The sequence below is a fragment of the Telopea speciosissima genome, chromosome 10 (assembly GCF_018873765.1).
Source record: "Telopea speciosissima isolate NSW1024214 ecotype Mountain lineage chromosome 10, Tspe_v1, whole genome shotgun sequence".
NCBI lineage: Eukaryota > Viridiplantae > Streptophyta > Magnoliopsida > Proteales > Proteaceae > Telopea > Telopea speciosissima.
Window position 1 is genome coordinate 36,282,052 of NC_057925.1, and position 72,089 is coordinate 36,354,140.

Below are 72,089 nucleotides of genomic sequence, written 5' to 3' on the forward strand. Positions count from 1 at the left end.
AAAGTAATTAATATTAGGCTTTTACCTAAAATCTTTGACAACAAGTCTGGCCTTGAAACGATCAAGTGACCCATCACTTTTTAATTTCTTTCGAAATATCCACTTGGTTTCCAAAGTTTTGGATCCGAATGATAAATCCACCAATTCTTAAGTGTTATTCGCCAAGATTGAATCTAGTTCACTCTTGATTGCCTCTTTCCAAAAGACGGCATCCAGTGATATAATAGCCTCTTTGTATGCAAAAGGGTCCTTGTCTATTAAATAGACAAGCCACTCATCATTTGTATATTTGGGTCTTTTAAGTCGCTTGTTTATCCTAGGCCGATTTTCGTCAACATTACTGAATTATTGATTGGTAACCCTTTCATTTGACTTCATTTCCCCATTAGTCAATTGACTATCCTTACTTGTAAGTAAGATGAATTTAAAGGGAAATAAATTTTCAAAAAACTCAACGTCTCTTGATTCTATGATACTATTTGGTTCAATAACATCATCCATGGCTTTAATCACCATGAATCGGTATGCTGTACTATTTGTAGCATAACCCAAAAACACACAATCACATGTTTTTTGTCCCAATTTTCTTTTCTTGGAATCCGGTAACAACACCTTAACCAAACAACCCCAAACCCGTAGATGTTTTAGATTTGATTTCCTATCAAATCATTTCTCAAATGGAATCATACAAGTCTTATTATGTGGGATTCTATTTGAAAGATAACATGTCGATAGCATGGCTTCCCCCCATATATCAAGTGGTACACCTAAACTCAATAACATAGAGTTCATCATCTCTTTCAGAGACCTGTTTTTTCTTTCGGCAATCCCATTTGATTCCGGTTGGTATGGGACAGTTGTTTCATGGATAATTCTATTTTTCTCAAAAAACTTATCAAGGTTAAAATACTCAGTCCCTCTATCGGTTCTAAGTCTTTTAACCTTTTTGCCAAGTTGATTTTCAATTTTCATTTTGTAAGATATAAACGCCTTTCCGGCCTCATCCTTTGATTTGAGTAAATACACCATGGTATATCTAGAGTGGTCATCTATGAAAGTTATGACATAATTGTTTCCTCCCCTAGACTCATATGACTTGTAGTCACTTAAGTCACTATGGATTAGTTCCAAGAGATCACTCTTTCTATCCACAGTCTTGTGAGGCTTTTTGGTTAACTTTGCCTCTACACAAATTATACACTTGTTCACGGGGGGTTCCACCTTATCGGTAATCATGTCTAACTTGCATAGTTTGGTGTTATATTTCACACTACTATGACCCAACCTACCATGCAACAAATCAAAAAAGTTAGAAGAGACAACCATGTAAGCGGAAGAAATACTAGTTTTCTTAATTATAATATTTTCAACACTTAGTACAAACAACCCCTCACTAAGGTATCCCTTTCCCACAAAAATATTATTTTTAGTGATAACCGTCTTATCACTTTCGAAAGCTAATTTCATTCCTACTTTATTAAGCAAAGAAACTAAAACTAAATTGAGCCTAATATTTGGTACATGGAGAACATTGGTGAGAACCATAGTCTTCCCTAAAGTGAGCTTCAAAGTCACTTTTTTTTTTCCATAACAGGGGCACTTTGGAAATTTCTCATAAATACCTTTTCAACTTCTATACTCCTGGAATAGGAGGAGAACATCTTTAGATCACCACAAATATATCTGGTGACACCGGTATCCAATACCCAATCCTTTGGTTTTTCAACCAAATTTGTTTTCGTGACCATAGTTATAAAGACGTTGTCTTCAATTAGGTTCACCTTTTCAGAATTTTTCTTCCTAAACCGACAATCTTTCTTGAAATGTCCTCGCTTACCACACACAAAATAAGTAAATTTCTTCTTCTTGAAAGAAGGCTCATCATTGTCTTGATGATTCTTCATTTTCTTGCTTTGTTTGTTAGTTTCTACCAAGTTTGCTTTTAGGCATCTTTCCCCAAGGTCTTTTTCACCCTTGTCCTTATGCCGGTTCTTTTTCTCAATTTCGTCTTCTTGTGTTTCATAGACGCCTTGAAGGCATCCCAAGAAGATGAAAGTTTTTCAATCAAGGCACCGGTCATAAATTCTTCTGGTAGAACCATCTTTTCCTTTGCTAGCTTTCCAACCAAAATTTAAAATTGATCAATTTGGTTTGAGACGGTGTCACTATCTTTCATAGCAAAGTTTAGAAAGTTAGCCACCAAATACTTCCTTGAACCAGCATCCTCAAGAGAGTACTTTTTTACCAAGGCATTCCAAATCGAACACGCATACTCCAATGAACTATACACATGGTATAAATCATTAGATAATGCGTTTAAGATCCGATTCTTACACTGGTAATCCGCTTGAATCCAAGGCACCCTTTTGCCCTCCTTTCTAGGATCATTATTTTTTTCCAGCATGGAATCAGTCAAGGCAAACACAACCCCAATTTGGGCTAAAGCAAACAACATCATTTGCCTCCATCGTTTGAAGTTTTGACCTCCAAACTATTCGATTTTGTCAAATTCAGAGACAATCCTCATCTTACCCAAATCCAGGATAAGCTCCGTCATCGACGGGATAATGTTGGTGGGGATTGAGTCAATAATAGAAAAAAGAGAAATCTCCTTACCATTGCGGCTAACAGAAATTCCACCTTCTTAGTTTTTGATTACTCCTTCAATACTATTGTTTGAAGGATTTTCTTCGATGATAGCTTCATCAATGGCATTGTTGTTCGAAGCATCACATTTGTTGCTTACAACTCCAAGATCAACTATGAGATCTTATAACAGTCAATTACCTTAAACTTGTTGGGTAATTGTATTACAATTCCTTATAAATAATTGAAATAACAAAAATTATAATACAATAGCATAAGCAGTAAAAATTGGGCTATAGTTATCTTAACCTTTGGCTGAAATGAGAGGACCAAAACTTGAGTTTGATGTAGAGTCACACCCGCAACAACTTGAACAAGCTTGAGGTTGAGTCACACTTGTGGTGCTGCTTTTAAGGTAATTGATGCCTCCTACTGCCAAAGATTATTCTGCACCACTACCCCAAGATAAAACGATCTCCAACTAGAAGATGAAACAGTTCTTCTAGTCCCTTGAAGGAGCCAAGAGTTTCAGCACAACAAACCTCTAACACACTTAGAAGAAAAGAGGAAAAAAAAAAAAAAGACTTTTTGTGACTGCAAAGTATGGGCATGGATATATACCAAGATGTGTATTTTATAATGCATTTGGTTGGGTTTATATAGACCCAAAACCAATCCTTGCATACCCTTGAAATTCTCAAGAATAACCACCCATTAGTGATCAATTTAATTGGAGAATGAGATTTATAGACATAAATTGAAAATTAAATCCTAATTCATGGTCATTCTCCCACTATGGATCATAAAAGGCCTTAACATCCATTCATTCCCCACTAAAGACTATAAAAGGCCTTAAAATCCCATAAAGAGAAAGACATGCCTATGGCCATGAATTGAAAAATTAATCTTATTCAATATTCTTGACCTACCTTCCCACTCATGATAGTGACCATGAATAGACTTTAGGGTACCCATAGGATGTTACAACCTTTGAAATTCAACCATTATTCTTTAATCACATGGGTCCCACACCATAACAAAGCAATCAAATCATTTTGAAACTTAAAATAAAATAAAATATATATTAAATATATTTTAAATCTAACACTTATCCTTTCTTCTTCTACAACTCAGGCTAGCCAGAGAAAGCCCTTCTTTTTTTAGTTTTATATGTTCTTCCATGAACTTTTTACAAAATCATTTATTACAGAAATGGTTTTGGTTTTACTTTGTTGTATTGAAGAAAGACGAATCAAATCCATCCCTTGACAATATTTCATGTATTTTAAGGATTAAAAATTTTTATGTTCTCTCTCTTGATTTTTGGTTCGTTCTGCATCTTTGCAGAGTATGATTTATTATATCGTTTGTTTGGATTGGGACACTTTAATTACTTTCTCACTCTCTTTGCCACACTCTCTCTCTGTCTCTCTCTCCACCAAAGATCTTCCCTTTCCCAATTTCAGTTTCTCTCTCCTCTTTTGAATTGTGTTTCTAAACAACCTCCTCTGTGTTTTTGTTTTCTCATAATAGGTATTGTAGCATTCCCTCTTAATTCAGGTTTTTATTTTTATTTTTATTATTTCAATCATATCTTTAGATCTGATCAACCTGCTCTATTTTTCTCTTTGATGGTTGCATCTATTAGTTTTTAGAACAACCATCATGAGCGTAGATGAACACTTAGACCAAAATACTCTCCCCCTTTGCCCCTCCTCTTTCTCACGTTTCAGGTATTGGTTTCCGTCTCCATTGTTGTTGGCTCTTATAGCAACTACAAAAGCAATTGGGTATCTGACGGATAAGATTTTCACAATATTTCTTAACCAATGTTTCGATACTTGGGTTTTGGATTGTTTTCAAAATATTATTTACAAGTTTATTCATTTTTGTAATTCTAAAATGTTAACTGAACGGTTTTAGGCATTCTAGAGCGGAGATCTTGTTTCGATGGGTACATATAAAAAAAAGGAGTTTTGCTCTGGAATATCAATTGGGTGAGATGGACATATTTTGTATTGACAAATATAGAGACCATCCCCTCCCGTGTGCCCCTTGCATGCAAATTCTAGAAATTCTATATATCTTCCTCATTGCCTTGGTAGTTATGGTAAAAGTTATCATGACCCTTACTCTGGGGCATCATATACCACTTCATTTATTTTCTCGTTTTAGCATTTCTATATCCTTCTATGTTTTCTTTATCCTGTGTTGTTTACTGAGCCTTTGCTTTTTTTATTGAAAAATTTCTTTTGGTTTCACTACCTTTACATTTGATAGACGACCTCTCCATTAATTAGGCCATGATGAGGATGGCAATCAGCTTTATAGGAGAGCTTCAACTCTAATTATTGTTTAAACATCATCCACCTACATGCTTCTTTAGATGAATGGTCTTTCCTCTTTGTTTATTTCTTTGTTTTTAACTATTTGATATATTGAACATGTTTTGTGCTCATGAACCATTCATTCTGGGTAAATAACTAAATACCTTGCAGGAATCACGATAGTCCAATTTGAGAGATTTACATCCAGAACTCTATATTACAACAACATATGGGCATATGTTACCTTGACTATTTGAAATTACTATCACACACACACATAAAGAACTCTATATTTATATATATGGAAAAAGAACTTTGTCCGGTAGTGTGGCCTATGCCAGCACTCCCATGAGTCTATCTCTCTCCTCTTTATGTGAAAAGTCACCTCTGCTCCTTGTTTTAAGGAGGAGAGAGAGACACATGAGAGTGCTGGCATAGGCCACACTCCCGGACAGAAAACTACCTCCCATATATATATATACAGAGAGAGAGAGACAGAGAGAGAGAGAGAGAGAGAGTAAATTTTCCCAATAAAATATCAAACAAAAAAGCCAAAACCTAGGTATAATTGGGAACCTATTGACAACACAAATATCAGTTACATGGTATATAGGAATCATTGGTGTTGGGAGATTGTAATCTATTAAAATATTTCAACTTGGTTTGGTGATGTCAATCACAAACACCAAGTGTCAATCTCATTATTAAACACTGTGGCAATGACTTGAAATATGGTAAAGATGATATTTGGAATATTAACATATTTGTTGAGTATGAAAGGTTTCTATATTCTCGAGAATAGCTCATGATGGACTTTAATGAACAAGGAAGCATCTAGTATCAATTGAACTTGATGTATTGAGCAAAGCATCATGTGAAGAGTAATAGAGAAGCTGACAATAACAACATACAAGCTTCATCAAGATATGGTTATTCAAGAATGATGGATTTTTTTTCTTTCAAGAATGATGGATATGTTCATAGAATTAGGATCCTATTTGTATATCTCATGTAATCCTATGTAACAATCCCAAAAGCCTAGATGCCCTTCATACTGTGTAAAATAAATCCTCCAAAATGAACAACAATTTCTTGGAAATAAAGTTGACTATTTTTGTGACTTAACAGAGAGGGTAGTTGACTGACTACAAGCTATGATATATATATATATATATATATATATATATATATATATATATATATATATATATATATATATATATATATTTTTGTGACTTAACAGAGAGGGTAGTTGATGACTACAAGCTAATATATATATATATATCATATCATACTATATTATAAGTGTAGAAACTCAAAAGTCATGGCAAATCTTTTCATACCAAAAATACCCTTCAACAATATCAATAAGCTGGAAAAAATACCCTTCATTAATTATTAATTATTAATTTTATTATTATAATTAAATAAGTTTACATTGAAATTTGCACAACTTGAAATAAGTTTACATTGAAATTTCCCTTTTTTTAGGTAAATGGATTTAAATTATTTAAGAAGTTAAGAATGAGTAGTAATAGTGATACGACTATCAAAAAAATTTTAATTATTAATTATTACTTTCATTATTATAATTAAATAAGTTTACATTGAAATTTGCACAACTTTTACATTGAAATTTCTCTTTTTTTAGGTAAGTGGATTTAAATTATTTAAGAAGTTGAGAATGAGCAGTAATAAAAAACAAAAAAAAGAAACGAGTGTTCTTCCTTTCTTGTAAAAAAAAAAAAATGTCTCTTTCCCTCTCAAAGACCATTCTTAAACTCTTTTTGAGACGGGCAAAATGAGCTTTTACAAACTATAGGAGAGACTAGAGAGAAGTTCTGGGCGTCATCTGAATCAAATAGTACATATTGGTTCCTAAACCACATCAGGATAAAATAAATAGGCGCACTGCATACGCTTTGTTGTAGAAAGGGAAGACGAAGATTGGAGACGCGGTGGCGCAGTCTTTAAAGAATCGGAAAACCGAACTTGTGTGAAAATTGAGGGTTACAACTTCAATAGGTCACCTAGTGAATCGCCCAAAGTAGTTAAAAGTGTTTATTTTAAACTCCAGACAAGTGGGGACCACCCATACAAACCATGGACACCCTCTAGGGGTAAATGGGAGTCTTGGGAACCATTACATACCCTTGGACCCTTGTGGACCCCACCAGAGTGGCTGGAATGGCCCAGAATCAGTTTGGAGAATGCATTCTGAGGAAGGGGCTGCCTGCCAAACAGACCTTAATAAGGGTTGGTCTATAAATAGGTAGACTCAGCCCAAAATTAAAGACCCTACACTGTTCAGACCGTGGAGGAGAGAAAGGAGAGGAAAAGAGAAGAAAAGGGAGAGAGAAAGGAAGAAGAAGGGAAGGAGAAGAAGAGAAAGGAAGAAAGAGAACCAAGGCAGGTCATCCAGACCCTGATCCCAGCATACCCAGGCCATTCTCAGGTATAATCCATGGTCCTATATGCTGCTACTATAGTTCTCTATTCTCTCCTATGGATCTCTGCCTTTTGAAAGTGAAACTGGCCAAGGACAGCCCAGAACACCTGGGGGCTGCCTTGTACTACCTCAGATCTAACATGCAAACCTATTGCATGGAAGGTCTGAGTATTTTTCATGTATTTGATATGCTGTTTCATACCTGAGACTAAAGTCAGTCTCAATGCCAGACTGCACTGCCTTGTTGCACCCAAAACAGGCAGTCTGGGCATGGATCTGTGCACACAGGCTGCTCTTTGCCTAGCCCTGTGTTGTAACAGCTTCCCACCACCATATTTCACGTGGAATCATCCTTGCATGCAGCCCAAACAATGGCCTTAAGTTGGAACACAGCTGGGCTGCTATTCTCTGAGCTGGCTGGATAGCTCCTGGCTGCCAAATGGTGGGCCCAGGCCATGATCCATGTGGACCACTGAAAACCACTCCTCATGGGGTCCACAACAACCCTACATGCATAGGGGATTGATCTAGGCATTGCACATGAAGAAAAATCCCAGTTTTGGAGACTGTTCACGCTTCAAACAGGCTCTAGGCGATGCACTGGGCCATTGCCCTATCGCCCAGAGAATAAAACAGGGCTGAATTGATGTCCTGACTCTGTGGGCCTTAACCAGTGGGACATGTATAGTGTAAGGAGGTGGTAAATGACTAAAATACCCCTCCTCACATCTGTCCATTAATATCTGTACCTTGGGTACCCAAGTGGGCCCCATAGGGCCTGGCAACCCTACCAGAGATGGTCCAGCTGAACTGCTGACCTGAGGACTGACTTATGAGACTGTCGGGACCATGTACAACTAGTTACAGTGGTAAAATACCAGACTTGACCCTGATCCACATCTCCGGATGACGCATCGGGACATGGACCCAAAGGCCTAGTGCAAGACCTAGAGAATTTCAAGTGACACAAGACTGAACATCGAGTCAAACCAGTGAGCCTAGATCAGCACCAGACCAAGGTGAGTGGAATGTCATCGCGTGTGCAGATGTAACATAATTGATATGCTGAATTGAGTCTTATAAGTAATAAAATTGTGTTACATATTTAATTCATGAATCTTGAAAAATAAAAAACAACATTATGTTGACTGCTGAAAATTATGATTGAATACTGTATGCTGAATGTGAATGCTAGATTAGATGCCGTAGCCGGTTTGGAAATGAGGCATGTGGTAGCCCGTAGAATGGGATACGGTTGACACCGCCCGACTCATACGATGCCATATAGACATGGGGTTAGAGTTTCATCACCCGTGCTATGTACCCTTGCCAACAAGGGTTAAGGTGTTGGATGCCTGTGAGAGTGACCATATATATGAGAAAAAGAAAAGAAAAGAAATGTGAATGCACCGAAAAGGTGAATATGGGCTATAAGCTAGAAAAGAAAAGAAAAGAGAAAAAGGGATGGATGCCTCACAGGTTAATCACAGAGGGTTGGTCAGGCTGACCTTGGTGAACAAATACAGGAACTGACTGGTCCTCTCCAACAACTCAATGGGTGTATCGCGGGAAGGGGTTAAAAGCTCGCACTAGGGATACATGTATTAGGGATTGTAGTAGCACTAACCTGCCTTAGTTGTGATGTTAGGTGGCTAATAAATAATTGGACTGCACCTTATGTAGGATCCATATGGTTGTGATTGCATAGGAATGCATGATGACATGTTTCATTCACAAGCTCAGTGGAGCTCACACTCTGTTATACATATTTTCTGTTAGATGATTCTGCAGGTAGATGTCACTGTGGTGGGGAGGCTTATTACGCGGAGGAGAGCCATGGTGGTTATGACCATATTGGTGTGGACCTCGACGGAGGTCGTACCAATGATCTGAGTATTCTCAGTGGTTACTGATGATGACCCGTGAAGGGTGTTGTTGTTGATGCTTTTTATCTTGGGTACTCCTTTGTGTTTTTGACATGAGTTTATCCCCGTTTTTGCTTTTAGTTTTCTTCTTCTTTTTGGGGGATTGAGTTACCTCACCCTGTGTATTTTCTTTTGTTTTTGGATGATGTATATGGTAGTTTCTACTGTTCTGTTTGTGGGAGTGAGAGAGGGAATGATCAGACACATTATAGTATATATCATCATTTCCTGTACTATTAAGCTTCTTTTATATTTTAATGTAAATACAGTCTTCTGCAGCACTCTGAGTCTTACATGTTGTATTACTATGGATGTGTGTCTGGAAATGGATTAACTGCGTCTAGACCCATGGGATTTGGTGGATTGCTGGCATGCAATTCGGGTCACCTACCTAATCCTCCCAGGGGGTGGTTTGGGGTGTGACAGAGCTCCACTAGGCACAAACTCTGTTTTTTTTCAATTCTACAACCATATTGGCCACAAAGCCCTTGACTATCGCCAACGCTTTAACCATCTTACCAACAATCTTAGGGAACCCCCAATTTCTTTGCTAATTTGGTGGATTACCAGTCTCATGCCTCTAGTTATAACGTCTGGTATCCTGACTCAGGTGCAACAAACCACATTACTTCAGATCTTGACAACCTATACCTCTCTTAAGATTATATGGGCTCCAATCAGGTTCAAGTGGGAAACGGTTCAGGTTTGCATGTACTTCATTCTGGTCGCTCTTATTTTTCTATTCCTTCTAATACTTTTTTACTTAAAGATATCTTACATGTGTCTACAATTACTCGTTGCTTATTGTCTGTCTCTCAATTTACAAGAGACAATAATGTTTTGCTCGAGTTCCATCATAACTATTTTTATGTGAACGATTGATCATTGGGGAAGTGCCTTAGGCAGCGAAACACTAAAGATTGGCTCTACCAGTTCATTTTGACTAAAGACAGACGTCCTCTTAATAAAGATTCTTCCTTGGTGTTAGTTGGTGAACATGCTTTTGTGCATCAGTGGCACAATTGCTTTGGTCATCCTGTCCTCCGTGTACTTCCAAATATTATTAGCTAACTTAATTTACCAGTGAATTCTCAACAGGGTTTCTCCATTTATAGAGCATGTCAACAAGGGAAGAATCACAAACTCCCTTTCACTATCTACTCACAAGTCGACTGGTCCTCTTGACCTTATTTTTTCTGATGTATGAGGCCCCTCTCCTGGTGCCTCCACTAATGGATAACAATACTATGTTCATTTTATTAATGATTTTAGCAAATTTATTTGGATGCTTTCTATTACCCATAAATTTGATTTAGGAGACACGAGGATTATCGTGGTTCGGTTCAATGAGAACCTATGTCCACACTGCAATGTTTTGTTGTTCTCTTTATTCATGATTGATCCTCTCCTTATGAAGGTAAGGTGGAGAGAACCAAGATAGAGTATACATCGTACAAGAAGATTTAGTTGTTCTGACATACAAGGATGCCTAAGATAGGGTCACTACAAGAAAAGTGATTTTCGACAACGGTAGAAAACTGTCGCCAAAAATCCAATTACTGTCACCAAAAAAATGGATGACGGTAAATAAGTCCGTTGTCTTTCCGTGGGCGTTAATCTCGTAGCTGAAACTTAGTGACGGCAAAAGGACAACTGACAGTGAATGTATTTTTCATGACAGTTACTATATTACCGTTACTTTATATATTTTTGCCACGATAAGTATTACCGTCGTTATATTTAAAATTCTGCGATGGTTACTATTTTGTCGTCACCCTATTATTTATGGCGACGGTTATATTACTGTCATAATATATCAGTTTTGGTGACAAATAATATATTACCGTTGCCCTTTTGTTTTTTGTGACAACAGAATAGCTATCGTTATAACTGAGATTTATACTGACGATAAATAATTACCATCACCAAAGGTTATTTTTTGAAAATTTTTTTTTTAAATTTCAATTTTACTTTCACCTATAATTTCATCATTACATTCTACATTTGTGTCCAAAAAATATCAAATAAACATCCATGAGACATAAGATCCATTGATTTCATTCAACTTTAAAAAGTGATATATACAATCATAAAATCCATTGTGTCCATTAAACTTCAAATATTACAACCATGAGACAGAAACCATAGATCGTAATTAAACTTCATCCTTCTACCCACAAAAAAAAAAAGAAGTAAACTTCATCCCAAATGCTTGCAACTTGCTAGTGCCAAGCCAAAAAAATGCAGCTGCGTGGACTGGTACCTCCCAAAAAATTAAACTTCATCCCATATGCTTGCAAGTTGCTAGTGCCATCCAAAAAAATGCAGCTGCGTGGACTGGTACCTTCTAAAAAAATTAAACTTCATCCCAAATGCTTGCAACTTGCTAGTGCCAAGCCAAAAAAATGCAGCTACGTGGAATAGTACCTACCAATTTAAATCATAAGAGTAGAATTACGAAAACAATCTTTTTTTTTGGTAATTTATCAAATGCCAAAGTCAACTGCAGAATATTTTCAATCAAATCAAAATCCACCACATGACTGATACTTTTTCACTTTTGTCACAGTGCTGAAATCCCAATGGATTTGGATCTGTCCATACATTTCTATACAGAGTCCTCTATTGAGACTGATTGGACTTGTCCATTCATCCCAGCTTGCAATCCTTTGGCAATTACCTCTCAATATTGAGGAAATAGGCAAGGTGTCTGCTTTCATACCATCCAATCCAAGTACAGGGAAACCAGTTAGAAATGATGGGGGTGGGGGACCTTCTTGGCCTTCTTTAATTTCTAGAAATTTATACAGTGATAGAACATCTGAATTTATATGCAAAATATGGAATGTCTGGTTGTGATTACTTTCATGTCTCAAGATTGATCTCAAAAAGGAGTTTGAACAAGAAACTAAACCTCTGGAAGGCAGAAAGCTAACTTATGTGCATGAATCAAAAGTTAATATACAACATGTAATAATAAGGCGGGACAATAACTCTAATACCATCAAAGATTAATTGCTTGTTTCAATGAAAATAATAGTAGCACACCGATTGAAATACTTCTACATGTATAGACATCAACTCGTATCTTATGAAGAATGGAGAAATATATAGAATTATGAATTATGATTCAAATTGTTGAAACTTGAAGAGTGGGAAAATATATATAAAAAGAACCTTCAAGAGAGAGCACTTCTAAAAGGCTATAAAGTAGCCTTTGGTGCCCAGACTTTCACCTCCAACTTCAAGGGTTGCACTACTTTCAATTCCAGATATTATTTAGATCTCCTCAAATTGCTCTGAAGCAATCTGAAATGTTAATCGAAGCCTGCCTTCACTGAGGAGGGAGGGTTTCATGTGCAAGTTAAAAATGTATAACATGTCTTTCCTGTTCCTAAAAATATTACATACTAATGGTGTTCTTAGAAGTGAAGAGTCTTGTCACTATAAATTCTCTATCTATCTAGCCTTTCAATGCACTTGGTCCCATTGAAATAATGTGGTTGGTTGTTGGACATATGGATGAGTAAGTGAGTTCCATGTGACCAGAGGACTTCACAGTTCACATACATCTCATTAGCAAAATTTTGATTCCAAATGAAACGGGAAAATACGAATTCATTGTTTGGAAAAAAGGGAGATCGAGGACGTTCTCTAAGCAGGAAGCGCAGAAAGGAATCTCCAAGCGGACACTTGAATATCATGCCTCTCACATGGTTTAATTCATATATTGTCAACTGGTAAATAGTGAAACGTTATACTTTACTAGGCATAGTGACACTTATAAAATGACCCTCATAGAAACATAATGGAGTATAGTATATAGGAGAATTGGATAAGAATTATGTTCTTGGGACGTATTAACATCAGTAGGAAGTGGTAAAAGATTGAAATTGTAGGTCCACTTACAAATTAATTAGGTTAACAAAACAAGATTGAGAATTATCATAAAGAGATGGTGAAATGAGATATTCAGACCTGAAGCTCAAGGGTCCAATAGCCAAGATTCTCTTACTAAAATCACAAGATAAGAAAAAATAAGAAAAGGTGTCATTCAATATAGGGCGCAGGCCACACCCAGACACAATGGGGGCTGAACGATCACCCTGTCCCTCATGAAAGGTGGAATTCTGCCCCGAAGATGCCAACGCGCATGTGTGGCCCCTGTGCTCCCCCACAGAGAATGCTCTCCCTCTTCTTTATTACACAAGCAACAAAAGGGGTCAACAGGTAAGAAAGACGCTATTCTAATCATAGTAAAAATTGCAATAGTATATTACTTCAAGCAGTACATGTGCAAAAAAGTTTTCAAATATTTATACAAGTTGCTGTCATCATATATACAATTAAGAGAGGAAGTACCGCTTAACAACAAATGTTTAAAAATAATTTAGGAAGTGAAGTATATAACATGCTTTTCTTCAGCAATAATAAATCAATAATTTCAACAATTGTCAATGCACCTGCCGCATAGCCTGTTGAATATCTAATCGAGTGGAACCAAGGCTTCACACCTACTACTATATTCTAAATTGGAATTTGTTTCCTCCCATGTTTTCCTACCTACAATTCTCAATCTACATTTTCAAAAAACAAATAAAAGTAAAAGACCGCTGCCAAGGGCGTGCCCTCTCCCTTTCTGAAGGGTGTGGGTAGCCTTCCTAGTTCCAAATCTGAAAAAAACTAGTCATTATCAAACACGCAAATCACATGAAAACAACTTCCACCATTTTTTTCTCAGAACACATCAAAGCAAACCTAATTGCCAAATGGAAGACAGATTCATCTTCTCTTGGAATGGAGGGAAAGTGAAATCGAGTGGACTGCATGGGGGGGTGGAATGATGTTCCAAAACCCATCAGGGTTTGGTGGAGGTGGAGGTATAAGGAGTTATCACACCCAAGAATTGCAATTATCACACCCAAGAGTTGCAATAGGATTCCAAGTCCAAGAACAACAGCAGCCTGCACTCGAATGAGGAAGACAGTAGCAACAACAACCTTGATTGTTGGTGTGGTTGCAGCCTTCAAAAGGGAACCCTAGTACCTGTGTAATTCATTAGTGGGAGGGGTAAACATGGAACTAAACTAATGTAAGGCTAGGTATGGAACATCCCTAACCCCAGATAGGATGACTAACCAACTCCAAACAGCCATTGTTTTAAGACTTAATACAGTAGTTAACCGGAAACTGAGATAGAAGAATATTTCCAAAATAATAACTTAATGAGAACACTGGTATAGTCCTATGGCCACCTCAGGTAGAGCCCATTTTCTAATCGTAGGTAGGGTAGGGGGTAACATTCAACTGTTCTAAAACTTAGCTCCAAATGATCAGACCAACAGTTATGAGTGTGAATCAAAATTAAAAACTTTATATCAGATTTAGTAACTCAACAGCACAGGATCTTGTAGCCATGGGATGGCCCTCAAGGCTCAAACTACTATCGAAGATGGCCATAAATAGGATGAATCATATATTAAAATATGAGCCTTGAATAATGGATGAATGAAGAGATATCACCACTTTGGATTTCTGCCAGAAATTTCCAGTACCAGAGTTGCCGTAAGAATCCTTGAAGAACAATCAGCTGGCTACTGTTTTGGGAGATTACTAAGATCTCTCAAATCTGAGATCTAAAAGGAAGAAGTCGAATAGGTACAGCCCCAGGAAGGGGCCATGGGATCTCCCATAGTCCACAAATTGGATGAGGTTGATTATTCTTTGGCATATGGGAATACAAGATAAATAGCTCCAAACATCAGAAGCGAAAGGAGGTGGTCGTTGCAGAACATATACATGGGTGACCATGTATATGACCATGCTTGCCTCCCTAAACAGCAAAGAATCGGGTTTCTATTATACTTGTTGCTGCCAGTGGCAATGGATGAATCAAATGCTTGCAAGATATTAGAAGAGATGAAGTATCTATGGGGAGTGATTTGTACTTGGACACAATGATGCTATTGGAAGACCCAGCTCCCAAGAGACTCTTTGTGAAAATAAACCCTTCTGTGCATTTTCCTTGGTTGCAAGTTACTTCATCTACAAGGCCAGACTCAATTGCCTTACTTGGCAATGTATGGGCATTCAATCTTTTTTTTCTTCTTCTTCTTCTTTTCCCCTGAACAAAAACAAACTATTTTTTTGTAAATTGATGACAATCGCAGAGGAGAGTTTGAATGTTTTATCAACCTATAACATTGTCACCTTCATCGCCCATTGTCAATGAGCAGGATTGGTAAAAATAAAAATCCAACTAGTTGATGATTCTTGCAAACTATTACAAAAGGGTAGTTATAGTTTTCTCCTTTTTTGGTGTCATGGCGGTAGCTGTATTTTCATTTCATAAGCAATGGTTTATTTTTGGGATAGTTTTGTTATGAGAAGAATGATTGTTCAAGTGGAGGCTTTTGGCACCAACACCAACAATGGCAGAGATTCCTCATTGTTGCTTATGTTTGCTGATAGGCAGTATATAGTTTTCAAGCAAACATTGTTAACTTTTTGTTGAGAGATTTTTTACAACATTCTGTACTAGTGTGAAATTTAGGTTGAGCAGTACTTTTGCCATCTTTAAAGGAGTAATGACATAAGAAACAAGAGGAAGAATTGCATATATGGTGGGTCATAACAATATGACATGTACCCCTTAAACAGGTGATGAAAGCCACCCACCATGCCCATACATAAATGAATTTGTCTCAGGGAGAAATTTTTTTTACTCAAGTACTATAGCCCCACCATAAGGAACATAACGGTTAAATAGTAGAGAAATGTGTATAAAGCTTAGCATTTTCTGGTTTGTGGTAGACAGGTGCAAATTATGGTAAATAACATAGTGGATAAGAGAGAGAGGCTAGGGGGGTGTGTGCTCAGGTGTAGGGCAGCAAGGGGGGGGGTGTGTGCTCAGGTATTGGGCAGCAAGGGGGTTGTGTGCTCAGGTGTAGGGCAGCAAGGGTGTGTGTGTGCTCAGGTATTGGGCAGCAAAGGGGTTGTGTGCTCAGGTGTAGGGCAGCAAGGGTGTGTGTGTGCTCAGGTATTGGGCAGCAAGGGGGTTGTGTGCTCAGGTGTAGGGCAGCAAGGGTGTGTGTGCTCAGGTATTTTGCAGCAAGGGGTGGGGGATGTGTGCTCAGGTATAGGGCAGCAAGGGGGGTGTGCTCAGTTGTAGGGCAGCAAAGGGGGTGTATGCTCAGGTATTGGGCAGCAAGGGGTGTGTGTGCTCAGGTGTAGGGCAGCAAGGGGAGAGGGTGTGTGCTCAGGTGTAGGGCAGCAAGGGGAGAGGGTGTGTGCTCAGGTATTGGGCAACAAGGGGGGTGTGTGCTCAGGTGTAGGGCAGCAAGGGGAGAGGGTGTGTGCTCAGGTATTGGGCAGCAAGGGGGGGGGGGGTGTGTGCTCAGTTGTAGGGCAACAAGGGGGGGGGTGTGCTCAGGTATTGGGCAGCAAGGGGGGTGTGTGCTCAGGTGTAGGGCAACAAGGGGGTGTGTGTGTTCAGGTATTGGGCAGCAAGGGGGATGTGTGCTCAGTTGTAGGGTAGCAAGGGGGGGGGTGTGTGCTCAGGTTTTGGAAATATAAGAAATGGGAATAAATTAAGACAATAGCATTTAGATAAGTTAGGGAAAGTGAGAGCTAGAGATCTTAAATATTTTGCTTAATAATATATGGAAATATTAGATAATAAGGATATTAAAAAGGGAAGAACAAAAGAAAGAGTAAGGGAATCTAGAGGTCATAGTTAGAAATTAAGAAAAGAGTTTGAGCAAAAAAAGGAAATAGGAAAGAAGAAACCAATGCAAAGAGTGAAAAATTTTACTTTGGCTCAGATAAATCTCTGTATAAAAAGGCTTATATAAATACATAAGGTAGAGAGAATCAGAGTGGAATTCTACATTATAAAAGACAATACACTCAACCACTATGAAAAGAATGGACATGAAATCAGAATTAATGCTAGATCGTGACTTGCAACCCAACATATGATTAGACCTAGCAGACCATTTTTGTATTAAATCAATAACATGAGTTGGATTAGAAGACTGATTTTGGAACATGTACTTATTTAGATGCATCCATAGGGGACGAACTCACGCAGCCACAGCGTCACGCACACCCCCCCCTCCCCACCCCACCCCACCCCACCCATTTTCACTGTCTCACCACCTTATCATGCCTTGATGTGACCACTTGCATTGGAAGATGACTCAACTGGGACCCTTCACTCCTAATCCTCTGTATACATGCAATGCCACCACCCATCTCTGTATATATGTCTCTGTGAAGATGAACAGATAGATGGATAAATCTCTGGATATTCTCCTTTCCCCAAACTTCACTTTTCTTGATTTTTATCCAATTTAATATGTCAAGAGATGGTGCTTACAGAAACCCTAACCTTAAATTCATATCTATATTTAAACCTGCTTTAAAGTTTTAGTTTTTTTTTTGGCTTATCTATGCAGTCACATATATTCCTTATCTTCAACTTCTTTTTTATCAATCATCTTTAACCCATCTCTCTCCTTTAAAATTAACTGTAGTGCATGCTCTTAATACATGTACTTTGATCATTGGAAAATATCCAAAGTACCCTAGCTAGCTCCTGATCCCAATGACCATATCTTGTAATTAAGCCCCAAAAAAGAAATATGAAAATATAGAATAGTGAACCAGTGAAGCTTCTATTTCCACCTAAGGAAGATATTGGGAGATTGAACTTCCTTATTTGTTTATCAAGAAAAGAAAGATGGATCTAAGAAAAGCAAATCAGATCATTTGTATACTTTCATGCCTATGAGGATAAAAAAACCTTGTGATGCAAGATAGCCCTAACAGGGAATGATATGCTGTTTTTATGAAGAGAGATGGAATAGTGTAGCATATGGTTGAATTCCTATTCCATAAAGGAAATAGAAGAAAAATAAGCTATTTGCAAGTAAATAGAGTCAAATTTGAGCATAATATAATTCCTATTCACATTCACAGGAGAATCCACAGACACCGCAATAAAGGGATAAGAGCATCACACACATATCAATATCACATTCAACAAGAATCAAGGCACTATGAATGAAATCAGAAAAAAGAAAGTGGTTGGCACCAGAATTCATGGACCTTGGCTCATCCTCAAGGAGAATAAAGAGAATAATCAATTATATAAGAGGCCATTCCTCAACCATACACCCTAATATATTTGCACATTCCATACTCCAAGGTCACACAGAAAACGATTGCCAAAGGACAACATGTTTTAGTCGAGAAGAAAAGCAAGATGAAGCAATTGATTTAGTTGAAGTGTAAGGCCTCTAGGATTTTAGTAGCATCAAGTGGAATAAACACAAAAAAGGTGCTAAAAAAGAAACTTAAAATTGGTTCTACACAAAGCTGTATGGAAAGCATAGCATACTTGTACTTCTAATCTTTTTTTTTTTTTTTTGTTGGTAGAAAGAAATTTCATTGAAGAGCAACATCCATACAAGCAGTAGCATCAGCTAAACCGAGCTGAATAAGCCACTGGGTGGTACTAGGCCAAATAATCGGGGATGGGGCTGACAAGGCAGACCTAGCCAAGGAATCCGCCACAACATTGGTGGACCTCAGAACATATACAAAAGAGCAAGAGGAGAACGACTCCTGTAATTGAGATATATCGTTGCATATGTTAAGAACCTCGAAGTCAAAGAAGCGTGAGTTCAACTGATTGATAAGTGAGGAGCAGTCAGACTCGACAATAATGTCAGTGAAGCCGCTGTTGATCGCATGAAGAAGCCCTGCTCTCACCGCCAACGACTCAGCCACCAAAGATGATCCACATTGAATGCCAAAGGAGTAAGTAGAGACAAGCTTTCCAAAATAGTTCCTTAGCACAACACCAATACCTCCATAACCCGAATCACGGTTCCATGTAGCATCACAATTTACCTTGATGTATAGGGGAGGCGGAGGGGTCCAAGCAGTACTAACAGCACCATGGTAAGAAGGAACCAAGCTCTTAGTATGGTGGTTGAAATAGCTACCTGAAGAAGTGGTTTCGAGGAACTCCGAATGAGCCTTACATGCAACTGAGATGACCTTCTCTGGCTTCCAATAGTGATTATTGAAACTTAATTCATTCCTAGCTCTCCAAATGTACCATAAGATGAAGTCAGCTAAAGAGAAACTGTACTGAGCCAATTCCTAGCATACTTGTACTTCTAATCACTATAGAACCAAATTGAACTAAAAGGCATTTATATGTGTAGTTAAACACGAGTCTAAGTTGGAATAGTAGGTGAAGAAAGAGCTCTGTAGCTGATCAAGCACTAAGCCAATATAAAACCTTGCAACAACAGCAAATGGTGAGAAATAAATCTACAATTGTGAGAACAATAAGTAGACTAAACAACTGATAGAACCAAATGTGCAGTTATGCTTCGGATTACCTGTTGGAGAGAGAGACAGGGCAGAGATATGGTGGTGTAGCAGAAGAACAAGAAACCAAATAGAGCACAGATCTGCAATGCAAAGAAGAATCTGAACTTCCAACACAAAATTAATTTAAGCACAACAACATAAACAGCAGGCTAGGATTTTTTATGTGCAAAATCGGTAGGGAGAAGGCAACCTATCAAAGCTGGAGTCTCCTCTGATTTGCAAAATCAAACCCTCTCCACTAAGATTTCAATGTCAAAACCGTGCACAGGTTCAGAGAGAGAGAGAGAGAGAGAGAGTCGTACCAAGCTATAGCGTTGCAGATGGAGTTGCAGAGGAGACAGAGAGAGATAGATGAGAGAGACGAACCCACCACCAATGCTTGACGCTTCTTCGATTTTCAGCTCTTCTCCTCTTCCCCACGAGAAGCCCTCTCAACGTTTTGCTCAAATCACTGGCTGAACCTTCTCACTTCTCATCTACATCAGATTCCTGCTTCTTCCACCTCTCTAGGGTTGGGGCTAGGGTTGCCGGAGGTGAGATTTTGAGAAGGAGAGCGAGAGAAGAGACAGGTTGCGATGTGAGGGAGAGGGAGAAAGAGAATTAGTGCGGGAATGGGGTTGTGAGAACGGGAGGGACGAAAAAAGACCACGAAAAGAATAAATAACATTCCCCCACAGCAGAGCATAAACCATAGTCCCAGAATATTTTCCCCTACGGTAATAATATTCCCGTTGTTAAATTTATATTTTCCACCACGATTACTAAAATTTCGTCGCCCAAGTTTATTTTCTTTGACGGTAAATACTGTCATCACAAAATGATATTTACTTTAATTTCAAAAACAAATCACTTTAGTCGACGGTATCCAAAATACCGTCACTGTAAAACATGAAATATTTATTTTGCGATAGTAATATCATTATCGTATCATACGAAACACAAACAAACAAACAAACGCAAAAATTTTTTTTTTTTTTTTTTTTTTTTTATTTAAAAAAAAACAAAAAAAAAAAAAACCAAAAAAAAAACATAAAAAAAAAATAACTCCCCAATTAAAAAAAAAAAAAAAAAAAAAAAAAAAAAAAAAAAAAAATATAAAAATAAAAAAAAAAAACCAAAAATAGATTATGGTGACAGACAACAATATCTGTCGTGTAAATATACAATAGGAGACGGTAGTTTACACTTCTATCGTTATATATTATTTTTTGTGACAACCAAGAAACCTCTGTCGCCAAAATCTGTAACCGAAAATCACTTTTCTTGTAGTGGGTTGTGCAGATATACAAGGATGCCTAAGATAGGGTTACACACTCAACACCTTATCTTAGTTTTATTCTATCTTGGCCTCTTGAGATTGGATTGGATTTAGGTGTTGCTAACATGCGATATCTTGGACTCTTGAGTCAGTTCTTTGTGTCGCAAACCTTAGTGGAGTCGTTATCTCTTATGCATAGACTTTTGAAGTACCTGACATATTTCAATATACTATCTATGGTCCAATAATTAGATGTTAAAGAAGAGAAAGATGATGGATAGTGATATAGTAATTCAGGCAATATAGCTTATTTGATTTTTTTGGTTGATAAAGCTTTTACTAATAACAATGTGTAGTACACATGAATTTTGAATCACAAGCTTTAAAAAGTCATAGAGTGGAAATGGACCAAACAGTCTTACATGTCAAGGACTGATCGCTACTGGTAACTGAGTCAACCAAACTATTTACGTCCTTGGAATAAAAATAAAAGTACATGATTCAAATTGGATGCCAATTGAATAAAATCTTGGATAATATAAATCACATTGTTGATAAGGATAGAGATCAGTACTTTGTTGTTAGATTCAACAATTAGATGATCCCAACTATCTTCAATAGCCTAGAGCAAACCCATCTGAATCGCCGCCATCACTTATTTGATTTGGATATAGGGTTATTGTAGGAACTGAACCAAAATAATTGCAAATTTGGGGGGAGGAAGAATTTCTATGTTATGTTGAATATATTTATTGTTCATCCGAAAAAATTATAAAGAAAAATCTCTCATTAATTCAAGATGGAAAAAAACATAGAAAAGAGGACCCCCTTCTACATCTACCACTGTTTTTTTTTTAAACACATTTAGGAGAAGCTGATTGGGTATTTTGATTGTTTTTCTGGAGTGAATAGCCCCCAGTGCATCTCTTCCTCAGGACTCTTTTCGTTCTCATCAAACATAGCAAACACATAAGTCTCCAAAGACCCAGGCTTCCTCGGTGTTCCAATCTTCACATATTGAATAAGATTGTTGTTGTAAGTCTGTACATTTTCTACTGTTGTTGAGGTACCTCCAGCCGTTGGCCAACCAGTCTCCGATACAACAATTCCAACATTGACACCATCTGCTTTGTCAAGAGCAAAGTGGAGAGCATCAACGATGGCATCGAATAGGTTTTGGTATCCAAGGCCACTATACGGATCTTGTACAATAATTGATGAAGAAGTAAAGAGGGCATAGGAAAGGTCGATGGAACCAGTATTAGCATTGTAACTGAAGTACGGATACACATTTGCTAGCAATGGCGCCCCATTTTGGTCGAGGAATGAAATAATTGGGCGTATATACAATATCACGTCGTCTCTGAATTGACCTAGGGCTGGAGGGAAGGATTCACCAAGGAGTCCAGTATCAACAGATGTGGAGACTGAAATTTGTAAGCCGGATGCTAAAATTGCTGCAAGAATGTTTTGCATCGCGGGGAGAACGTAGATAGCATACTGAGCTTTGTCATTGATAGGACTAATTTCATTGCCGATGACAATGTACGCGAATTTGACACCAGGGGAGTAGGCAACAATATTCTTCTATACCCAGTCATTTGCAATGGAATTGCTAGTTGAAATTCCTTCAAGGTCTTCATTTGGGACACCCAACATGAGTTCAATGTTGGAGCCACTGAGGGCTTGGAGAGCTTCTTGGGTCGGAGCATAGAGTCTCATTCTTTGGATGTTTTGGGATTTGTAAAGATCCACAACTTCTTGTGAAGATGGTAAATTATTCCCATTCAGTCCATAGCAAACACCAGTTTGTGTTGGGATTAATCAAACCCACTTATCTAGTGTGTATTGAGAAATACAATAATCCAATGTAAAAAATTACCAAACAAATATAGCCCAGCACATAACAAAAATACAATTGCAAGCAAGCAATCACACAATCAACACCAAGAATTTTACGTGGAAAAACCCTCCAGTGTAGAGGGAAAAAAACCATGGGGCAAATATTGCACCAATCCACTATTAGAAAAATAGGAGTACAATGATTCTCTCAAGTTCTTGCCCAAACTTGAGATGTACAAACAATTGGAGACAATACAATAGGGATTACCTCACAAGAAGCCAAACCAAGTTCTCACCACAAACACCACCTCTCACAAAGTCTCCTTGCTTTGAAGAGACCCCCAAGTTGTAGTAGAAACACCAAGGCTCCAAAGCCAATCCCAAATTCCCTTGCTCCTTGCTCCTTCTCCTTCTTCTTCTTCTTCCTTCTTTTTCTCTCTTTTTTTCTCTCTTCCCTTTCTCTGGTTTTTCCTTTCTGTGTTTCGTTCTTCTCTGGAGAACTCACCGCCACACACACTCACCACTACGGCTTCCAAAGCCAAAAACCATAAAGTAAAAACAAAAAGAAGAAAAACAACAAAGCCTAAATAAGACTACCAATTCCACCTCCTTAAGTTCTCTTCTTTCTTAAGGTATGACGGTCCAAGTTCTAGGAACTTGGACCATGGGCTGGACAAAAAGGGCTGGGCCCTACCAACAATCTCCCCCTCCAGCCCATGAGGAAGGAGATCCACCACGCGACTCCTCACTTGGAGTCCATCCCAACCAAAGCTGTGCAAAGCTCAAGCTTCTCCCTGGGAACAACCTTGGTCATCATATCTGAAGGATTCTTCTCCGTATGAATCTTCTTAAGTTGAAGTAACTGCTTCTCCACAACTGCACGCAGCCAATGATATCACACATCAATATGCTTTGTGTGGGAATGATACATTGCATTCTTGCTCAAGTCCATAGCACTTTGACTATCACAAAATACCACATACTCTTCTTGCTTCAAACCCAATTCACCAAGAAAACGCTTCATCCACAACATCTCCTTTCTTGCTTCTGTAGCAGCAATATACTCAGCTTCAGTTGTAGATAGAGCAACACATTTTTACAATCTGGACTGCCATGATACAGCTTCCCCTGCAAAAGTAAACAAGATCCCTAAAGTAGATTTTCTGCAATCAAGGTCACCTGTCATATCTGCATCTGTAAAGCCTTCCAAGACTAGTTTGGAATTCCCAAAACTCAAACACAACTTGGAACTACCCCTCAAATATCTGAAGATCCACTTCACTGCTTCCCAGTGTTCTCTGCCAGGATTAGACAAAAATCTGCTTACCACACCAACTGCATGTGCAATATCCGGGCACGTGCAAACCATTGCATACATTAAGCTTCCAACTATAGATGAGTAAGGAACAGTTACCATCTCTTCTTTTTCTTATTCAGTGGAGGGACAAGTCTTCTTACTCAGCTTGAAGTGACTTACAAGAGGTGTGCTAACTAGTTTAGCACCTTTCATGTTGAATCTCTCAAGGACTCTCTCAATATACTGTTCTTGTGACAACCACAATTTCTTTGCTTTCTTGTCACGAACAATCTGCATTCCCAAAATCTGTCTTGTAGGGCCTAAGTTCTTCTTGTCAAAAGATTTGAACAATTCATCTTTCAACCTGCCAATAATCTTGCAATCCTGTCCTACAATTAGCATATCATCAACATAAAGAAGAAGTATAATGAAGTTACCATCAGGGAATCTTCTAAAATAAACACAGATCTGCAGAAATTCTTGTGTAGGTAGTCCACCATGAATGAATCAAATTTTTTGTACCATTGCCTTGGTGCTTGTTTTAATCCATACAAGCTTTTCTTCAACCTGCAAACCATATGCTCTTTCCCTTTCACTTCAAAACCATCTGGCTGAACCATATATATTTCTTCCTCCAAAACACCATGGAGAAAAGTAATCTTCACATCTAACTGCTCCAACTCAAGATCCAAGCTAGCTGCTAAGGCCAAAATAACTTGAATGGAACTCATCTTCACAATTGGAGAGAAGATCTCATCAAAGTCAATTCCTTTCTTCTGACCAAAACCTTTTACCACCAATCGAGCTTTGTACTTCACCAATTTTTCACCATCTTTCTTGAGCTTGAATACCCATTTGTTTTTCAATGCTTTTCTTCCTTTTGGAAGCTCCACCAAATCATAGGTATCATTCTTTTTCAAAGAACTCATCTCATCTTGTATTGCCTTGATCCAGTTGTCTCTCTCTTTATGAGATTGTGCTTCTTGAAAGCTTTCAGGCTCCCCCTCATCAATAAGTAAAATATAATCAGAACTAGGATATTTGGTTGATGGTTGGTGTTCTCTTGTAGACCTTCTGACCTGAGGTTCTGTAATCTCTGGTGGAGGGGGCTGCTCCCCCTGCTCAACACCTTCTGCATCTGTCATGTCTTCACCACCAACTGTCTATGACTCATCATAATCACCATGTTCTTCTTGCACCTCTCCCCCATCTGTAACAACATTTGATGGAGAAGAAACTAGTGTGGGGTTAGGAGCACCATGAGCCTTGATCTTAGGCTCTATAGTCTTTTCAAAATCTGCCAAAGTCTCATTCTCATGAAAAACCACATCTCTGCTTCTAATAATTTTCTTCTTTTTTGGATCCCATAATCTGTAACCAAACTCTGCATCTCCATAGCCAACAAACACACATGGAACTACTTTATCATCAAGCTTTGTCCTCTGTTCTTTGGGCACATGTGCAAAAGCTTTGCAACCAAATACCTTCAAATGAGAGTATGAAACATCTTGACCTGTCCACACTTTTTCTGCAGTATCAAAACCAAAAGGCACTAATGGAGATCTGTTGATTAGGTAGTAGGCAGTACAAACAGTTTCACTCCAAAATGGCTTAGGCATCTTAGCCATTTTTAACATGCATCTGACTCTTTTCACAATGGTGCGATTCATCCTCTCAGCCACACCATTATGCTGTGGGGTACCAGGAACTGTCTTCTCATGTCGCATTCCATGCTCTGAACAGTAGCTTTCAAATTGAATAGATGTGTATTCACCTCCGTTATCAGTACGGAGACACTTCAATTGCTTCCCTGCTTCTCTCTCCACCATGGCATGAAATCTCTGAAAATGCTAAAATACCTGGTCTTTTGTTCTTAAAAAATATACCCACACTTTTCGTGAAGCATCATCAATAAAAGTAACAAAATATCTATTGCCACCTAGTGACTCAACCTTAATGGGACCACAAACATCAGAGTAAACCAAATCTAACACATTAGATTTTCTAACAGATGACTTATTAAAAGATACTCTATGATGTTTCCCAAATAAACAATGATCACAAGGATTTAGTGACATATCTTTAGCAAAGGGAATGAGAGACTTCTTTGCCAATATTTGCAATCCTTTTTCACTCATGTGAGCCAGCCGCTTGTACCACAAATTTGGTGAAGAATCATCTTCAATTGCATTCAGCCCATCTATACACACCTTCATGTATGTCTTATATAGTGTATGACATGCTTCTCCTCTAGCAGGTACTAGTGATCCCTTGACAAGTTTTCATTTTTCATTGCCAAAATGATTCTCAAATCCGAGCCTGTCCAAAGCATTGACGGAGATCAAATTTAGGCAAATGTCTGGAACATGTCGCACATCCTTCAGAGTTAATGTGCATCCAATACTAGTCTGAAAGCACACATCTCCAATTCCAACAATTTTTGAGTAGCTGCTATTTCCCATCTTCACAGTCCCAAAGTCTCCTCCTTTATAAGAAGGGAAGAACTCCTTTATGGAAGTGGTATGAAAAGATGCCGCTGAGTCAACAACCCACTCAACACCATGGTTTGCAACATGATTACATTCCTCTTCATCAAAAGAAAGCACCACCAAGTCTTCAGAATCAGACACAGTGGCTGTAGTATTTTTATCATCTGACTTGTTTTGATTTTTCTCATTTTTCTGTTCCTTCTTCAATTCCCAACAGTTTTTCTTCAAGTGACCTTCTTTACCATAGTGATAACATTTTCTACCTTCTCTGGATTTTGACCTGCCTCTGGATTTACTGCGACCTATTGGTCCTTTACTTTTACTCCTCCCCCTGTTCTCTATGACAAGAGCCTGTGAGCTATCCAAACCCATATCTTTTCTTTTGGTTTTCTCATTGAACATGCTGTCTTTCACCAAACTCAATGATAACACACCATCTGGAGCAGAGTTGTTCAGTGATACAACCAAAGTCTCCCAAGTGTCAAGTAAAGAACTCAACAACAGTAATGCTTGCAGTTCATCTTCCAAGTCATCTTCACTGTAGCTAGCTGATTCACTAAACTCTGAAAATCACTTAAATGCTCGACAATTGAACGCCCCTCTTTGAACTTTAAATTGACAAGTTTTCTAATCAAGAAAACTTTATTTTGTGAGTCTTCCACTCATAGAGACTCTCCAATTTTTTTCAAAGTGCTTGGGTATTGGTTTCTTTAGCAACATGATGAAACACACAATCATCTACCCATTTTCTGATAGTACTAATGGTTTTTCTATTCATCCTGTCCCATTCTTTTTCAAATTTATTTTCTGGCTTGACTGTAATTTCCTCAATTGAATCATACAAATCACTACAATAAAGAATGTCGTCTATCTTGGGCTTCCATATTGAATAATTAGGACCAGTGAATTTATTCATCGTACCAGATGACTCTTCCATCTCAATACACATCAAACACTGGAAATAAATCAACCTGAGAATCACAACTCTGATATCACTTGTTGGGATTAATCAAACCCACTTGTCTAGTGTGTATTGAGAAATACAATAATCCAATGTAAAAAATTATCAAACAAATATAGCCCAGCACATAACAAAAATAAAATTGCAAGCAAGCAATCACACAATCAACACCAAGAATTTTACGTGAAAAAACCCTCTAGTGTAGAGGAAAAAAAACCACGAGACATATATTGTACCAATCCACTATGAGAAAAATAGAAGTACAATGATTCTCTCAAGTTCTTTCTGAATCTTGAGATGTACAAACAATTGGAGACAATACAATAGGAATTACCTCACAATAAACCAAACCAAGTTCTCACCACAAACACCATCTCTCACAAAGTCTCCTTGCTTTGAAGAGATCTCCAAGTTGTAATAGAAACACCAAGGCTCCAAAGTCAATCCCAAATTCCCCTGCTCCTTTCCCTCTCCTTTTTCTTCTTCTTCCTTCTTTTTGTCTCTTTTTTTGTCTCTTCCCTTTCTCTGGTTTTTCCTTTCTGTGTTTCGTTCTTCTACGGAAAACTCACCGTCACACACACTGACCACTGCGGCTTCCAAAAGCCAAAAACCATAAAGTAAAAACAAAAAGAATAAAAAAAAACAAAGCCTAAATAAGGCTACCAATTCCACCGCCTTAAGTTCTCTTCTTTCTTAAGGTATGACGGTCCAAGTTCCTAGAACTTGGACCATGGGCTGCACAAAAAGGGCTGGGCCCTACCAATAGTTTGTGCCCCTGCATTAGATTGAACCAAAATTAGTTTGATGTTATTAATTACAACTGAATCTGAGGTCTGCATATCCAAACTAAAGCCTAAAGAAACACACACACAGATAAGCATAAGAGCATACATACATTGATACGTATATACATACATATATAAATATATAAACAAATACCATAATTAATCTATCACTAATTAAGTAATTAGAATAATTAACCCAGTACTAATTAAGTGACTAGCATAATTAACCCATCACTAATTAAGTAACAAGCATTGAGATCCTATATAAAATGGATACCGTGAATTGAGGAACTAGGATCGTCCCAAGGGTGCCAATGTGCTCAGCACTCATCAGACGGCTGGGCAGGCAACACGCACCACAAGGACAGCGCCCAGCTGTCCAAGGCATGCTTGCACACGGCACATTGGAGAGAGGATCTGAATCCGTGAATTGAGGCCAAATTAATCGGTAATTGGATTTTTCAAATACAATACCACACCCTAGGATTGTGATAAATTTGAGAATCAAGGATTTAGTGCTATGGCTAGGGCTCGGGCTTGGAGATTTGATCAACTGTTGCCATTCCCAACCAAATCCTTAGTGAACAAGGCCGTGTGAAGGAAGTGCTTCTTGGTGAATTGCAATACAGCACTGGCTTAAGTCCTAGGTAGGGATGTAAACGGATCGGAGTTGGATCGGATACGGATTGGATGTGATCGGAGCCAGATATTCTCTGGCCGAATAATACCTCTAAACGGATTCGGATGCGGATCGGATTCAGATTTTTGATCATCCGTTTACATCTTTGCGTTGTGTAACCCGAACCTTCTTCCCCCTAGCAGATACAATTCACTCTCAATCCATATCTCTTAGATCATTATTCTCTTTTCATCATATTCTAGAATTTGTTTAATCTTCAAAAGCCCTCAAAATCATTATTTATTTAATTTTTTATTATTAAATATTCGGATGGATTTTAGTCGAAGTATTCGAAATATTTTTCAAATATCTCTAAACGAATCAAAGTGCTTCTTGGTGAATTGCAATACAGCACTGGCCTAAGTCTTAAGGAGAGGTCACTTGTTCAACTTTCCATCCACTCCCAAATTGGATGGTTAATGGAGATCCAGTATTCTCCCTCCGTTCCCTGTTACACCCACACTACCTGAGTACCTGGCGACCCTTCCTTGAGTTTGGAATTCACACCCTACTGGCCTATAGGGGAGAAAGAAAACTAAGTCGAGTTTCATCTGGGTCGGACAAATTTGGCAAAAATAGGGCAACCAAAGTATTTAACTACCGAGTTCTGGAGTGGGATAGACGAGTCATCCAATCCTGAATCCTAAATCCATTTTAAGTATAACCTACCCTGTTACCAATATGCACTATTTAAACAGAAACGCATATATTTTCACCCATAGACAGAAAAGAAAGAGCAAGAGAGAGACCTGTTACGTCTAGCATAGCCATTAGCAGTCCAAAAAGAAGTAGCATTGTGGCAGCAGCAATAGAGCAGTAGTTGCTTTCTGTGGCAGAACATGTAGCCATGACGAAGAAAATAAAAGAATTTCAGAGTTAGTGCATAAATATCAGGTCTCTTATATAGAGAGATATGGACCCCGGATTTGGAAACTTCCAAAACCCATACCATAATCAAGAATTCTAAAATATTCTAATTATTATTTGACAAAAAATTTCATACACGATCGTGTATAAGAGGAATCTTTTACACTGGATTTTATTTACCATTAGATTCAAGAGTTTTAATCTGACACGTTCAAGGATAAAATATAATATATATTCATCCTATATAGTTATATTTTCAAATACGTATAAAAGATTGCCTTTTGTATTTATTAATAATAATTAAAAAAAAAAAACGAAACAACTTCCAGGCTTTTCTCTGCAACTCCCTCTTAATCTATCCTCAATCAGATTGTAACTGGAAAAAGAAAATTTACAAAGACGATCCTCCAGACTGCGGGCTTGTGAAACCATGAGAGTTCAAAACCCATTGCCATTTCATGGTGTATCTCAGAGAAAGAGCGATGATGATTGCGGCCGCCGGCGGCGGCTTCTTGCAACCGAATTGGGACCATTTTGTCGATTGTACACAATTCCGGTATATATGAATAATTTAAATCTTCCACAAAAACGTAAGAATATTGGGAACTCGAAGAAGAAGAAAAACCATTGATACATGGAGTGGTATTCACAAAGTGTAGAGAAGATTTAATAACTGTGATTGGGTTTTCACAACTCAGGAAAATTATATAGTTTTCCAACTCATAAACCCTAGGGTAGAAGAAAGGGTCTGTAAAAGTGAAGTTACCATTACTTGTCAAGGAATTAAGAGGTACCGAGGAGCAATTTTGAATCTAGAGACCGGAATCAACCACTCTCATGGATCGGTTCTGATAAGAGATTGCTTCTACATAGAACTTCCCTGAAAACATGTATAGAACGGTGTGGTTATTCTCACATGAGAGGTTGCATCGAAGGTCTCTGCAGTCTGGAGGATCGTCTTTCAAGCAAAAAGGGTAGCTGATGTTGACAAGGTTCCCACATGAAGAAGAGTTGCAGTATTTCTGAGCTTCACAAGCCTGCAAAATTCAGAAGAGATCGTGGAACTATTTCCATTCTGCCATGTGAAATTGAAACGAAAGAAAGAAATAAGCAAGGATTGGTACAAAGGGTGAAAAGGGAGGGAAGAACACAGTACAAGTGCTCTGTTAACAGCTCCGACGATGGAAACGGCGGTAGCCATTGTGGGATCCGATTGGTTGTGATAGAAGGTGAAGCGAACTGAAAAGGGAGGAGAAAAAAGAATGAAAAGATTCATGGTCGATTGAGAGTTGAGATTGAGGTGAAGAAACCTTGTTTTGCGGAAGAGAGGAAGAGAGAAAAGGTTTTTTTGGGCAAGAGAAAAGGGAGTTGTAGAGAACGAAAAATATGGAAGTAATTTCTTTTTTTTCTCACAAAAAAAATATCGTTTTTATTAATTAATAAATATGAAGTCTTGTAGACGTATTTGAAAGAGTAACCGAAAGGTAATCGTATAGGAGAAATATATATCATTATTTTATTCTTAGACGGTTCAGATTAAAACAATTCGATCTAACGGTTACTAAAATCCAGTGTAAAAGATTCCTCTTATACACGATTGTGCATGAAAACCGCCCCTTATTATTTATAGAAACATAATATTTAAAAGGGGAAAAAGGGGACGTGTAAAAATCCTTAAACGCAACGCTAAACACAACGTTTAAATCTCAACCGTTGAGATTTAACCAGTTGATCTAAGTCGTTGAATTTTTAACCTGCAACTGGCTGCAACCGGCTGCCCACATCTTCTTCTTCAGCTACCGATCTGCAAAAGGTCGTTGAACGTTTCCCATCTCCGGCGTACTTGAAACCACCCCTTCGTTTGGTTTGTGTTCAACCTCACACTTTCCTCTCAATACCCCACACCATGAAAGTTCAGATTTTGAAAGAAAACATAAGGAAGAAGAACAGAGAAGTGTCAACAGACTGAGAAGCTCTCTCTCTGCTGCAAAATCTTCAAAGCTTCAATGTCCACTACCATTAAAAACCCTTTTAACGAGCAATTAAAAACCCCTTTAACAAGAAACAGCAGAATCAACAACAAAAATAAAAAAGGACATCTAAAAATTCAGTCCTAGATGAAAAGCCGAAGGAACCCAAGTGAAAAAATCCCATGAAATGTAGGTTATCGTTGGGGTTATCGTCGCTGAAGGCGGAGGCGTTTCAGATCAGAAACCCTCGGTCCCATGTACTTGCTTGTTCTTCTTCAAATCCACATACTTGCGTCACTAACCCAGTTCATCGACGGAACCACCGGAACGCAGTACAACCCTTTTTTTCCACCCTCCCTGTGTATTCTCGGTGGGAAGATGGAGGGTTTTTTTATTTTTTTATTTATTTTTACTTAAATGAAAGGGAAGATGGAGTTTGGGTTATAGTATTTGAAATTTCTTGATTTCTCTGTACTGATTTCTACAGAGAAAAGGTAACTTGGACGATCTATGTCGGTTAATAGTTCTAGATTTCTCTGTTCTCTGTTCTCTAGAGAAGATGAATCGATGATTTCTGATGGAAGATGAACCGAGAGAAGATAACTCCGGAGATTCTGCGATTTACATCCTCTCACCACCGCCCTCCCTGTGTATTGTCTCCTCCCACCTCCGTCCTCCCACGCACCGTCAATCTTTCTTCTCCGTTCTATGTCACATGAAACACTGCCCTGCAGTGAAAAAGAACAGGAAAAAGAAGAAAAGGGCTGTGACGGTTAGGAGGTTAATGGCATTTTTTATTCAACGGTTACAACTAAAAGGGCAAAAATAAATGGTTCAGATTTACTTGTCGCGTTTAGTGGTGAGTTTAAGAAATTTTATCGTCGCACCGCTACCACCCGCTCTATTTAGAAACTTGAATCGCTGCCAACTGACAAGACCCGCGTCACTGTCAAGTCAGCTTGAAAGCTTCGAAGACCCTAAGAAGAACCCTGTCTAAAATTTTGGTGATTGAGACAGAATTTAGAAACTTTAGTACGCAACCACATTGTGATTAGAAGGCAGGTATGATCTTAACCTTGACATAAAAGGAAAGGAATTTTTATTTATTTTTGGTTGAAAAAAGGGAAAGGAATTGAAATCAAATTAATAGTCAAGCAGAAAATTTGTAATTTTTACTTTACATAATTATGTAAATAATTTCAAAGTATGATTAGAACGCAGGTAAGTTTTGACGGAAACAAACACCCATGCCAACAACTTGTTAATTCATTTAAAATAAACGAATTAACACTCATCAAATCCGTCCTACATTCCATTCCTGCATAACAAATGTCCTGATTTCTCTTTCCCAAATCTATTTGTTTTCGGCTTGACTCAATTAGTTCTGCATTCTGGAATGGCAAGCTTGCGGGTTGTAAGGCACCATCCTTGATCTCTTGGAGCTCTATCTGTCAACACAAAAAATGTGGAGGATTGGGGGTTCGTTCGTATTGGGATCATAATAGGGCACTTATTTTGAAATTAACTTGGCGCTTAGTCTCTGAACCCAATTCCTTGTGGGCCACAATACTCGAAGCAAAATACTTCCCACACTCTTCCCTTCTAAATCCACAAGCTCGCTTTAGACATGGTTTTTGGACGTGGAACAGCATTATACATGTACTACCTCACTTTAGGAAATTGATTCGTTGGCACGTGGGGGATGGTTCACGTATCCATCTTTGGAATGACCCTTAGATTCCTTCCACTTCTTTCACGTCCCTTAATCAAATTATCCAGCCCAATCCTTGGTACCATACTATATCTGATTTACTCATCCATCGATCTTGGAATATCCCCCTTATTACCTCTATTTTTCCACCGCACATCAGCAAATCTATATTAAAAATTCCAATCTCTTCACATCCACACGCTGATCATTTGTTTTCCCCAATTTCTAAATCAAGAAAGTTAACCACTAAAAGAATTGCAGCATTTTTAACCTCCCCCAATCATAATATTCACCCTCATCCCCCGTCCTTATGGGATTAGATTTGGAAGCTTAAAATCCCCCCCAAATTCAAGCTTTTCCTTTGGCGTGTCTTCCATGATGGAATTCCAACTAAGTCAAAGTTGGGTTGGAAAGCTCTAGATTGCAATCTATGCCCTCTGTGTCAGGCGGAGCCAGAATCACCCTGGCATTTGTTCCTCTCTTGCTGCCTCTCTAAAAGAATTTGGGCAGCAGGCCCTCTGGGCATCCGTACTGAACATGTTACAGGAACTTCTTTACTTGCGGGTTTCTCCACTTTTTTAAATCTGACTGGGGGATGTAAGCAAGAGGAAACCAGGATTTTGAGTATTATCAGCATTACCTTATACTTCATATGGATACATAGGAATCATGTTCTTTTTTGTAACATGTCAGTCAACCTAGAACAGATTTTGCATAATATCCATCGATGGATGGTTGATTTAAACCTTTATGCTTCTCCTGAGCCACCATTGCCTACTGATACCACATCACCTATCACGACCTTTCCTGATTCCTTACCTCTTTCCTTTTATTTGGAATTAGATACCAAGGATACGTGTATCATTTTATTGGATGGAAGCTTCTGTCATTCATCCTCCTTTGGCGGATGGGGTTTTTTAATTATTTATAACAATACACTGTTGGCTTCGATAATGGGCTATGGCTTTGTAGGGACAGCACAAGAAGCGGAGTTGCGAGGACTCCAAGCAGGGATCGAAAGGTCACTTTCATTGGACTGTCAACAAGTAGTCATCTGGACTGATTCCCAGGACCTTCGAGACTGGCTTACTGATCAGGAGATCTCTCCCTAGCCATGGGAACTTTTTTCGCTTTTGTTTGACGTCTCCCAATCCCTCTCTTCCCTTCGGTCTGTACGTCTTCTAAAACAACCTAGATCTTATTTACAGCCTGTGGATAACATAGCTAGATATGCTAGGATTCATCAGTACTCAACGGACTGCATGCATACACTTGTAAATATCATGTTTAATTAGTAAATTTTTACTTTATTCACCAAAAAAAAAAAAAAAAACTTGTTAATTCATTTATTTATTTATTTTCTCTCTCCTCCCTGACAATTGTGGGTCCTACTAATGATACAATTCCATGCGCAGCCTTTGGTTTGATGTGGGGGTTCCTTCCTACGACCTGCATGGGTAGTCTCCCACCCTTCCCTTAAATTTTGCTTTGCGTTACAATCATAATTAGCTCATTTGCAAACTAAAAGGGGACAATTTTTTAGATGTACTAGATAAGAATGAAAATTATAAGTAGAATTTGTTTTACATTCCACTATTTTCCATTTTGAAAAGTTTTGCTCAATCCCTAAAGTTGGTTAATACTTATGGCATGCAAGAATAGAATTAAAGTAAACTTTCAAAATTGCCCTAAAAATCTATTTTAAACTTTTAAACCATGATGGGAAATAGGAGGGAAGGGGTGCACAATTTTCTCTACCTATGTTTTTAGACCATATTTGTTTGCTTCTGTAAATGATGTACGTTCCTTCTCAAAGTGAGACTCAATGAGATGGGCCGAAGGTAATGGGTACCGTGTTGATGGTCTTGGATTTGATCGAAGCTGCATCAGGTGAGTGCGATGCAGTGCCTCATTATGGGTGGAAATAACAGATGGTGAAGGTTGTTTGGTGGTATGATTGGAGCAATAGCTGCAAAGGGTGGCAGTGACGATGACGATGATGAATTTTCTTCTAGACGGGTACTTGCATCACTAATTACAAGGTCTGAAGCATCAACATTAGTTAACGGGGTTGGGAGAATATTAGCATTGGTATGAGAAAGTGGAGTACGTTGAATGTTGGAGATTAATGAAGGTGGAGCTTGTGCTTGTGTAGTACCTGTGGCAGTGCCATGGGTCCAAGAGCCCTTGATGGTATTGTATCACTTGAAGCTATGGTCAACTATGGTTGTAATGGTAAGGCAGCTGTATGTGATGCAAGAAAGTAGCATGATTGGTAGTGTTAAGAATAGAGAGGATAGATTTCTTTGGAATCTTGCATACCCTTCAATAGGTCGCGTTGGTTCTTTATAGATATCATTTAAAATTTGAATTTGATCTGTTACAACTTACAATTGGATAACTACAGTTGGTTGTAGCCCACCTTAGGGTATACGTAGGCCAGATGAGAATCCAGAATTTTTCTGAATAGCAAATGCGCCAACAATTCCAAATGTCTTTGACTGAGCCCACCTTGAGATGGCTCATGTTTCTAGACTCTTCTCGAAACCGCACTTGGGATGACATGGTGAAAGCCTTTAAGAACCAATACTCATACAATACTGAGAGGGAATTGACCCATCAAGATTTGGACCACTAAGCAAGAGACTAATGAGGGGTTCACCCAGTACCTGATGAGGGTCCAAGATTGCCTTGATGTGGGACTGTCCCATGGAGAAAGAACAAGTCAAGATGATCATCAAGAACCTCCAAATGTCTTATAAGACTCACCTGTTTGCTCAACCCTTGACCACCTTTGAGGCCTTGTTTGAAGCGGGCCAACAAGTTGAAGATGCCTTGAACCCTCTCGACTTGATCCAAGGGAACGCTAAGCAAGGCATAACTTTGAACAACCAGCGAACTGGGGCTAGTAAGAAGACTTTTCCAAACTAGAACACCGAGGTGAATGTGGTAGCACCAACCATAGAGGCCCCACTTCTGATTGAGAACAATGCCCCAAGGGCAGGGGCGAACTGCCAGAGAAGACAATGTATGGATGTAGGCATGTCATTGAGCCTAGTCCTCAAGAAACTTATCCAAAAGGGACTCCTCACCAAGATCCAGCAGGCTAACTTGCTAAACCCATTACCCAAATGGTACAAGCCCAACCTTTTTTGTGAGTACCATAAGCAAAATGGGCATTTGACCAATGAGTGCTACCAGTTGAAACACACAGTCCAAGATTTACATGATAAAGGGAAGTTTGCGATTCAGTCAAACCAGCCCAATGTTCAATCCAACCCTCTTCCGCCACACGATGGGAATTCTAAATCCATTAACAACCTAGAAGAGGAGGATTGGCCCATCAAACTACAAGCCTTGATCACACCGGTCGAAGACCAACAAGATACTCCTATGGTAGAATGGACTGAAGAATTGGTCCAAGCCCTGACTGCTCTGGTCCTAGTGGAAGCCCTGCCTAATGATGTCCTCATGATACACATGGGAGTTGATAGTGATGAAGATACCCAAGGTTTTGATGAGGAGTGTCCCCATCAAGAAGAAGAGATTGCCATTGAGTCCATACTTGAAAGATGCCGTGATGAGGAAGGCCAAGAGAGCTACTACATTGATGTGACCACTGATGAGCAATACTATGACCCACCTCGTGGTCCACCTAACAGCTCGACTCAAGACGATCAACCACTTGATCAAACCCAAGAAAGGGACAGGCTTGCCAAAACCGTCCAACAATTGAGATATGCAATCATAACACTTGGGCATGATCATCAAGAGCAAGATGAAAGTCTGTACAACATCCTAAAGCAAGTCTACCACATCATAAAGGAAGTTGACTCATCTCTCCTGTCTCACATTCCAAGGTGACCCAACCCATTTGGACATCATAGTCGACGAGTGTATTGGCAATATGAAAGGGTCGAAGACATAAGGTCCTTACCAGGGATAGCACAGGAGCTAAAAAATCTGGCCTAATTCATCAAAGGGCATACTAGGGACATGGACAACCAACGGTAGGGCATGTAGACTTTTCGAAGAGAGCATCAAGACCAAGATAGAGATCTGAACCCCATGAGCCGAAACATAATCGCGGCCCAGAAAGAGCAAATTGAGACCTTACGAAACAAGCTTCAACGATCAGATGAGTGATATTGGCGAATGTGGGACCAGCACATCGACCTTTGGAACAATGTCTGAGTTCAAGTCATAATCATTACTGAACTAATCCAAGGGTCCAACGCATATGCTCGAGGAAATGTGCTCGGAGAGCTTGACCTGAGTTCAAGGTGACTAACTAGTTTGCCCTTCCCTTACCATGAAGATGAGATCTTTGAACACCGCAAAGAACTAGACGAGGAGACCCGAACCATTGAGGCAATGGTATAGGCGCTGTACGATAAGCTCCAAGAACTCACTGTGACCACTGATGAACCCAAAATCAACATGATCTTCATAAGTGATGGAGAATCAGATGAATCTGATCAAGATGTCGACCACCTCCAAGCCCAGTTTGATTCCAAGCTCTGCTTCCCTTTTGACAAGGAGTGTAACAATGCAAATATAAGGAGTGGGAAGAATTTCAAACCAAACCAGCTCAATGTTGACAACCCAGCTGAGTTGGCAAGGAACCAAAATCAGAATAAGAATCAGAACCATACTATAATTGAACCAGAAAATGAGGTTCTGAAGCAAGTTAAAAGACTCAAGCCAACATCTCAATCTAGGGCTTGTTAACTGGTTCTCAAACCCATAGAGAGGCAGTCCTAAAAGCATTGACTAGTGTACATGTGACAATTGAAATAGAACCAGCCCAACTAGCCAACATAGTAGGAGCCCTCTATGCGGTCAAAGCGTCATGTTCTCCGATAAAGATCTTCCCCTTGAAGGACCAAATCACACAAAGGCACTCTATATCACTGTCGATTGCAATGGAAGTTAAATCCCTCAAGACTTAGTGGACAATGGCTCAGCCCTGAATGTCTGCCCACTACGAACCATCCAGCACATAGGGATCAACCCAGCTAAGCTATAGCCCTCCACACAAGGAGTGAGACCCTACGACAATACTTAAAGGAATTATCATTGGAATTCTGAGCACTAAAATTACAATAGGCCCGACCAAGTTCTCGATCGAGCTCCAAGTCATTGACATCCCTTCATCTTTCAACATGCTTCTTGGAAGGCCATGGCTCCATGCAGCCGGGGCAATACCGTCCTCTCTCCACCAAAAGCTCAAGTTCATAGTTGACAACAAGGTCATCACCATCTTAGCTGACCTTGAAGTGATAAGCATGCTTGCCAATGTAGAAGCTAGCAAAGAACCAGACTCTTAGCTAGCCAGTTTTTAGTTTGACACTGTGTGTGCCACATACCCGGCACAACCCCTGAAGGAGAAGCTTCCTCTTACCCACTTGAACAGTCACAATGCAGCGATCTTGAACATGCTTAAGATAATGGGGGTATTTTCTAGGTATGGGCCTTAGAAAATTTCACCAAGGAATGTCTGAGCTTATCTTATCCTCTCACAACAAAGAGTACTACAGTCTACGCTATGCACCGACCAGGGAGGATCTGTTCAAGCGGGTCCAGAAGGAGAAACAAAATAGAAATGAGGCATATATGAGAAAATTGTACAAAGAGGACCCCGAGAAGTACAGCAGGGTGAAGAAGTCAAAAAGCACAAAAGCTAACGTAAACGTCACTACATCTTACCCTACAACTCTCAATGGATATTTCATCAAAGAAGGGGATACCCTCCCTTATTGTGGATTTAACGAACCATGGAACGATGAAATTTCTCAACAACTAATGCCAGGTCTTGACATCTTCTTTATAGATCAAATGGACTAGTTGGAGATTCTTTAAGAAGATCGTGTGGACACCAACAAAGACTGGCAAGATGAAGCGACTTCTTTTCACCTTGAAGACTCGTTCGAAGGAGTGATCGCTACGCTAGAAGGCCCTGAAAATTGGAATCCAAATTTGCAAGCAATGATCTACCTAGCTGAAGGAGCTATACCCAATTGAACCGAGTTTTCGGAGGTGACCAACTTTGATAACAGGAAAGCAACATCGTGAGTGCTTTTGTTTGGAAACAAAAATGTATAGTAGTCCTCCACTCTACATTAGAATCTACTTGGAGTCGCACGTAGGTGGCTAGTGAAGACTATACGGATTCCCTTGCTGTCAACTTACATGGCAACCTTACAGCTTTGGAATCATTGTTTCAACCTTTGAGGGGCAGATGCACCAACTATCTTTAGTTCCCGCATGTTTTTAGTGTTTTTTTTTTCTAATCTTTTTATTTTCTTTATAAAAAAATAAAAAGGAGACTTCTAAATCAATTTAGGTGGCTAAAGTGTGGACCCGTGACTATACCAATCGCCTTGTTAGAATACCACCTTCACCAACTTTGACCATGGTTGACCAACCTCAGCCTAGGACTCTTAAGGATAGGTTCTACCCTACCAAGACTGCACAGCCTTCCTGCATCAGTCTACCAATTATCATAGGAAATAATTATGAACTCAAGACCAACTTCATTAGTATGTTCCCCCATTTTCATGGGATGGCCAATGAAGATGCCTATCTCTTCCTTAGGGAATTTGAGGAGGTTTGTGTTTTAATTAAAGTCCAAAATTTATCTGATGATGCAGTTAGACTTCGGTTCATAATCTTTTCTTTGAAAGACCATGCCAAGAAGTGGCTCTATGGACTATCGACTAATTCCATTACTACATGGGATCAGTTTACAATTATCTTCTTGAGAAAGTTTTTCCCTCTTCATAAAACCAATACACTCAAGAGTCACATTCTTCAATTTAGGTAGAAACCACATGAGTCCTTCTCTAGATTCATGGAAAGGTTCAAGGATCTCTTGTTAGAATGTCCTCACCACGGTATTGACTTGTGGCAAATTTGTCAAATCATTTATGAGGGCATTAACTTTCAGACCAAGCAACTATTAGAGTATATGTGTCCCACTGGATTTACATCTTTTACTAATGAGAATGAGGCTTGGACATTTTTGACCAACTTGGCTGATAAGACTAGGGAATGGGAGTCCACCCAAGAGGCTGAAAGGACCACTAAGGGTTATCTCATTGAGGGTGTACCAGCCAAAGAAGCCAAGTCAGATAGCCTCATCAAAAGGTTGGAATCCATAGTTCCTAAGGAGCCTGTCTTAGTTAATCAAGTCAACCATGTCTCCATGTGCAGTTGGTGCCATACACCTGGTCATCTTATGGAGGAATGCCCTAACTCCTTTGCGGGTAATTCCAACATTGAGAATGTAAGTGCTCTTTACTAGAATAATCCATATAGCAACACTTACAATTGAGGATGGAGAAATCACCCTAATTTCTCCTAAAATTAAGGGAACCAAGCAAGCCCATCTAACTTTCACCATCAAGGCCAGCTTGGTCTCCAAAGGCCTAATTTTGCACCACAAAACCCAAGTTTGTCTCCTCATTCCCTTCCCCCTCATCCTCATTTAGGACCTCAAATGAATTTTGCTAGGCCACCTCTCCTTGCACCTTATCAGCAACCCCTTGGGTTTACCAATACTGGAGAGGCAGCAAGAATAAGTGAGCTGGAGAAAAACATGGCCCTTCTCATGACAAGCTATAATACTATAGAGAAGCAACTCACCCAGCTTATTATAATCTCGCATGAGAGGGAAAAAGGGAAATTGCCTAGTCAACATGAGTCGAATCCTAGACATTAGGCTCTAGTTCAGTAAGGAACCCAATCTCCTCAGCTCAATGTTGCACAAGGTCAACAACATCTAGGGCCCTCTAGCCAGATTAATGCACTATATGCTTTACGGAGTGGCTGTGAGTATCAACAAGTTAGTACCCCTCAGTCTTTACCATTTGAAATTCCTGTTGACTCTCCCCCTACTAATGGGGCCGTTGTAGTGCCTTCTGTTCCAGGTTCATCTGATGAACCTGAAAAAAATTGAAGATGATTTGGTTGAGGAAAAAAAAATGATTCTTTTGAGAAAGTTAAAGGAACCACCTCGGAAAGAGTGTATACTCCACCTGCCCCATTCCCAAATAGGTTGGTTAGAAGGAAATCTCCTTTTGTGGAGAAAATACTTTATGTTTTTAAATAGGTTCAGGTGAACATCCCTTTGTTGGATGCTATAGCCCAGGTCCCCGCTTATGTAAAAGTCCTTAAAGACTAGGTACCTAGAAGCGGACCACCAATGTACCCAAAAAGACATTCTTGGCTGCTCACATTAGTTCTCTCAATCCATAGCCAGCGGCCAAGCATAAGGACCTAGGGAACCCCATCATATCTTGCACTATAGGCAACACCATTATTGATCATGCCTTATTGGACCTTGGTGCAAGTGTGAACCTACTGTCTTTTCATGTCTACCAACAATTGGGATTGGGAGAGCTGAAACCCACTAGAATCACCCTTCAGCTTGCAGATAGATCGATAAAAACTCCAAAGGGGATGATTGAGGATGTCCTACTTAAGGTTGGGGAATTTGTATTCCCTTTGGATTTTATTGTCCTAGATATCCAACCTATTGCAAACTTCAAGGACCAAATCTCTATCATCTTGGGTAGACCATTCCTTGCTATCAGTAATGCTTTAATCAATTGTAGGAATGGTCTTATGAAATTATCTTTTGACAACACATTTGTGGACTTTAATGTGTTTAGGTTGGGCAAGCAGACCGATATAGATGAGGAGGTGCATATGCTTCAGGGATTCCCCAATGATATTGAGACTTTTTTTGAGATTGATTTTGATTTGGGATTTTAGGAGTATATGGAGGAATTAGAAGGTGTTGATGATGCCATCTTTCCTGGGGTTTGGAGCATCCAACCACTAGTGGAGCCCCTTGGACCCCTATCCACCTCCATTCTTAAACCCTTAATTATTGAGCCCCCCACATTAGAGTTGAAAGCGTTGCCCTCTAACCTAAAATATGCCTTCCTAAGACAAGATCAAACCCTTCCTGTCATTATTGCTTCTAATCTGACTTCTGATCAAGAAGAAGAGTTGATCAAGTTTCTAAAAGAATATAAGGAAGCTATAGGTTGGCCCATGTCAGATATCAAAGGTATTAGCACCTCCATTGTTCAGCATCATATCCATCTGATGGAGAGTTCTAATCCTTCTAGGGAACCCCAAAGGAGGGCTAATCCTGTGATGAAAGAGGCCATTAAGAAGGAGTTCCTAAAGTGCTTGGATCATGGCATAATTTATCCCATTTCTAATAGCCAATGGGTGAGTCCAGTATAGGTTGTGCCTAAGAAAGGAGGAGTCATTGTAGTTGAAAATACAAATAATGAACTGATTCCAACCCGTATCCAAACGGGATGGAGAGTTTGCTTTGTCTATAAGAAGTTGAATGTGACAATATGAAAGGACCACTTCCCCTTGCCTTTCATTGACCAGATGTTAGAGAGGTTAGCTAGCCATGAATATTATTGTTTTCTTGATGGATATGCTGGCTATAACCAAATCCCTATTGCTCTAGATGACCAACAGAAGACCACATTTACATGCCCTTATGGAACTTTTGTTTATCGGCGTATGCCTTTTGGGCTTCGCAACGCCCCTGCTACATTCCAAAGGTGCATGATGAGTACCTTTTTTGATATGGCAGAGCACTTCCTAGAGGTGTTTATGGATGATTTTTTTATTCACGGCTCTACTTTTTCTAATTACATACACCATCTTTCCTTGGTCCTTAAGAGATGCATAGAAAAGAACTTGGTCTTGAATAGGAAGAAGTGTCACTTCATGGTGAAGCAAGGCATATATAGTTCTTGGTCACATTGTTTCCAAAGATGGGATTAAGGCTAATAGATCTAAGGTGGACCTTATTATCAATTTACCACTACCCAAGAGTGTGAAGGATATTAGATCTTTTCTGGGTCATGCTAGCTTCTATAGAAGATTCATTAAGGACTTTAGCCAGATAGCTAAACCTCTAACTTCCTTGTTGGCAAAGGACCGCTCCTTTGATTTCTCCCCTAAGTGTCATAAGAGCTTTGAGCAATTAAAAAGAGAATTGACCTCAGCACCCATTATTCAAGCTCCGACATGGACAGAGCCTTTCAAGCTTATGTGTGACGCCTCTGATTTTGCTATAGGGGCTATCCTAGGGCAGAGAATCAATAAACTACCCCATGTCCCATGTCATTTATTATGGGAGTAGGACTCTAGATGATGCACAACATAATTATACTACTGCTGAAAAAGAGTTTCTAACTGTTGTAATTGCATTAGAGAAGTTTTGGCCCTACTTGATAGGCTCACATGTGATTATGTACACTGACTATGCAGCTATCAAATATCTTGTGCAAAAGAAAAATGCCAAGGCTCACCTCATTAGGTGAGTCCTCTTGTTGCAAGAATTTGACCTTGAAATTAGGGATAAGAAGGGTAGTGAAAATTTGGTTGCAGACCATCTTTCCCGGTTACCCAATTCCTTGGCTGACAATTCTCTAGTCGACGAGAACTTTCCTGATGAGTATTTGATGGCTGTGTCTAGTGAACCTAGGTTCGCTGACATTGTTAATTATCTGGTTACACGCGTGATACCTGCACATTGGTCCACCTAAGATAAGAATCGTTTCTTTTCTCAAGTTAAATATTTCTTCTGGGACGATCCTTATCTTTTTAAGACCTGTCCGGATCAAGTCATCCAAAGGTGTGTTCCTGATCATGAGCACCACTCTATCTTATCTTTTTGCCATGATCAAGCTTGTGGAGGCCATTTTGGGCCCAATAAGAGAACGGTCAAGGTTCTACAGTGCGGATTCTATTAGCCTACTCTTTTTAAGGATGCCTTTAATTATTGTAAGGTGTGTTCTTCATGCAAATCCTTAGGGCGTCTCTTCAGGAGAAATATGATGCCCATCAATCCAATTCTAGTGGTTGAGATGTTTGATGTATGGGGTATAGATTTCATGGGGCCTTTCCCTAATTCTTTTGGTAACCTGTACATTCTACTTATTGTGGACTATGTGTCCAAGTGGATTGAAGCAATTGCTTGCAGGACCAATAACCACAATGGTTATCAAATTTCTAAAGGAGAACATTTTCTCCCATTTTGGTACTCCTTGCGCTATCATTAGTGATTGGGGCAAGTATTTTTGCAACCATCCCTTTGAGGCCCTAATGAGAAAATATGGTGTCATCCATAAGTTGGCCACGTCCTACCATCCTCAGACCAATGGTCAGGTTGATGTTTCATATCGGTAAATAAAGTAAATCCTTGAGAAAATCATCAACCCGAATCGCAAGGATTGGACTAATCGTTTGGTAGATGCCTTGTGGACCTATAGGACCGCCTTTAAGACTGACCTTGATCAATCTCTATACCATCTGGTGTATGGAAAGGCGTGTCACTTACCTATTGAGCTAGAGCACAAAGCCTTTTAGGCTATTAAAAAGCTTAACTTTGATCTAACTACTACGGGTGCCCATAGAAAACTCCAACTATCTGAGTTGGAAGAGCTGAGAAATGATGCATATGAGAATGTCCGAATTTACAAGGCAAAAACCAAGGCCTTCCATGACAAGCACATTTTGAGAAAATCTTTTGAGGTAGGTTAGAAAGGGTTGTTGTACAACTCTCGTTTGCATATCTTTCCAGGTAAGTTGCGCTCTAGATGGGATGGTCCTTATATTGTTAAAACTATTTTTCCTCATGGGACTGTTGACATTGCCAATCCAAGTACATGCGCTACTTTTAAAGTGAATGGCCAACGTTTAAGCCATACATTGAGATGCCCGTTTCAGTTGTGGAAGAGGTCATGGATCTGCATGAGCCTCTTTACCTTGATGATTGATCTCCTGGTATGTCTGCCCTCCCTCATCCTTATTCTTTATTTTCTGCATGCATTAAGGACACTGCATAAATTAAGTGTAGGGGGTGTGTGAACTTATGTGGTGAATTTTAATTGTGGTTGTAGTTTTGTGCATACGTTTCTTTGATTGCAAAGCGAGAGAAAGAGAGACTTAGGTGCCCTAGCATGCAAAATAATAAAAAAATCCCTTTTCGAGGATGGTAATTAGTATGTATCCGGTGATGGGGACTGAGTTGAAAAATATAAGCACCATTTCATTTGATGGCTAAATTCCTCTGTGTGTTTTATGGACCATTTGATCTTTTGGCTAGAAGCTGAGACCAATTTGTTTGTGACAAGGCATGAAAGTGAATAGGAAAGAAAAAGAAGAAACAAGAAAGGAAAGTAGAATTCCTTGGAACTAAACAGGGCGCTGGTGCCTTAGGAAGCAGGGTGACTTGTGAAATTCCTTGGAAGGAAGCTTCTAAAAAACTCTAGCATCAATGTCTCAATGTCTTTATAGATATATGCAAAAAGCGAAGCTACCAAGTACTTGGGTGTCTAGTGTGTACTCCACCATGTCATTCAGGGAATAGTAGTGGAGTAGAAATAGAGTTCACTATTTGAAGAGGAAGAAAAGCTATTGCCTTAAATGCCTGAAAGGAAAGTATGGTAAAAAATGCTCAAAGCCTGAGTCTTTGGTTCCATCGATGCTATGAATAGTTTACCTGAAGGTGAGTAGTGTTCAGAAGATATGAGGAGATCCCTTAATCTTGATACATGCGTGTTGCTTGAATTGATGTGGAGTAATAAAATTCAAGTGTGGGGGAATCTTGGGCTCCTTGATCTTTAGTTGAGCGTTTTTAGATATTGTGTGCACTATCCTACTTATGCCATAACTAGAATTTGCAACATTTTTGGACTTATTGAATTTTGGATGTACATTCACTGCAAACACCCATGAAACAAAACTCGTCCACTAGGGGTAACCAAGGGGTTTAAAGGCTTGTTGCACGTGCTAAGTGCAACCGTGATTCCTATGAAAGTGAGTTAGAAGTTTTGCATTCTAGGATAGTTTTTGTTTTGATTGCTTGAGGATAAGCAAAGTTTAGGTGTGGGGGAATCTGATGAGCACATTTATGTGTGAAATCTTAGGGCATAAAGCATGCATTTTACCACATTGAATAGAGTTACTCGGGTATTTTTCTGTGTTTTTCAGGTTTTAGGTCATTTTATGCTATTCTAGGCTATCGAGAGCTGTATCTTCTAATCTACACGTAAAGGCACCATATTTCTTTCCATAGCTATGAAGAGGACTAAATTTTGAGCAAGATGGACTACTTGCATGTCAGGTACACATTTGTTTAGGCCATCATGCAAGCGATCAGTCTGCATTTTTCCATTGGTATTTTTGGCATAAAAAAGGTGATTTTGATCAAGGGTTGAGATTTCATCAACCACAAGACACATTCTGCATTTTTTTTTATTGTTAGAAGAGAGAGAATGGTTGCCAACTACACATGGGGCCCCACATTCCACGTTTTTTAGAGCACCCCATGGTCCACGATTTTTGAAGGGTAGAGTGGGCATTAAATTTATTCTTGAAGAAGGAATCCCAGTTGTCACACACACTCTCTCTCTCTCCACCAAATTTTCAAGGGTACTATGGGGATTTAACTAGTGATGGACATTTTGTGGGAAATATTCTCTCATCCTTTGAAAGTTGAAAAGTCAAAGATTGAGGGAGCCTTGTTCACATTACTTAGAGAAGACACCTGCAAGAAAAGGAAACACAAGAGTCACATTGAAAAGCTTTCAATTGAGAAAATAGAAGGTGTATTGAACTAGGATTTGTATATTTTTTATTTTCTATTTTCTGTTTTTTCTTGGGATTCAAGCTTTGATGTAAAAGGGAAGAAGAGATAAAAAAACAAAATCTTAGATTGAGTGAGCAACACCTCCAATGAATTTTGGAGGTGGGACCCACTCAAAACCGTGGAGGTTATTCTCTCCTCCCTCTCTTCCTTCTCCTCTCCCTATATATACATAAGGTGGTTGGGCTGTTGTGAGTGAATTGCTATTGAAAATTTTAGTCTTCTTCATATTTTTGGCATCTAGTTTTCTAGTTTATTTTTCTTAATTTTTATTTCAATGGTTGTAATTTCTTTTATGCAAGTATAAATTCAAGGATTGTTCTTCAATTTTGGTTGTAAGCTTTTCAATATTTAGGTGTAATTTTTGGTTTAAGCCTTCTAGTTCTAGGTTTCTAGTTCTTGTGAGAGGATTTAGAGATTTGGAAGAGGAAGGTATGCAAGTTAACTCAAGCAAAGTTGGCTTCATCAACAACATCCATTCAATGCTCATTTAATACATTCAATTACAAGTTTGGTAGAAGAGAGTAATCAATCCTAATTTTCTTTCATTCTCATTCTCATTCTCTCTATTTCTTTCATTCTCATTCTCATCCTCTTTATTTCTTCCATTCTATTGGGATTTTATTTTTTTTGTCTAATCTCATCCTCATGTCTTATGTTAGTTTCTTATTTTGATTATTTTTATTTTTATTTTCAGATTTGGTAGATGCAAATTCAAGTTTGGTAGAGGAATCCTTATCAAGTTCAGTCTGGTTCAAGAAATTTTTGAGTTTTGTTTCTTTGCTCTTGGATTTATTTTCTTTGTTTGTGTGTGGATGTGGTAATTTTAATCCGTTAATCTCGTAATCCGCATTAGTTTTTGATAGGTTAGATGATGAATGGTTAAGACGTCAATTCTATAGATGCATGTGTAGGACTGTTAATTTAGTTTAATCATTAATTTAGTTTAATCATCTTAATCTGGTTCACTTTCGCGTTACTTTAAATGAGTAAGATAGAGTGGCTTATCTCCTTGTGTTCGACCCGTAGCTACGATTGACCCGTATGCTTGTGGTATTATTTCTTGACAAACAGTTTTTACAAGTGTTTGGTACAATTTATGGACCCTATTTCTATTTACAAAACATCAAAATAACAGAAAACACCCCCAAAGTGATAATGGACTCAAGAGTCCATTACGGATTATGGCCAAAATCTGTTTTTCATTCATTTTTTCGCTCTTTAATGAGCATGTGCTCATAAAACCCAAATATGAGGGGTAAAATAGACATTTGATTGTTAAAATAGAAAGTCAAGTCCCTCCTCCTTTGTCTTCCTTTCGTGAACCAAGAATAATGCTTTAGTCGATCAAACTCTCTCTTTCACGCATTGGGCTACTCATATCCTTCTTCTTCTTCTTCTTCAATCTTCATGCAGGAGGTTGCCGGAAAAAAAACACAGAGACATTGGAGAGATGACAGATAAGGCCATAAACTCTTCAATTTTAAGTCTAAAAACCTTAAAATATGAAATCTAAGACTTGAAAACTTGAATAATGGAACCTCACCCCAAAGATGAAATTGGACTGTGGATCAGGTCAGAGAAAGAAATATCGGCGGTGAAAGAAGAAAGAGAGGTGTAGGTGAATGGATAGACCAATAGATGGAGCATTCCAGTCAATCTCCGTCTTCCGTCATGATTTGGAAAGAGGGATCTCACCATGTTGAGGCCAAGTGGCCTAATATGGGAAAAAGAAGAGTTAGAGAAGGAATGAAATCCCTATCTCTCCCAATTGGAAAGCTGAGATAAAAGGAGCTCTCCACATTTTTAAGGGAAGCCAAAGTGGCTGGCTCCATGTCTTTAATAGAAAGATCAGAAAAGATCCCAAATTTTGAGGCTGAGAACAAAAGGGACTCTAACGCCAAGAGGGGCTTGGAAGGCTTTTAAGAGAATCCAAGAATGCTACCACAGTTTTGGCTTCAATAGTTTTAGAGAAGAGGGGAAAGAGTGGGTTCCTCTATGTTTTGAAGAAGAATAATCCTCTTCACGGTTTTGGGGAGATAAAGCTCCCACGTCTAGAGAGAAAATCCAGAAGAGAGTATAGAGATTGAGAAGATTGAAAAGAAATGAACTTATGAGAGAAGGAGATGGACAGTTCTTGATCTCTTCCTCCTAAGGTTTTTTTTTCTGAAGTTTTCTTCGTGGATGTTAAGACCAGGATCCGACTATTTCCCTGTCATGGCTCGAGATTTAGGCCAAGAATAGAAGCCCTTAATGGAGCTGGCAAGATCTCTGCAAATTCATTCCCAAAACTAGGGATCAGAGAAGCTGGTTTTCTCCATGGGAAGTGTAAATTAAGGTTTTGTTATCTATCTCCCTCAATGACTGAGGTGTGTACGGGTTTTAGAGATGGTTTTCTTTGAAAAGCGTCTCATGTTCTTCCCTACACGTTAGGTTTTATTCTCAGAACTCTCTTCATTTTTACTGTTTAGAGTTGATTTGGGAAAGAAGATAGGTGATGAGAGAACTTCTTCACCCATTTGTTCAAAAATGTAATAAAAATTATTTACACATAGGTAGTTAGCAAACGGTTTCTCATTCTATATTCTTTTATGTCTAGTAGCTACCAAACGGTTTTTCATTTTTTTCAAAAATGATTTTTATTAATGACTTTTCTTAAATAGGCCATAATGAAAATGAAAAGTGATACCAAAGAGACCCTAAGACAGGTAAAGGTACTACTACAATCCCCAATACATGTATCCCTGGTGCAGGCTTCTAACCCCTTCTCGCGATACACCCATTGAGTTGTCGGAGAAGACTAGTCGGCTCCAGCATCCCTTCCCAAGGTCAGCCCGACCAACCCTCCAAGTTACCATTGTGCTACCACCAGCCCTATTGGCTAATAGAACAACCGACCTCACCTGCCCTATTGACCCGATGAGTTTACTGAACAACCAATGCCCCTTCAGGACATTGACCTCACACAATTGTGGCATCCAACACCTTAACCCTTGTTGGCAAGGGTTCATAGTATGGGTGATGATACCCTAACCATATGCAATCTATACGACATAGTATGGGTCAGGTGATGCCCCGCATCCCATTCTACGGGCCACCACCAGTCCCATTTCCAAGCCGGCTACGGCATTTAAACTAGCAATTTATATGTAAGCAGTTCCATCAACAATTCTCAATATAAATCCAATAAGAACAAGAGAATATAGATATAAAGACAAAAAAGTAAATTGTTATTATTATCATAACTCATTAGTTATGTTACACCTACATGTATGGTGTAATTCCACTCACCTTGTTCAAGTCTAGATTGCCCTTCAGTCTGTAGTGTCCCGGTTGGACTTTGACACAGCTCTTCGCATCCGGGTCTATAACCTATGTTAATGGGACCATTAGAATATGTTAAATATTGTTTAAGGAAGTTTAAAGTCCTAGGGTTGCCTGAGGATAGGTAGGTTTCAGATATAGACACAAAACAGTCTTGATAGCATTCTCTGGGACTTGCACTGGGCCTTAGGTGAAATGCCCAGTGCATCTCCCAAAGAATAAAATACAGCAACAAAGAGGGTTTCTTTCTGGGTTTCACTTGTTCTAAGTCACAACAGCCTTGGGGAGTGATGGCAAAGGTTCTCCCTATGGTTGGCTCATGTTTTGGGTTCATGATCCTTCCTTGGATAATGGCCATTGGTGTTCATTGGTGCACCCCAAAGTGAGGACAGCAAGGTTGCATGGGGTAGGGGTTCATGATGGTTTTTATGTTATAAATACTATTTTGGTGCTAGGGGTGAAGTCCCATAAGGTTTGGATTAGGTTTGGTCACAAATCAGCCAATGGGCCTTTCATTGGGCCCTGCCCCAGGCGTTTGGTGCAACTCCCAGTGCATCTCCCAGTGCCTATTCAATACGGGATTTTTGAATCCAAAACAGATTTTGCTTGTTGGATTCATCTCAAATCGATTTGGGATGACTCCCAGAGATTGGTAAAACATCTATTTAAGTAATTTCATTAGGGTAACATGATCCTAACCAAGATTAGCTAATTTAGGTGATGGATTGGGTTCATGCATTCATGGCTTAAGGCATATATAGCTATGATCAGTCATATAGCACCGTTATTCCATATATCAATACAAGGATTAGTCATATATGTATATTACAGTAGTAATTCTAAGCTAATAAGTAAGTAATACCTCATGCATGCAAGGATCCATGGCTCTACTTCATCTTTCATGTAGTACATACATGGCTTAGCATGAAACTATATCAATAACATGGCTGGAATATGAAATCTATGTACCTAGAGCTTGTAATAGTATAAATGGGGAGTAAAACATGTAAAGGAAAGCATGCATGTAAGGATCCATGTCTATCTGCACATTTTACATAGTAAAACATGATTGTACAAGGTAGGACATGGCTACAGGGCTAGACTTGGTGATTTTCATACAAGATATAGAAATGAAAACATGGTAGGGATGTTAGGCTGGGCTCAAAGGAGGTTTACCTTCAAGGTTGGGGAAATTCGGGCAAGGGTCATAGCCTCCTCTCTCTTCTTTCCTTCTTCTTCTCCTTCCTTTCCTCCCTTATCTCTTCGTTTCTTTCTATCTTTTCTCTCTTCCCACGATTTGAACAGTAGGAGTCTAATTCTACAGCTTAGTATTCTATTTATAGACCTTGGTTCACTAGGACCCATTTGAATGGGGCTGTGCTAATAAAAACGCATTTATTTCCTAGCTTCTTCTAGCTTTTCTAACTGTATGGCTAGGTAGGTGGGGCCCACATGGGTTCAAGGCTGGGGAATAGTTCCTACATGTCCTAGGGGATGTTTTGAGGGGATCCTATTACAAGGAACAGGGTTCTCACAAGTTTGGAATGAAAAATACATGTTCAGCAACTCTGGGCCTCGCACTGGGCGTTTGATGTATCGCCCAGAGAATCCTGTTTTTGCTGTTCTTGCTGGGATTGAAATGAAATTTTAGTTCACTTAAAGGCATAATTGGATAGTGGTTTCTTCTAACAAAATGAAGTTCTATGAGTCTAATTTCTAAACAAATTGGAATCAAAGAAATTGAGGTTTAGATGATGGAGTTGTATTATTTTTATTAAACAGGGGTCAATCTACCAAAACAGAAGGATTCAATTCTTAACAGCAACTTGAAGTGAAATTTCAGCTCACTTAGAGACATAATTGGACAATGGTTCCTTCTAAGAAAATGCAGCTCTACGAGTCTATTTTCTTACAAATTTGGAATCAAGGAAAATAAAGTTTAGATGATGGAGTTATATCATTTAACTAAGCGGCGGTCAATCTGCCAGAGTAGCAGAATTTGATAATTGAGTTTGAATTCAACATGCATGTATGGAATTGAGTTCTCATCATCAAATCAAACATGGAAGTTGATGTTTGGTCTGTAAGTTCTTTATCTCAAACATTCAAGGTGATGAGGGTTAACATTAGTTTAACCTAGAACTAGGATTAGGTCCTATGGTTGGGTTTAAGCATGCATGTAAAGTAATTGGGTTTATAATTAACCCAAAACAAGATAGAACATATGCAAGCATGATGGGTGTTAACTTCTTATCTTGAATTCTAGAATACCAACCAACCCTATGTTTAAGAATAGGATGGGAGAAAGAATTTAACTAGGTTGGGGTCTTTACCTTAGAAATTGGAAGCAATTTGATAGGATTCCAACTTGACTTCTCATACTCAAACCGAGTTTAGGAGCCTAGGCCTCTCTTTTATTCTTCTTTCTTCCTTACTGAAACAGTGCCAAATCAACCAATTGTTAATGTCTTCGCGTATTAACCTTCCCTAAATGTTTCATAGGCTTAATGTATCATGTACTTGGGTAGGGCCCTAGAAATCAAGGGATGATACCAACCTTAGGCTTTACATTTGGTGGTGAACTGTACAGTTGCAAGGAGTTGGTGTTTGCCTTCTTAATGGTATGTAGGTTCTCACCAATAGGTGCTACCTCATTAAATTCAACCATGGGATCAATTCACTGCAGTGTACTGGTAGCTTTGACTTCGGGTTCCGGACCTTCAACAAAAATTCAAATTAGCCCGTATTTTTTGGCATGTGTTTAACATTCCCCCAACCTTATAATAATTTCGTCCTCGAAATTGGACGATTCTTGGGATTCAAGTAGATGATGATACTTCAACCGCCTTTCATCGTCTCATCAACCAGACGTTCCTTGATCGGGACTACTCCATAGTACCTTTCCAACAAGATAATCTGATTGTGGAGATTGTGCTCCTCACATCCCACAATCTCATCGGGTTTCTTTTCACAGGTTTCTACTGGACAGGGTTCGTATACCTTGTTTAATTTCATAGTATTTCCAATAGGAGTGCTAACCACTAATTTGTGTTCTAAGTTCTTCGAGGCACATTCATATTATCGCAAAATAGCAAAAATAAAAGAATGTGATGCACTAGAATCAATTAATACTCGATTAGGTGAGGATGATATGGATAAAGTACCTATCATCATATCTAGATTCTCCTCAGCTTTCCTTGTGTCCAAGGCATATACTTGTTCTTGGACTCCATTGCTTTAGGACTGGGAAGGCCGAGTAATAGGTAGACTTAGTCGTGGTGCACAAAATCTACGATGAGGACAATCTCTAGATATGTATCTGGGTAGTTTGCAAGTATAGCAATGGCTAGGTCTAGCAGGAGGATAGGCAGGTGCAGGATAGATAGGCTGAGAAGAAACCTGGCTTACTTGTCTCGATACTAGGCGAGGTGGTAGAGTAGACTGGCTCGAGGCATGGTGATAATATTGTGTAGGTTGGTCAAATGTTGGGCAAATGGGTTGAGAAGTTTGGCCCATTTCTGGTCTATGGTACTGTGTTGGGTTGGAGTTGTATCTAGATCCCCCCAATGTCTTATTGGGCCAATTATAACTTTGGAAAGTATTAGGCCTCTTGCCCAACCCTAGTGACCCCGGAGTCTTCTCTTTCAACCGATCTTCCATGGTTTTAGCCTTATCAACCATTTGGGCATAGGTCTGAATGTCCAAGTGATAGAATGGAACCAATCTCAGGCTTAAGACCCTTCTCAAACTTCTTCATCTTACTAACCTCTCCCTTCAAATGTTCCGGTGCGAAATGAAAAAGGTCCTCAAACTGCTATTGATAGTCGAGCACTGACTTTGATCCTTGCACGAGGGCGGAGAACTCAGCTTCCTTTATGTCCCTAAAACTTTTTGGAAAGTAATTTTTAAAGAAGACTTCTTTGAACTGATCCTAGGAAGGGTTGGGGATGTGTCACCTCCAAATTTGGTCGTGTTGACTTCCACCGTGCTTCAGCCTCATTCTATAACTGGTATTCGGCGCATATCAGCTTCTGGGCATCGATACAATCCAATACGGCGAAGGCTTTTTCCAAAGCGCTAATCCATATCTCTGATTCCATCGCCTCCGATCCGATTTTGAAAAAAGTGGGCGGCTGAAGCTTCTTGAACCTCTCCATTGACCTAGCTGTGGAGTTGTCTGTTGCTTGCTGAGGCACGGGTGGTGAAAATTGTGGGGGCCGATTTGGTGGTGGCACCACTTGCTGTTGCATCATCGTCATGAATTGAGTAGTCATGTGAACCAACAATTCTTGTTGTTGCTACATGGTCCTCATTATGTTTGCCATGATGGCGCTCATTCCGCCAGCGGCCATAGCCGGAGGTGGTGCGGTTGCAGGATCAACTGGAGCCACAAGCATTGCATTTGGAAGGTCCTCGGGCATTCTTGTCGAAGTGGCAGAAACTTTAAAGTTTTGAGCTTCAGCCCCATTAGGCAGTCTAACTTCTAGAACAAATCGAGGGCCTCCTTTGCGGCGAGCACCCCGGTTTGATCTTGTGTTAACCATGGATGTTTTTCTAAAAATGAACCTTGGCATGATTTAAATTTACATCTCTTAGCTAAAGAAGGGTATTATTTTATCTTTATGCATGCGGGCTAGAATTCACTAAGATACGACATAAGTAGTAACATACTGTACGTATAGAGAAGTATAGCCATATCAAGGAGAGCAGGAGTAATATACTTGAAGAAAAGTCCTAAGGGATGAATGAGGTGCTCTAAGTACCTGTAGCTAGAAGGCAAACTGTTCGAGTCTTTTCTTGGTGAAGTACAAGTCCATGTCGAGGTGATATATGTCACTCCTAACCTCGACAGCTAGAGGGAGAAAGTAGATACGATCTTCAATCCTACTGGTGTCAGCATGGGCTAGGTATACTTTCAAATATTCCCTTGCTCTATTTTTTATAAAATTTTTTGGATTCGAGCTAATCTTCTCCTTAGTTGCCTAAAGTAACACGTGTCGTTGGGGATTTTCAGGCCCAAACAACACAACCATTTCCTGTCATGTAAAGACTTGGTTATTAGTCTACTAAGGGTATTTTAAACTTAGGGCAAATATACTTAAGGTTGCATGCAGTCAGACAATGTGTAGGAGAAGCATGGAATGAGATGGTTCAAGGATGCATGCATGCAACATTTTTATTCAAGATTAAATCTAGCAACCAGGTAAGTAGATGGAAACTTAAAGACAAGGTCAACTAATACCTATACCTGTACTCCCTAACTAGGCATTGAATTAGGTCTGACCATCGGTTTAGTATACTCTCAACGCGAGTAGTGTGAAACTGGAGGTAACTGACTCTTCTTTCGATAACATAGAAATCCCTAGCCATTAGGTCTCTATTATGGTGCAGCTGGTCCTATAGATACGTACTGTCATCTATCAAAATTTCAAGTTTCTGGTTCAGCTTGTGTAAGTTGCTATCATCATAGCGATATTCCAAAATTGGCCTTAGGAAGTACTCCATTATGATTTCAGTTTCCCGGGTTTGTGTGTCGACACGTCGCTCCCGATACATAAGAAGCATTTTGATTAGATTCACATGTGGTTTTCCTCATTCTTACATATCTATGTGTAGATTCTCATTCACTTTTCAGACACACATGTTTATACACGCATATTTATGTATATACACCTATTAGTATTCATATTGCACACACACCTATATATATATATATATATATATATAATATGTTATGTACTATATTATATTTTTTAGAACATGGACTAATGTGTCATCATGCTCAATTTAGTGTTTTGGGGTGTTTATGTCATTCCATTGTGTAAGTTGGTCCAAGCTACAACAAAGAGAAATTTATATTTTGCTGTCCCCCCATTCTGGATGTCTCTAGTTTAGGAATCTTTTGTTTCTTCTTAAGTTATGCTTTATGTATTTTCCCTATTATCAGTTGTACTTTCCATTCTAAGTTGTGATCGGAAGTAGTAATTCCAGTCTCAAAGAAGATAAAATGGCTTATGATCTTTTTGGTTTATGAAATCTTGTTATCTTTACCTTATGTTAGTTCCAATGGTGTTTTATCCACAAGTTTATCCCATGTTTGCTTATTTATTTGTTCTCTTGGTTCTATGTTACTAGTTATCCTATCTCTGTTGTTTGTGAGTATAGAAAGAGTTTCTCGCTCTAATACCAAGCTATCACACCCCAAACCACCCTTAGGAGGATTGGGCAAGTGACCCGGAATGTATAACAACATTTGCCAAATCCCCAGGATCCAGAAGCAATTAATACAACTCACAAACACACACACCCATAACAATGGAAATTAACTGAATACAGAGTGTTGCGGAAGCTAAACCTTATCATCAAACATTTAAATATATACACGACATTGTTCTTGTTCCATACCACCACTTGTTCAAACAGTCAATACCTTTCTAACAAATAGCTCTATAAAAATACAAAAGAGGGCTACAATATCAAGAGCCCAAGTAAGCTATACAAAATAAGGGAGTTAGTAGATCCTATCTACCCAAAAAGAATCCCTAAAGGGTTCGGTTAGGATGGTGCCCATCCCTCAAGTGTCATCCTCAAGGGTTACTCTGATCATCTGCATAAGAGGGATAACCTCCCTCGGGGTCCACATCCAGATAGTCATAATCACCATCATCCTCCGTCGTGAAATGAGTCTCCCGGCCATCGAGATGTCCACCTGTAGTATTATCTAAAAGAAAATAAGTATGAGTGTGAGCTCCACCGAGCCCGTGAATGATATATAAACCATAATACACATGCAAGCATAACCATGAGTCTATATGCATGAGATTCATTTATATTAGTTAATCCACCTAACAACAAAGCTAAGGCAGGTAAAGGTATTATTACAATCCCTAATACATGTATCTCTGGTGTAGGCTTCTAACCCCTTCCTGCGATACACCCATTGAGTTATCGGAGAAGACTAGTTGGGTCCAACATCTCTTACCAAGGTCAGCCGACCAGCCCTCTAAGTTACTATGCTACCACCAGCCCTATTGGCTAATGGAACAACAACCTCACCTGCCCTATTGACCCAATGAGTCTACTGAACAACCAATGCCCCTTCCGGACATTGACCTCACTCAATTGTAGCATCCAACACCTTAACCCCTATTGGCAAGGGTTTGTAGTACGGGTGATGATACCCTAACCATATGCATTCTATATGACATAGTATGGGTCAAGTGATGCCCCGCATCCCATACAGGCCACCACTAGCTAGTCATTATCCCCTCCAATTCACTGCCCCCTCCAATTCTTCCAATTCCTCATATGGGGGTGCAAATGACCACCCTACCCCTGCCCGAAAACACTACCCAAGGTGGGGTCCACGCCGCCCTATTAGAGGAATTGGAGGAATTGGAGGTTCCCGTGAACTGGAGGTGATAATTATTTCACAACCAGCCCCATTTTCAAGCCAGCTACGACATCTAAACGAGCAATTTATATGTAAGCAGTTCCATCAATAGTTCTCAATATAAATCCAATAAGAACAAGAGAATAGAGATATAAAGACAGAAAAGTAAATTGTTATTGTTATCATAACTCATTGGTTATGTTAGACCTACACGTATGGTGTAAATCCACTCACCTTGTTCAAGTTCCGATTGTCCTTCAGTCTGTCGAGTCCCGGTTGGACTTTGACACAGCTCTTCGCATTCGGGGCTATAACCTATGTTAATGGGACCATTAGAATATGTTAAATATTGTTTAAGGAAGTTTAGAGTCCCAGGGTTGCCTTAGGATAGGTAGGTTTCAGATCTAGACACAAAATAGTCTTGACAGCATTCTCTGGGATTTGCACTGGGCCTTAGGTGAAATGCCCAGTGCATCTCCCAGAGAATAAAATAAAGAAACAAAGAGGGTTTCTTTCTGGGTTTCACTCATTCTAAGTCACAACAGCCTTGGGGAGTGATGGCAAAGGTCCTCCCTATGATTGGCTCATGTTTTAGGTTCATGATCCTTCCTTGGATCTGTTGGTGAAAAAACTCCCAAACACTCACATGTGGGACTCCGCACGAGGTGCGAATAGCGCGGGCTTGCCAGGACCTTTGTGTAGGTCCAAACGAGGCTGAAAATAGCCCAATTTGACTCTTTACTAGGCTAACAGGCCACCCTCCTGCTTGAGTAGCTCTAAGGTCTTTTGGGTTAAGCCAACCACACTTAGGCACGAAGTACTACAACCTTATGAATGAAATAAACAACTACACTACAAATAAGAATAACAAGACTGAAATAGGAATCACATTAGCCAATCATACCAGGTACAAGCATAGGCCTTATGTGCGCAGCCTTGCAGCCTTCAGCATGGGGCTGTACATTCCCTCAATCTCAAAATGCTAACAGAAGAAAACGTAAATGACAAGTGAAGAAAAGAAAAATAAGAAACGCAAGTCTGGTTATCAAGTATGTGTATGTCCCTGTTTCAGATCTGTTACCTTCCTTATAAAGGATAGGCACTGGCGGTTATCAGCCTGGCAACCGTTCCCTCCCAGGCTCTCCCTTCAAGTCCATATCCCCCAAGCTCTAATCAAGAGTCGCCATGTGGATTGCTACCCACGCCTTTACTCTAACCGCTGCGGTAATGGCGGGTCCCATTACTAGCTCCATCGTCCTCATCCCTCACGGAATGCAGACCTATGTTGATCTCCACTCCCCTGACACGTGGCCTAGCTTGTAACTGCCAAAGCATAGTTGCGCTACCGAGCTTTCCTTGGTCAGCGACGATAGCCTGGTTCTGGTTCATGCCTGGCCCATCCTTATTGGAACTAGGTGATTTGGGCCTCAAACAATGCCCCTCACAACCCTTCTGAGCGATGCCACATGGCCTAAGCTCATGGAGGGTTATGGCCAAAATGGTAGCCTGACTGAACTGTCCCGTAGCACGAAGACCCTTGCATCGCTCCATCTTCTCTGGCCGTTAGGGTTTTCAAAATTCAAACCCTGGTGCCATAATGATGGCACAAATTCCAGCCCCTATTAACTCCTCGCTGCTTCTCGAGAGCTCCACACCCCCTTCTTCCTTCATCCAGCGCCTTCGACATCTTAGTCTCCCTGTTGTCTCAGTCTCCATCCTCTCTTCTTTCTCAATGCAATGGCCAAGAAGAAAGCTCCGACGCCGGTGGATGAAATAGAAGAACTCATTGCGCAAAAGCGATCGCTCTTGCTGCCCTCCGTCGTGACCGATGTTCAAATCCCCTATTTTGAGTCTACCGTCTTCAGGTTAGGTCCAACTTTTGCTTCCCACCCCCATGGTATCCTAGGTTTTCCAAAAAAATGATCGGGAGCAGCTACTTGCTCAAACCCCTGAACCCCTGCGCCTCAAGGACAAGGCCTTTTCGCGCCTGTGGCCCCATCATCTCCCAGACTGGAAGACTCGGGTGGATAGGGTTTCCTGTGACAAATCTGATTTACTGATTAAGCTTGGAGTTCTCCAAGCCGTCCAGCTCTCTACCAACCCAGTTCCACCTGACCGACCTCTGCTTCAGGCCGTGTTCCAATTTTGGTCACAGTCCACCAACACTTTCCACTTCCACTTTGGAATGATGGTCCCCACACTCCTAGACGTTGGAGCACTCACTGGTCTGAAGGCCGTTGATGAGGAGTTCAACGGCTCCTCTTTTGGCCTGGTCGATTCCACCAAGCTCGAGGTCCATCATGGTCTTGAATTCTCCAAGTCCACCAGTTATTCCTTCTACCTTTGAACTTATCGGCAGACCCGCCGCCCTGTCGCTTCCAGGGAACTCGTAGCCTTCTTTTTAGTCTGGATTTATCGCTACGTTGCTAGGTTTCGGTCCAACAAGATTACGAAGACCTACCTTTGCCTGGCCAAGGCCTTAGGGCAAGGTCGTGTAGTTGACCTGGCCTCCATAACCCTGGCCATCCTATTCTGGGCCTGCAACGATGTGTTTGAATCTGATTTCGACTACTGCGGTGGCCTGTTCTAGCTCCTCCAGATGTGGCTTCGTGCTCATTTCGTTGAGTTGTACACCATCCCTACACCGCTCCCAGTTTGCCCTGTGGCCTGTTACTTATTCGCTTCATACCCTCATCATGACCTGAAGTCTTTGCATGAGTATTATGATTTCTTCTGTTCTTTTGAGCCCCATTCCAATGGTGACTTCTTCCTCCCCTATCGTATAGGGGAGGGCATCCCAGAGTGGCTCTCGCTGGCCATCGGCTGCCCTTCCTCGAAACCAGACCTGTGGAGCAAATTCCTCATCTATCGGGACCTCCACGTCGGGGTGACCTTAGAACCTTCGGGCAACAATGCATGTGGCTTCGAAATGTATAATCCTCACTTCTGTGCATGCCAGTTCGGTCATTGCCAGGCCATCCCCTGCCCAAATTACTACTCGATCACCAACTGTGAGCTAGACCAATTGGTTTACTCCTCTGTGACTGAACTCCTTCAAGCATCGGCCATGAACGCCCTTATCCTATCTCAGTTCCTTCTGCAGTCCTTCGTCAAGGCACCGTCGGCGATCGAAGACTTCACCGCTTGGTGGTACGCATACTTCACCTCTTTGGTGCCTCTTTGGTCCTACCCTAAAGGCAGCAAGCGCCCCCCCTTGGCCTCAGGCATAGGTCACCAATCTGCTGCTCCTAAGCGAAAGAAAGCCGTGGCCTCTAAACATGCTACCGGTAAGCACACGCCCTACCCTATTTCTATTTTACAGTCTAAGCAGCTTCTGGACTAACCCTGTTTTTGCCACAGCAAGATTTGTAGCTCGCTCATCTTCCTCAGCCCAGTCCAATCGGAGCGACGAGGGTTCCTCCCCGAAGACCGAGGAAGGTTCTGAGGCCGTGGAAGAAGAGGATGAGGAGGACGAAGAAGAAGAACCTCCTCCGTCGAGCAAGAAACCGAAAATGGCCAGTCCATCGAAGGTTGCCCCACGTCGGGTCTTCCTTTCAAGCATGTTCCAGACTGGTTAGACCGCGAGAGCTTTGCCCCAATCTTCAACAGCCTCTCCTTTAGGCATCCCCCTCTTTGTCAAGGATCGTACCCGGTCAAGCATTCATCCTAAATCAGTTGCTCAAAGCCGGTCTGCCCAGGTTGTTGTTTCCAGTTCCTCCACATCCGGATCCTCCTTTTTCCAGGACAAGTCCAAGGGCAGTCTCGAGGGAAACGACGAAACAGAAGAAATGGGAGTCGACGAAGAAGAAGAGGAAGGCGACAATGTTGTCAAGCATGATGAGGCCGAACCGAGTGGGTCAAAAACTTCCCTGCATGATCCAACGCCCTCTTCCCCTCGGGGCCCAATCCTTCCAGAAATAACCCCAACGGTATGTGTCTCTACCACTTTGGTTACCCCCTTTGTGCTTTATTGGCGCTGACTCATCTCTCACCTCAGGTCCTCGGCATAGAGCCTTTCCTGGCTGACCTGAGCTCCTTCAAAGAAGATCAGGAGACCGATGGCGCCTCTGCCTCCAAGCTCAATACTGCTCAGGTGACCGAAGCGAAAGCACTTCTTCGGTCTTTCCTTGAGTCCACTTTCCATGAGGCTGTGAAATGCACCAATCTTACACCGATTGCTTTAGCTCTTTGAACACTGTCATTTCTCCCAGACCTTCTAGCCTCGGTCCGTGAATGGTTAGATGAGGCCGTGGCCTTCATGTTTGATGTGACCACCTCAGCTCCTCTCGTCCTTCAAAACATCCAGGATTTTGATGCCCTTCGTAAGGAAATCGACACTGTGGATGCATGCTATCAAAAACTGAAGAACGACCTGAAGGCCCTGGTTGGTGAGGTCAAGGAAGGACAAGGACGGCTTGCTCAGTTGGACGAGAACATTCAAGATCTGAAAACCCATCTTGAAACCCTTCAGACAGAGAAGGTTGCATTAGGTGAGACCATTAGGCAGAAGCTTCTCAGATCTGATACCCTATCCACCGCAACCTCAACAGCCAAGGCCCAGGAAAAGGAATAGAAGGCACTGAGGTTGAGACGCAAAACCAACCTTGCCATCGCTAACGAGCCTTCCCCCCTTCTCTTGATGGAACAAAAGTGGCATGAACTCCAAGGCAACTCTCCTCATGATTTCTTGAACTAGGCCTGCGTGCCTTCCCCCCTTCTCTTGGTTAGAAAAAACAATGATACTTATGCTGTTTTCCTATTTTGGTGGAGGCGGCTTGCTTAGGCCATTTGCCCTTCAAACTTTGCTAGTAAAGCCTGTTCTCTTTTGTTCACGGCTTTGTTTGGGAGAAACTTGCCCCTTTTCGATTTCACCCTAAGTCCCACATTGTGGGGTATGCTTTTAAGAATTTTTTGTTGATAGGTCTGACATGGATGCTCCCTTCCATGTCTTGCAATCTGTATGTCCCGCCTTTGAGCACTTGACAGATTATAAACCGTCCTTCCCAAGTAGGGGACCACTTTTCCAACCTGGGATCCTTCATCCCAATGGGGAGTACGGTCTTTAGGACAACATCTCCTTCTTGAAAGTGCTTCAGGTTGACCGTTCTATTATATATGGCTACGATCTTCCTCTTCTGGACCTGCATCCTGTCCAGAGCAGCCAAATGCTCTTCCTCCAGGTCATCAAGCTCGGTCATCATGGCCTCTTGGTAGGCTGTTGGCGAGAGTCCCTATTAGAATGCCACCCTTGCTGACCTTATGCTTACCTCAACTGGCAGTACTGCGTCATGACCATAGGTTAGGGCAAAAGGTGTGGTGGCGATGCTGGTCCACTGGGACTTCTTGAACGCCCATAGGACTTCTGAAAGCATGTCTGCCCATCGTCTTGGGTTATTATCGACTACCTTCGATAGGCACCCCTTAAGGGTCTTGTTGCTTGCTTCGGCCTACTCATTGCCTTATGCATAGTACGGGGTAGAATGAGTAAACATTATCCCTAGCTCAGTCGCAAACGTGACCACCTCATCCCCTACGAACACACTCCCATTATCACAGGTGACAGTCTCTGGGAGGCCGAATCTATGGATGATATGGTACTTTAGGAATTGGATTAGTTCGGTCTGACTAACTCCCTTCATTGGCACGGCCTCCACCCACTTGGTGAAGTAATCCGTTGCCACAATGATAAAGCAATGCCCCCGTGTTGCTGGCGATGAGATCTTCCCGATCAGATCCATAGCCCATCCTCAAAATGGCCATGGTTTCACTATAGGGTTGAATTCTACTGCTGGCAGGCGTTGCACCGGTCCATGGGTCTGACATGCCAAGCAACCTTTTGCATATTTGACACAATCTTACATTACTATTGGCAAATGGTAGCCATGGCGCCTGATCAACCACCTCATCTTGGTACCCGCTTGGTGAGCCCCGTAAATGCCCTCGTGCACGTCGACCATGACCAGTGTGGCCTCATTCAGGCTGACGCATTTCAGTAACAAATCATCCTTCCCTTTCTTATATAAATCCTCATCGATCATTACATAACTTGCCGCCCTATCACGAATCCTCCTGTCGAAGCTTGGCCCTAGGTTGCTCAAATATTGGATAATGGGTATGCGCTAGTCAGGCTGGGTGTCTTGGACGTAGAAAAATTCGGTCAAGCCTACCGCCTCATTCAATGACCGAACCCCTCTCTTAATAACGAAGGTACTTTCTCTACTGTTCCCAGGCAGGCCGATTCTCAATGCGGCCTGGGCCAGCCCATTCGCAACCTAATTTCTTGACCTTGGCACATAATGGACCACCACATCCTGAAAATCGTCTGTTAGTCTTTTGGCCATCGCCAAATAGTCCAACAGGTGTTCGCTCTCACACTTGTAGTCCCCAGCCAGTTGTCTGATGACTAGCTGTGAATCTCTGACAATCTCGATGGTGCTGGTCCTGAGGCCACGGAGTAGCTCTAGCCCTAAGATAAAGGCCTCATACTCTGCCTGGTTGCTTGAGCAAGGAAAGTCCAGGCGAAACGCCATCTGTGTTTCCTCCCCACTTTGTGACCTCACGACCACTCCTGCCCCAACAGCTCATTCGGTCTTGGACCCATCAAAGTAAAGTGTCCATGGCGCCAGACCGACGACGGGCACCTCTGTCCTCACTCCGTTAACTTCAATGGGAGGGTGGTCTGTGAGGAAGTCTGCCTGCGCCTACTCTTTGACAGCCTTCTGGGGTACGTATTACAGGGCAAATTCTGTCTGGGTGAGTGTCCACTTCCCCACTCTCCCCCTTAAGATCGAGCGCTTGAGCATGTACTTGATGATATTAGTCTGGCAAACTACATCCACCATGGCTGGCAAGAGATAATACCTAAGCTTGCTGCATGAAAAGAACAATGCCCAGCGGAGCTTCTCTATGGCGGGGTATTTCTACTCAACCTCTATGAGGACCCAACTAAGGTAGAACATGGCCTATTCCTTTCCAGCCTCGTTGTCCTATGCTAGCAAACTCCCAATCGATCCCACTGCTAAAGAAATATACAACTTCAGAGGCACTCCCTGCCTGGGCGGCATGAGGACCGGTGGTTGAGTCAAGTAAGCCTTGAGAGTCCTCCCCCATCTGAAGTTTTCTCTGGCTTTTAGCCTTAGCAGTGGAGAAAAGATCTTTGTTCGTCCTGTGAAATTTACAATGAAGCACCGTAGGAAATTGACCTGCCTCAAGAATTTCTGCAACTCCTTGTTCGAAGGTGGCCTGGCCTCCTAAATGGCTCTGGCCTTGTTCTTGTCAACCTCGATTCCCTTCTGATGGACTAAGAATCTGAGGAAGTTCCCAGCCGCCACCCTGAAAGCACACTTTAACGGGTTCATCTTCAACCCGTGGGTCCTCATCCTTGAGAAAACCCTCCTCAGGTGGTCAAGGTGCTCACCCTAAAGCTTTGATTTGACCACCACATCATCGACGTAAACTTCCACGAAGGTACCAATCATGTCGTGGAAGATTGTGTTCATGCCTCTCTGGTAGGTAGCGCTGGCATTTTTAAGACCGAATGGCATAACCAACCACTCATATGTCCTAAGCGCCCTTGGGCAACGAAAAGCTATTTTTGGGACATCCTCTTCCGTAATGAAGATTTGATTGTATCCGGCATGACCATCTATAAAGGACATAATCCGATTCTTCGCAGCCGCATCTACTAGCATATCGGCAATAGGCATTGGGTATTCATCCTTCGGCGTGGCCTTGTTTAGATCCTTGAAGTCTACGCACACCCTTAACTTTTCATTCTTCTTCATGACGAGGATGGTGTTGGACACCCATTCCACATACCTGGTGGTTCGGATGAATCCTGCTTTTAATAACTATTCAATCTCGTCCTTCACTTTTTGGATGACATCTGATGACATTTGCCTTGGAAGGTGTTTCACCGACCTATAGTTTTCTTTGATGGGTAACCGGTGTTCTACCAAGGCTCGGTCCAGACCAGGCATCTCAGAATAGTCCCAAGCAAAATAATCTTTAATTTCCTTAAGTAAACTTACAATTTCATCCTTGAATTCGGATGAGAGTAGACCACTAACATAAATAGGCCGGTGGTCTTCGGCCTCTCCTAACTCTACTTCTATTAAGGGTTCTTGGACTTCGGCTAATGTCTCTTCCATCTTCGGTGGTGTACGAGGCAAATCCTACAGCCCTACCTCTGGCATGCTTAGCGCGCATTCTTTAGCTGACGCTTCCCCGACCAAGTTTGCCTCTTGGGACACCCTCTGCTCCGGGCTTGCAATTGCCAGTCGGCGCATTATATCCGTCACAATTGTGCAGCCTGACATCAAAAATAATCTTCGTCAGTCTTTCTCCGCCGCTCCCCCAGGTTCGGCAGGGCTCGTGCCAAGGGTTCTTTTAGTCGGAACACCTCCTCCAGATCGATGGACGAAGTAACCAATGAGGTCGGCCTTCCATGCTCATCAGTCCCCATGAACCGGAACGGGACGATGCACCCATCATATAGGACGGCCTTTACGTGCCTGGCGTAGACTATGAACGGCCTGTTGTCAGCCATTACCAGCTCAATCTTTCCCCCTTCTTGCCACAGGATAAGAATCTGATGCAGTGATGAGGGAATACAAGAGTTGGTGTGTATCCAATCCCATCCCAGTAGGGCGTTGTAATTGGCTACTGCGTCCATAACGAAGAACGCTGTTAGTGACGCATGATTTCCAACCTTTAGGTCGATCGGGAGAACCCCCTTTGGCCTGGTTGAGCCTCCCAGGAAATTGGTGACTGAGACATCGATGGGCAAGAGATCTGTCTCATCTTTGCCAAGGCGCCTCATCATTCTGTATGGGACGATATTCACAGCCGCTCCATTATCTACTAGTACTCTGGTCACAGGTTTGCCATCCATAAGGGATTGGATGTACAATGGCTTCAGGTGCCGCATCATCTCTCGAGTTGGCTCTCTAAAGATGTCAGCAATCTTCCCTCGTGGCACTGAAGTGTCGAACATATATTCAGTCTGTCTTGTGATGACCATTTTAATACTGTCCCCTGTGTTCTATCGGTCCGTTAGTCCGCCAGCCATTTCCTCATCCCCTGGCACCAACTCTATGCCCAATACCCCAGGGGGTGACTCCCCTTCGTCCACATTGCCTTCGAGCTCAGTTGCCTGCCCTAGCTGATACTGAAATGTCCTGGGTAAGACATAAACCATTGAGATCTATACCTGAGTAGGGACTGTTCCAAACATCATTTCGACCAGCTCGAAATCCACGTTTGGGGAGTGTATGGGATTATCTAGGCCTTCATTGCTGTCTCCTGGGCTGGCCCCAGTGACAACATCTCCGAACATGTCCGGGTCACTGTCTTCGATCTTGTAGTTTGAAACTTCTGGCTCCAAGAGCTGACGATCTATCGGCCCTGTCTCTGACTCCATCTTCGTCGTGCCCCCTATCGTACAGCCTTGCATGTGGAGGTCTGCATCCGGCTCATCTCGCCCTTGGCAGGCCAAACTTTGGTGACTTTCGTTCACCTGCCCCTGTTGGTGGCGACTTTGGGCCTCCCTTTTTCTCTGTCGCCTCCTTTTCTGAGCCCAAGTCATACGACCTGGACCAGCGTCGGCTGGAAACTTTGGATGTTTGGCAACTCTCCATTCTTCGCCTTCATCCTTGGGCAAGACCATCCTGGGCCTGTGTTCCTCTAGACCAAGTAGGTTGCTTCTAGCGGGGCTGGTCTTTAGGTAGCCCGTTCCATACTGCTCATAAGTCAAGCTTCTGCGTATGGACAATCTCCCGAGCTGATCCTTAGCTGACAGCCTAGAATGACTGTCCGACTGCTGGATGTTTGGACTCTTCGCTGCTCAGGAGGTAGTCCATTTTGAACCTTCTCTTCCGGGGATGGCTGCCTACTTTGCCCATGCATAGCCCCCTCCATTGATGGCTGTGGCATCTCTCGTAGCTTCCTAACTGGTTGGCTGCACCCGGGGCACACGTCATGATGACGCCTCGGTGCTTCATTCAACTTAGGTGTAATTCCCCTTCGTTCCCACTAGCCTCTCAATCCCCCGTGTGGGTCGAACTCATAGCGGGGCTTAGAGTAGTGACGTTTGCCCCTCCTGTATCACCTCTAGGGTTCTTCCGATCTCTCAGGCTGTACCAGGACATTACTGGACCGCCCCATCACTGGTGCCTTGGGTTGCTCTGGTGGGGCCCATGGTGCTAGCCCCACTCCTTCTGATGCACCGTGTCTGTTCTCACTGTCACGACTAGCCTGCCCGCGGTAGGGAGGAGCCAGCGGGTTCAGGCGTGACTCTGATGGCCGTGATGACGAGCTCGGCCTGACTGGACTGGCCTCTGGTCCGATGCTTAAGGTTGGTGTTGCACCTCTTCTTGGCCCGGCCATCCTGGAGAAATCGGCACTGATCATGTTGACTGGAAATGGGTCTTCGTCCACCACCATGAGCCCCTTTTCCTTTGCAGGAAACTACAGGCGCCCAACCGTGATAGCTTTCTGCAAGGCGTTCCGTAAAACCACACAATTAGTTGTTGTATGAGTTTGGGTGTTATGCCACTTACAGTATTTTTGGTCCTTCAGTTCATGACTAGGAGGTATTTGGTGCCCTGGAGGCAGTTTAATCTGCTTGTCCTTAAGCAACTGGTCAAAGATTAACTCGGCCTTGGAAATATCAAAGGAGTAATTTACTTTTGAGTCATAGATCCTTTGAGGTGCGGCCTTGGATTCGGCCTGTTTAGCTTGGTCGCTGGGTCTTGCCAAGGCCTTGCACACATATGGCTTCCCTTCCGAGATCTCTGCCGCGTCGTTCTCAAATTCCATGTAGTCCACTTGTTTTTGGTCACTAGTACCCCGTAACGGGAATGCTTGACATTGGCCCTCCTCTTTCAGCAACTGCTCATAAGGCGTGGCCTGAAGTACCAACTGCCCCATGTTAGGGAAGTACTGGCCAGCAAACCATTTTCGGAGCTCAAAGTTGAGCCCTCCCAAGGCCATCTTTGCGTATTCGGTCTCAGGCAGAGGAGTAGGGCACTTGTATTTTGCCGTCTTGAAATGGGTAATGAACCCTTCTATGGTCTCTCCTAGCTCTTGGGTCATCTTAGCCATGTCTGCTATTGTGACCTCAGGTTCAGTCCAATAGAACTGGGTATGGAATAACTCCATCATCTCCTGCCAACTTTGGACCGAGTTTGCGGGTAGGTTAAAGTACCAGGTAAAGGCCGCCCCTATAAGGGAATTGGGGAACAGCCTGAGCTTTGCTGCTTCGATTCCTCCCAGATTTCCACACTGCACCGTGAAATGGGCTATGTGTTCAATGGTGGAGACCTTGTCTTCTCCAGAGAACTTGGTAAATTCTGGGATTTTGGGATTCCTACCAAGGTCCACCATATCAAAATACTCTGGGTAAGGTTTCTAGTAAATGGGTCGTGGCATCGTCCTGTAAAAGGGGTTGATGCTTTCTTGAATGATCCTAGTCAACTCCCCCCGGTCAATTGTCACAGGTGGCCCTTGGGCAACGGGGTGCCCTGCCACATCGGGCGGCCATGGATTACTGTGGTAAGTCTGCCCAGGATGGGGATTCGTGGGAAACTCTGGTCTCTGGTCATACCTAGGAAAGCCCTCTCTGGGACCCAAGCCCGTAGGCCGATGTCCCACCGCCCCAGGGACCGACCCTCCACGTCCTGGGTGTGGATACCCTCCTATAGGGTCTGGTTTGCCCCTGAGACCGCGACACTGTGGGACCCTGGCCCTGGATTGGGTCTGATGCTGCTGGCCTGGGTTCCACCCCTAATGGATGACCACTGCAGTCCAGTTGGGATGGGGGCGACAGGCATGTTGGCAGTGTTGCCTGCCTGCAGGTTCCCAACAGGATTGGCGGCACTAGGCTGAACCGTCGGATACAAAGGGTTGGTGAAAGTCATTGTCGGAAGACCGTCTCGGGGTCGGTCCCCTATAATAGGGTTCTGGCTCTAGCTTTCGTCGTATGCGGTCTAGGCTGGCTGGACGCCTCGACCAATCTCGAGTCCTCTCCCTTTAGCCATCAGAACGCCTCAGTCAGGTAGTATCGCTGCGGCCTGTGGCCTTGCCCCTGGCACTACTTGTTGTCGGAGGGCGACCAAGGTCTCGTGATGAGCACATTTATGTGTGAAATCTTAGGGCATAAGGCATACATTTTACCACATTGGACAGAGTTACTCGGTGCTTTCTTGTGCTTTTCAGGTTTTAGGTGAATTCTTGTGAAAATAGAGGAGATGATGCTAAGGAAATGTTTTTAAGCAGTTTAGAGGTGTTAATAAATCAGCTTCGCAACGGTTCAAACGGTACTTGATTCCGAGTTGAAACGAAGAAGTTACGGCCGTTTCCATAATGAAGCACGAAAATGGTCTATAGGGGTTTATTTATAATTATTGATAGTTGGTCGGGGACAAAGTGAAGCGGAAGTTCAGATTCCAGAGGCCTTAACGCAATTATCAGAAGTTACTTTCCTGTACCCGAAAGATTCCATTTGGAGGGCTCTGGACAGTCCAACTTCAACTTGAGATATCTTGGGCTCCCCAACTCCAAATTGGACGAAATTTGGGTCTATTTCGGGTGATTTTTTGCAAGGAACACAATGGTGAGACCTATTTAATTACCCCATGCTCCACGTTTTTTGAAGGATAGATTTGGCTTTTCATTAATTATAAGTGAAATCCTAGTCATCACTCTCTCTCTCCTCCAACTTTCTAAGGGCACTTCTGGAATTCTACTTGGGATAGATTTATTTTGAAAGATATTTTCTCATCTATGGAAGGTTGAAAAATCAAAGATGCTTTGATTTTATTGCTTGGAGAAGATATCTACAAAGAAAAGGAAGCACATCTCGCGTAACTCGTCACATTGGCTTTGCTGACTAGCCACTAACTTATCTACTGTGGCCATCATATGCCGTAGGTCATCAGAGATAGGCCTGAAAACATCCACTAATTGTTGTATGTTGCCGGCCAAAGGGTCAACCGCATCACGGACCGCGATGGCCAGCTGCTGTGCGGAGTTATGGCTTGCATTACTACCGTGTGACCCGCACGGGTCGTCTTCGGCCTGATCCACAAACTCGGCCGCTGTGGGGTTTTCCATCCCTTCATCGATCACTACTTCTCTATGAGCACGAGGTCGTCCTCATGGAGAATTGCATCATGACCATAAGTCAGGATAAATGGTGTAGTACTCGTTCGTTGTGATGTACGAAAGGCCCATAAGACTTCAGACAGCATGTCCGTCCAAACCTTAGGGTTATAATCCACCACTTTGGCCAAATAATTCTTTAGTATCTTATTGCTGGTATCTTCCTGGCAATTCCCTTGGGCATAATAAGGGGTTGAGTGAGTGATTATGATCCCATGCTCCCCAGCAAATGTTATTGCCTGATCACCAGTGAACACTGAGCCATTGCCACAAGTGATAGTTTCGAGTAGTCCAAACTTGTGGATGATCTGGGTTTTCAGGAACCTGATGATGTCCCACTGATTAACTGATTTCATGGGTATCGCCTCCACCCATTTTGTGAAGTAATTAGTTGCCACAATGACGAAATAATGCCCCTTGGTGGAGGGGGTGTCACCTTCCTTATCAAATCCATGGCCCATCCTCTGAATGGCCTTGGTTTTACTACAGGGTTAAGTTCCATGGGTGGTGCTCGTTGTACTGGACCATTTTTTTGGCAAGCTTTGCATCCCTTGGCATACCTGATACAATATGCCATGATGGTGGGCCAGTAGTAACCATGCCTTCGGATTAGCCATCTCATCTTGGGTCCAACTTGATGTACTCCACAGATCCCCTCATACGTCTCAGCCATGATCACCATTGATTCGTTAAGGCTAACGCATTTAAGTAACAGGTTGTCCTTTCCTCTTTTGAAAAGATCCTCCCTGATTAAAATGCAGCTCAAAGCCTTGTACTTGGTTTTCTTATCCACGTCGATGACAACATTCTTTAAGTACTAGACTATAGGTGTCCTCCAATCGGGCTGCGTGTCCTCTACCTGATTTACCTCTATTTGGCCAGAATCAAGGACGGATGAGACCAATTACTTCTGGATCACCACAGTTCTTATGAAACAATCCTCAGGAAAACATAGTCTGGAC

General features: G+C 41.1%; 1 pseudogene; it reads right to left on the reverse strand.

Annotated features, from left to right (window-relative positions):
* Positions 1 to 21,819: 21,819 nt before the first annotated feature.
* On the reverse strand, positions 21,820 to 29,870 carry LOC122641826 (annotated as a pseudogene).
* Positions 29,871 to 72,089: the final 42,219 nt, after the last annotated feature.